This window comes from Pinus tabuliformis, chromosome 2_1, assembly GCF_031772625.1.
Source record: "Pinus tabuliformis cultivar Carrire ecotype Pingquan chromosome 2_1, CPIR1, whole genome shotgun sequence".
Lineage (NCBI taxonomy): Eukaryota > Viridiplantae > Streptophyta > Pinopsida > Pinales > Pinaceae > Pinus > Pinus tabuliformis.
Window position 1 is genome coordinate 627487310 of NC_142299.1, and position 72089 is coordinate 627559398.

Consider the following 72089-nt stretch of genomic DNA (forward strand, 5'->3'; position numbering starts at 1 on the left):
CCAACACTCTATCCTATCTTGTTCTTCCTTGGTAGCACAAACCATAATCACTAGTGCCACGCAAATACCTGAAAACCCACTTCACTACTATCCAATGCTCCTTTCCTAGTTTTGACATAAACCTACTCAATACTCCCACTGCATGTGCAATGTCTGGTCTAGTATAGACCATTGCATACATCAGGCTATCGATTGCACTTGCATATGGAACATGGGACATGTCCTCTTCATCTTCTTGTGTCTTGGGACACTTTTTAGCAGATAACTTTACACCTACATGAATAGGAACCTTCACCGGTTTACTATCCTGCATATTAAATCTCTGCAATATTGTCTCTACATACTTCCTCTAGTTTAACCAGAGCTTCCTCTTTGCCCAATCTCTTTTGATTTCCATGCCCAAAATATAGTTTGCAGCACCAAGATCTTTCATGTCGAATTTGGAGGACAATTGGGTCTTCAAATCCTAGATAATTTCTTTGTCATTTCCAACCAACAACATATCATCCACATACAAGACAAAATAAATAACACAGTCACCAATTAATTTAGAATATACACAGTGATATTCTTTTCTTCTGGTAAAGCCAAGTCCCCATATAAATGTATCAAATTTCTGATACCACATCCTTGGAGACTGTTTTAACCCATATAGAGACTTCTTTAACTTGCATACCAGTTCTTTCTTACCCTTCACTACAAAGCCTTCAGGTTGCTTCATGTAGATTTCCTCTTCCAGATCCCTGTGAAGAAATGTTGTCTTCACATCCATCTGTTCTACCTCAAAATCAAAAGAAGCAGCAACAGATAAAAGAAATCTAATAGAAGTTACCTTGGAAATAGGAGAAAAAATATCACCAAAATCAATTGCCACCACCTAGGAATAACCTTTTGTTACCAACCAAGATTTGTATTTCTCCACCTTTCCTTCTGCATTTGTCTTCTTCTTGAATACCCATTTGCTGCCAATGGGTTTCCTTCCAGCCAGCAACTACACCAGATCCCAAGCCTCATTTTTGTGCAAAGATGCCATTTCATCAACCATGTCCTTTTTCCAGAGTTTTCCATCCTCTAAATCTACTGCTTCCTTCACAGTTCTGGGATCATCATCAGTAATAGATGAAGCAAAATTTGAACAGAAAGTGGATGGACTATACCTTTCTGGTTGCCTTCTTTCTTGAACTGATCTTCTCACACCTGGAGTTTGTGGCTCTTCATCTTCTCATTCCTCCTCTGCTGTAGAGTCTGATTCTTCCTCCTTTAGCTCAAACTCTACCTTCTCATTTTCCTTTGGTTGGACTTCATGTTTAATAACATCTTTCACCTCTCTAAAAACCACATCTTGGTTGTACACAACCTTCCTTGTTACTAGGTTCCAAAGCTTATAACCCTTTAAACCATCCTTATACCCAATAAAGATGCACTTTTCAGATTTACTATCCAACTTGGTTCGTTTCTCCTTTGGAACATGTACATATGAATCATATCCAAATACCCTCAAATGTGAAAGAGAGGGTTTATTACCAGTCCATACCTCTAGTGGAGTTTTATCCTCCAATGTTGTTGAAGGAGATTTGTTGACCAGGTAACATGCTGTCTCCACCACCTCTGCCCAGAATTCCTGTCCTAACCCAACACCACTGAGCATGCTTCTTGCCCTTTCCATCAACGTCTTGTTCATTCTTTCTGCAACTCCATTTTGTTGAGGTGTATATGGAGTAGTCTTCTACCATGTTATACCACACTTCTTACAAAATTCTTCAAATTCCTTGCTACAAAACTCTCCATTGTTATCTGTCCTCAACACCTTTATCTTCTTCTCGGTCTGGTTTTCCACTGGAGCCTTTAAACCTGTCAAAGACTTTAGATTTCTTCTTAAGGAAATATATCCATGTATTCCTTGAGAAGTCATCTATAAATGATACATAGTACACATACTTACCCAGTGATGGAACCTTCACAGGTCCAAACACATCACTATGCATAAGCTCTAATATATGTTTCACCCTCTTACCACCAGAGGGGAAACTCACCCGATTCTGCTTCCCATATACATAACTTTCACAGAAATCAAAATCTAGAGAGCTATTACTCATACCTTCTACCATACTTTTACCATGAAGTATTTGAAGGCCACAACATGGTCTTCTCTCTAGAGACCATTACATTTTCCGCTCCACTTTCAGGAACCACAGAACTATTGCACCCATCAATAACAGTGCTACCTTGCAGCTTGTACAAAGTTCCAATCTGAACTCCCCGCATCAATACCAGTGCTCCCCAAACCATTTTGCAGGTATCCTTCTTGAACACTATTTTTATGCCTGCATCATCCAGCTTGCTTACAAAAATCATATTTCTGTCTAATAGAGGAATGTGCAGAACGCTCGGAAGTGTTCTAACCCTTCCACCTTGCAACTTCAACTTTACTATTATGTGACCAATGATTCTAGCCTTCGTCTCATCCCCCAAGAAGACATCACCACCTTCATCTTTCTCATACTCACAAAACCACTCTCTATGGGGAGTGAAGTGAAAGAATGCACCTAAGTTAATCAACCATGCCTCATGATCTACATGTGTACTTGAAGAAGCCAAGTACACATCCCCACCTTCATCTGAGGTGGTTTTCGCCTCTGCAGAAGGAGCATCATCAAATCCCTTTCCTTTATCAAGAGCTTTAGATTTACAATCCCTTTTGTGGTGCCCTTCCTTTCTGCATTTCCAGCACACCACCTTTACAAGTTTTCCTAGAGATTTAGATCTCCCACTCGATGACTTAATTTTGTTTCTGTTCTAGGACCGTCCTCGTACAGACAAGGCATCACCATTCTGGCTCTCCATATTTTTCCGTCTCATATCCTTCGTCAGCAAGAATGAGACTATTTCATCAAACTGCAGTGCAGTTGCATTGCTACCTATTGCAATAACCAGACTATCCCACAAATCTGGTAGAGAACACAACAAACTAATGCACTTATCTTCATCTGAAATTTTGATATCAATAGATGATAACTGACTTACCACAGTATTAAACACATTCAGATGCTCTGTCATCAAGTTTCCATCTTTCATCCTTAGGTTATACAGCTCTTTCCATAGGAATAGTTTATTCACCAGAGACTTAGATTGGTAGAAAGTCCCTAACTTGTCTCACAAAGCCTTTTCCGTAGCTTCCCCTGATACATTCAGCAATACTGAATCTGAGGCACACAATCGTATTGTGCTCTTTGCCTTTCGATCCAACTTCTTCCATTCTTCATGAGACACTCTCCTTGGTTTAGTACCCAGATCTAACATGATCCACTAATCTTTATCCACCAACAAATCCTCCATCTTGAGTTTCCACAACTCAAAACTCTGAGCATTAAATTTCTCAATCTCTATCCTTCCACTGCTCGCCATCTTCTTTCACCACTAGAATCGATCTCGCAGATCTCCCACTAAACAGGGTCTACCATAGGCTCGAGTGAAACCCCTCAACAACAAAGGCGTCCCCTTGAAGCCAAAACAGTTCCAATACCAAATGTAGGTTTTAACCCCATATAGAAATTACCTGCATACGAATTCTAAAACACAGAAAATAAACAATGCGAGAGCATAACACATAAAACACATATACACAGAGATTTTCCCACTGGATCCCAAAACCGGGACTACCAGCTTGAGTTTTCATTATGTTTCTTTCAATGTTATAATACATATTTATACATGCTAAAGCATCCAATACCATGGACCGAAAACCATCGCGTCCAAAAATATGTGTGAAAATCATGCAAAAAACCATATGTGGGTCCACCCAACCTAACATAGGTTCCAAAACCAAAATTTTCTGAGGCGTTGCCCTAGACCCCATAGATTGGGGTTACCTGCACCCCTCAAACCCCCTGTGACCCCCCTCCTACACAATCGACGCAACGAACGGGGGGCTCTACCCCCCTTATAACCCCTCGATTAACTATGTGGGCTAGTTGTGGAAACAATATAACACAACCCAACAATGAGATTCTTCTTCAGACTTGCAATATACATGACATATTTTAATGTGAGACGGGTGTTTGACTCCATCTAAAATGTAATTGTACTGATTCCGGTCACGTTATACCTTCCATCACTTTCCATCTTGATGTGCATATGGAGGTCGTTCTCCTCCAAGTCACTGAAGAATTCTCAGTTGCTCGTCATATGGAAGAGGATCCACTATCCATATACCATACACTAACCATCACTGTGCTCACCATACAGGCTATGAGGGTGAAATCAAGTTCAAATTATGAAGCCAAATCTTCACTTCCCGCTCCTCCTAAGGGATTCTTATTCGCCTTCTGGTGTGGACACTTCATGGCATAGTGTCCCAATTCATGACAATGAAAACATTTTATTTTTGACAAGTCTTTTTTCTTACCCCCTTGACCTGATTCTCCTTTTGATTAGGATTTATTCCATTTCCTTTTATGTGTTTTTCTGTCCAAGGCACAATTCTCCTCATCTAATGCTTTGGATGAGGCCCCATCTCTATTGTTCCAACTAAAATCCTCTTACACCAAATATGACCAAAGGAGCTCCCAATTGGATAGATTCTCCCTCCCATTTACCAAATCGTGGTAGTTGTGCCAACTCTTGGGAAGGCATAGAAGGGATAGACTCACGATATCATCTTCAGCAATTGTAATACCAATGCTCCCAAGTTCATCTTGACATTGGGTGAACGTCTTCAGGTACTGTGCTATTATTTTGTACTTTTCCATATTGATCTTCCGAGTCTTGTCCTTCATTGTTAACTTCATGTGGTCACTGTTGTTCTGAAACAAGTTTATCAAGGCTTGCCACATTGCATATGGAGTCTCTTTCCCATGGATATTCGAGACAATATGATCTCAAACTCCCTCTAATATGATCCTCCTTGCTTTTTCCACACACTTCTTCCACTCTACTACATCTTTAGCATCATATGTTGGAGGCTTCGGGATATCATGATCTATGAATTCCTTCATCTAGTTATCTTCCAACAATGCCTCCATCCTGTCTTGCCAAGAAATGTAATTCGAGCTTCCCTCAAGGGCATGTTTGAGTCCCAATCCATAGAATGACATTCTGCTAGTTCTGAATAATGATACTGCAAATTCGATTCACCTGAAAATAAAACTTCAAATTATTCTCTCTATTGTGATTTCGGCTCTGATACCATGTAGAAATTCCTTGTAGATTCAAACTGCTAATTTTAATTTACTAGAACAATAGACTTGAATCTACTCTACCAACTACAAAAAAAATTAAATGATTACAAAATCATGAAGCATACAAGAGAAATAATTCAATCCATACATTACAAAATGATTTCAAGGGGAAAGCCATAGCTCAAAAACCCCCTCCTATCTGTATATTGCATTAGTCAAAATATGAGAAGATTACAATGCTTTGCTCAAGCTTGAGCAATCTCTGCACTATCTCTATTTGTCTCACTGCTTCCTAGACAAGCCTTGGCCAATAATTAACCAATTTCCTAGCCTTCCCATATCCTACTTCCTTGCATTATTTAATGAAGAATTAGGCCCCTATTTAATAGGAATTTTCCTCCATTGGATTACACAGTTCATTTATGCTCTTCCTCTGACTCCATGCACCAATTGTACAATTCAGATAATTATACAACTAATAGTACATTTCCCTTTAACTCCAATCTCAATTGGGTAACTCGAGTTATCTACATGCATCAATTATTCTAGGCTAATTGATGAGTTAACTAGCTGATCACTAGTTGATGCACCCCACTATTTGTTCCTCCACTAGTTCTTAATCAGATAGAACTAGTTAAACTCACAATAACTCAAATTAATTTAAATATATTGCTATAAATTAACAATCAATATTAACTAAATAAAACTCAAGTGTCTCCTACTTGAGCTAACTGATTTAACTGAATGATAAGTCCCATATCACTTCAGTTAAATTCATCCAAGTATTTTTATGAAATTAGAATTTGAATTTCCCCTAATTAATTTGGGAAAAAATAAATTAGGAAATTCTTTCTGTGTTTTGAGCATTCCTCTTCCTGTGTTATGATGTGGGTACTCCTACACCCTCTCTAGCATCATGCATCAATAAATTAAATTAGGAAATTCTTTCTGTGTTTTGAGCATTCCTCTTCCTGCGTTATGATGTGGGTACTCCTACACTCTCTCTAGCATCATGCATCAATATTTCAACCTCTCTGGTGCACTTCCTTCCATTTGTTGGTGTCTCTTCATGAGTGGGTTCTTCCACTCTCTACTCCTATGCTTGTGGCTGCTCCATAACATCCTGAGGTTCTTCCTTTAGAGCTAAAATCTCCTCAACTCCATGCAAGTAAATCTCCTTCTCAAGGGAATGTTTGATGGCCTTCTCTTCATCGAGCTTCACATCTCTATGAACAACTGCCGTCCTGTGAGATGGGAGGTACACCCGATAGTTGTGAGGTGTATCAGTGTAACCCATAAATATGGCCAACTCTGATGTCGATTCTAACTTTTTCCTTGCATCCTTGGAAACATGACAGTAAAATGATGAACCAAATATTTTGGAGTGTACCACATCTGGTTTCTTACCTAAGAAAACTTCTTCTGGTGTACTCATCCTGACAATCTTATGAGGACTCTTGTTCTACACATATACAACGTTGTTGCATGCTTTTTCCCTCAAGTGCAATGGGATGCCTTGGTCATGCAACATGGACCATGCAACTCCCACAATACTTCTATTCTTCCTTTTGGAAACCCTATTTTTCTATGGGTTATGGGGTGCTATTAACTCCCATCAAATTCCATCTAATTCATAGAAGTTCTTGAACTCATTTGACACAAATTCTCCACCATTTTCGCTCGTGAGAGCCTTCACTTTCCTACCTGTATCTTTCTCAATAAGTTCTTTAAATTCTCAAAATTTGAGAATGTCCAACCTTTATTTTGCTTGAATAATATCTATCACTTACATGAGAAATAATCTACAAATATCACATAATACCTGTGCTTGGCTATGGAGGCTCTCGAGAATGGTCCACACACATATGAGTGAAATCTTTCAAGGATCTCATGCGCTCAACTATCATTATCATGAAAGGTGGCTTTGGTGTACTTCCCCAATGTACACCCTTTGCAATCTCGTTGCTCTAGTGCACCCTTGGGAAGTCCTGTAGAAATTTGTTCCATGATGTTCAAAGCTCCATGGTGTAGATGGCCTAATATTTTGTGCCATAACTCATCAATGTCTCAACTCTACACCTTCTCTGCTTTCTTGCTCAAGGAATCCAATTTGTAGAGATCCTTCACCCGAATCTCAATCTTCTTCACTTGTCCCGTGGCTATGTGAGGAAGGAAAATCTTTCCTTTTCTAAATATCACATCGTAGCCATGGTCTTCCAACATAGAAATGGAAACTAAATTCTTCTTTAGACCCAAAACATACATGACATCTTTTAATGTGAGAGGAGAACCAGACTCCCTCTGAAAAGTAATAGTACCGATGTAGGTCGTGCTATATCATTCATCTTCACCCATATCTATGTGCATCTAGAGGTCCTTCTCCTCCAATTCGTTGAAAAACCCTTTGTTTCGAGTCATATGAAATGAGTCTCCACTATCCAGATACCACACACAAACCATCACTGATGTCACAATGCATGTAATGAGGGTGAAATCCAACTCGAATTGTGAAGCAAGGGCTTTACCTACCGCTTCTCTTCAGGGCTTCTTGCCAACCTTCTTGTGCGAACACTTTGTGGCATAGTGTCCTAGCTCATGACAGTGAAAACATTTAATCTTCAACAAGTCATTCTTCTTGCTCACCTAAATAGAATCTGATTTGGAATGGGATATCTTCCCTTTCCCTCTCTTTTCCTTTCCATCCAAAGCACAATTCTCCTCCTCATCACACTTGGATGACGTTCCATCTCTAATGTTCTGCTTTATCTCTTCTTGCACCATGTCGAACCATAATCGCTCCCACTCTAGTAGCTTCTCCCTCCCATTCATTGAATCGTGGTAGCTATGCAACCTCTTGGGAAGGCATAGGAGTTCTAGGTTGACCAGATCATCTTCAACAACTGTAACACCAACACTTCCAAGCTCATCCCAACACTCAGTGAACTTGGTCAACTAATTTGCTATTGTGCACCCTTTTCCATCTTGATCTTGTGGAGTGTTTCCTTCAATGGAAACTTCTTGTGGTCATTTCTATTTTGAAACAAGTTTGTTAAGGATTTCCGCATTGCATATGGAGTCTCCTTCTAGTGGAGGTTTGAGACAATATGATCTCGAACTCCTTCTAGTATGATCCTCCTCACCTATGCCACACATTTATTCTAGTGTTCCAAATCTTGATCCTCAATTGTTGGAGTCTTATGGATATCATGATCTATGAATTCCTTCAGTTAATTATATTCCAACACTACCTCCATTATGTCCTTCCAAACTATGTAATAAGAGTCATCCTCAAGGGAATACTTAAGTCTCAATACATAGAATGACATCCTGTTGACCCTGAAGAATGATACTACACATTTGATTCATCTGCAAAGTCAAACTCATATTCATCTCTTTTATTGTGATTTCCACTCTGATACTATGTAGAAATTCCTTGTAGATTCAAATTGCTAATTGTAATTTGCTAAAACTATAGAATTGAGTCTACTCTACTAACTACAAAAACAATTAAACGATCACGAAATCATGAAGTATAAAAGAGAAAGAATTCAATCAACACATTACAAAATGATTTCTTGGGGAAATCCACATCTAAAAATCTTTCAATCCATATATTTCATTAGTCAGAGAATATGAGAATATTAAAATGCCTTGCTCATGCCAGAGTAACCTGTGCACTATCTCTATCTATCTCATTACTTCCCAGACAAGCCTAGGTCAATACTTAACCAAAATTTGGCTTTCCCAAGTTCCTATTTCCTTGCGTTGTTTCCTTGGGAATTATCCCCCTATTGATTAGGTAAATCCTCAATTGGAATTTCACAATCCATCATAGGCCTTCCTTTGATTTCATGCACCACCTGTACAATTTCGATGATTATAAAACTGATAGTACACTTCCCTTAAACTCCAATCTCAATTGGGTAACTCTCAGATCTTTCATGCATGAGTTATTTAAGGATGATTTATCAGTTAACTGGTTGAACAATGATGATGCACCCCCTTGCTAGACCTCCTTCTAGTTCCTCGAATAGTTAGAACTATTTTAACTCGCTTTAACTCAATTAAACTGAATTAATTAATTAGGACTCAAAATAAACTCAACCAGAGCTCCTATAAAGTAGGAGACACTCTACATGACTCAAGTTAGACCCTCAACTCGAATTAACTGAACCAACTAAGTCAAACTAACTTAGTTAACTTGTACAAGTTTTCATGAGATGTGGAATTACAATTTTCTCCTAATTTAATTCAAGGGAAAATTAAATCAGGAATTTTCTTGTTGCAATTTTCAACACACACCACATGAACAATAAAAAATAAATTTTTATGTGGAAACCCTTTTGGGACATAAACCATTGAACACTTTTAATATATATCTTGAAAATTACATCAACAAGAACCTGCAACCTCCAAGATTTTCCAACAATGACTGGAAGGAGGCTCCAACCCCATGGTTTTATTATCTCCAACTGAAATGATGCACTAATACGCTTATTTTACTAGCTTCAACTAGAAGGATGCTCCAACACACTAGTTGTATTAGCTCAAACTGAAAGGATGCTCCAACTCCCTACAAGCTCCAAATTTCCCTAGCACCAGCCTGCCACCATAAAGTATTTTCAGGCTCCAGCCTGAAGGAGACTTTGATCTACGTATTTCACCACCCAACCACACTAAAAATAAAAGATAAAAGAATAAAATGTGGGCTCCTATACTAGGGAAAATGACCCAAGAATCCCTTATTTAATGTTGCTTCCAATTTGATCATTGACTTTAATCTTTTCAAGGAATAGTACTGATAATGAAAGGATTCATACCTTAGATTAATTTTGGAGAATATTGTATCTCTTTATTTCCGCTACAATGGACTAGCCATGCCTTAACCTCCCTTTTCAAAAAAAGCTTCAACAAGATGGCTTGAACTCCTTTTAGTGTTGTTGATTACTTCAAATCTACCCTCAATTTTATCTTTGATAAGCCTCAATATGTTAATGCAAATTAGTCATGAAATTGCCCTTAAGGGAGGCTTGATTGTCCATTTGTTTGTATCCCAAGGGCCCTTCTTTATGCTCCCAAATCGGGCCCTAATTAATGGAAAAAACTCATATATAATCCCCTTTTAACCTTCAATGCAGGTCTGAAATAGATAACCATTCACAAGACTATTGTGGCCCTAATATCATAGTAAACATAGCCTTAAGGATGCCTCAAATTAGGCCTCGAAAAGACCTCAAAATCATCTTGGATTAGTCTTCAGAAAACAACCTTAGGGTTGACCGAGCTTGACTTCAAAAATAACCTTATATTTTGTCACATTAAGCTCTATTGTAAGCCTCAAATAATATTTTAGAATAGGCCAAAGTATGCCTCAAGAAGAGGTTGAATTTTTCTACAAAAATCTATGAAAACAGAGCCAAAAAATGATCTAAAAGGACTTGGAATGAACGTCAAATAACTCTAAATTTGACTCATAAAGTGGCCTCAGAACTAATGTGAATTATACCACTGAAAATAACATTTACCCAACCTCAAATAACTTTGGATTAGCCTCATAATTTGACCTTGAACAAAACTAATTTGTCCTCAAACTGTGCCTTAGTATGCCTCATAAATATCTATATACTAGTGCAAAACCACCACTAAAAGATGTACAAATTAAGCCCAAAATTCCTCTCAGAAACATGGCCTCCTTCCTCTAATCTACACAACAATCGTAGCCTCAAATATCTTAGATGAAATGAAAATATAGAGCTTGAAAATTTCTTGAGAATTGATGCATAGAAAGGAAATCTAATATCTCAAGGGGGGGTGACATGGCCTTAAGAAAATGAGCAGACTTGCTTAAAGGCATGAATTAAATTCAAAATTTTAAATCTATGAAGGAGATGACTTGATCTTCTATTTTGGAACATTTTTAAATAACTCCTTTTGAGAGCCAACATTCAACCTCCAAGACTTAATATATAACCATATATAATTTTATAAATTTGATACCAAGATTTAACAATTCATAGAGCTACCTTTTAACATCTGATTTAGGGCACCATAACCACACCCTCAGGAATCCCCTTTAAATAGAGCACATCTCCAAAATGTCTTGTTTGAAGAAGCTAAAATACCAAGATGTCTTGTTTGAAGAAGCGGAACCCTAGAATCCAAAGCTTTGATACCAAATGTTATGCAACCAGCTCATAAAACAGAAGAAAATATAGATCAATGACTTGAAAAATAGCCTCTTTGAGGGGGAAACCTCCTTTACATCACATAAATGAACAATTCTTAGATGATACAAATGACAAGGGCTCATTTGTATATATAGGAGTCTAAGGGGTCATAATATAATCAGAGCCTACATAAAAATAATAATGTGAGGACACAACAATGATAATAGTGGGCTTCTATGAGTCACAAAAATAATAATATGGGGCCTACATGGGCACAACAATAACAATAAGGAGGCTACACTAGTATTATAGGGACCTAACACTCAAGCACTCATATTCTTCTCCCTTCACAATGTTGTAGCATGTTGGATGTTAAATTCATTCGTTGTATGTATTGTATCAAGTCTTATTCATCTGTGATCTTGGAGAAATCATGGAAGCAAAAATACTATTAAGGTTAACCTTTGCTCAAATTTGAGGATTAGGTGCTAAAAAATGATGCAATTTTATTGCTAATATCAAATTAGATTAGTCTTAGAGCGCTCTCCATCTTAGTATGGTAGAGATGTTGTAATTTAATTTGCTGTAAACATTTTGACTTAGTAAAAATAAAATAAAAAATAAAAGTAGCCCTATGTTAAAATAAAAATAACTTGAAACTAAAAAAAAATCTACATTGCTATTATTATTATTATTATTATTATTATTATTATTTGTTGGGTAGTTAAGGTAAACTTGACTTGTTCAAGTTATCAGTGGTTTTTGAGCTAGAGGTTTATGAGAACCCATGGTATTCATGTGGAATATAACCTATTTAAAGGGGGGAATTAAACTAGCTTGGATCCATCTTAACTCTCGATCTATCAAGTGTATATAGGGATCAAATCAATTTTCACTCTAAGAGAGGTTTGCATCTCAAGATATTTGACCCCTAACGAGGCTTGGTAGATCCAAAGTTAAGATGGATCTAGGCTAGTATTAAATTTCCACCTTTATATTATGGAAGGATTGTGCTATCATATCACCACATCACTCAAGCACTAATATTATTCTTCATTCACAATGTTGTAGCATGTTGGATGTTAAATTCATTGGTTGTATGTATTGTACCAAGTCACCTTCATCCATGATCTTGGAGAAATCAAGGAACCGAAAATACTATTAAGGCTAACCTATGCTTAGGTTTTAGGATTAGGTGCTAAAAATGATGCAATTTTCTTGTTGAATATCGAATTAAATTAGTATTAGATTATAATACAAAGGTAGGTAAATAGGATTTTAAGTCCACTTGATAAGGTTAAAACTTAATTAGTATAGCAAATTTTTGAAGGATATCAATTATAATAATTTCTTGGATCAAATTGCTATGTTAAATTGAGCTCCATCTTCTTCTTTGCACATGGAGTGATGATAAACCTAGTGGTTACATGAAATCACATTCCATGTGCATGATATCACCACTCCATTTCCCATCCAACATGATGGTGTATAATGATGACGAGGCTTGGTTGTCTAAGTAGTCAGGTTGTGTAATATCATAAAGGAGAACAATAGGCAAATGAGGTGAAAGGGGAAAGGATTAGTTCTACTAAAATAATATGTTCATTGGATATAAAGGAAGGTATGTCTTTCTCCAACTATATTTAGGACAAGCTATCGTTGATGTAACCCAAAGGCTAATCATTTGTAATAATTGGGCATCAATTTTTTTTATTTGAGGAATTTTATTTTTGAGTGTTCTTTAGTTTAATCAAGAGTTGTTCAATATCATCTTAAGAATGAAATATTTGGTAATATTATTTTTTCTTTCAAAAATACCCAAATATTTTATTTACATTCTCTTTGAACTCATGGAGAAAAAAAAGAAGACATGTCCATGAGCATTATGTATTTTTGTTTCCTTTTCTCCATTGAATTTTAGCAAGTTCTAGTAAGCTAGGTGTAAACCAAGACATCTTATTTTTCTATTTGTGAAGTTTTCATGCACAAGGGTGGGACATTTTAGTGCATTTGAGTTGAGGAAATTAAAGTGAACATTAATGCTAAAGTGATGGAAATAGCAGAAAAACAAGGATGTAGAAAGACGAAGGCTTTAAAAACAAACAATGTGGCTAGGTGTGAAGTGCCTAGAAAATAAGTTCAAATGTGCATCTCATTAACTACAATTTGGTCTACATACTTCAAAGCATATTGGAGTCTATATGTTAAAAGGTATATTCTAGCTTGGTTGTAGAAAGTAAGTGAGAGCAACCATGGAGATTGGTCAACAAAGACAAAGACAACCAAGAGGTGTTAAAAAGAGGAAATGTTTTACAGACAATGGATATTCACAAGTACAAGGGGAAGCCCTCCAATGGCCACCACCACTTCTTTCTAAAACATTCAATAAATGCATTAATTTTATAGAAATCACTAACTTTTTAAATTTTTAATAATGAAATTAATAGGAAATATTCAACAATGTCATCTTACATCATTATGTACATTTACATTAAACTAGTTCACCCATATAAACTAAATGGATGATAAAGGTTGACAGGAATCAATCCATAATAAACATCAAAACAGTTCATTATATTTTTAGCATGTAGATTTTCACAATTAAGAACATGATGTTGAAAGATTATGGAGCATTAATGATGTTGAAAGCTTATGGAGCATTGTGTGAGTGTTTCAGAAGCTTTCAACTTCATTATATGTTTCACATTTCTTCAAAAAAAAAAATCATACAAACAAACTAAATCAAACTAGCATATCCATATAAATTAAATGGTTGGTAAATGTGGGTAGGCATCAATTCATGATAAGATTAAAAAACACTTATCAATACCACATAACCAATATGGCATGCGTTGATAGGACATTTTCTTTAATTAATTAATTTGAGATAAATTAAGTAATGGTAAATGTTGGTAGGCATCAATTCATGATAAGAATAAAAAACACTTATCAATACCACATAAGTAATATGGCATGCGTTGATAGGACATTTTATTTAATTAATTAATTTGAGATAAATTAAGTAAAAGAGCATAAGTAGCTTGGAGATAAATATTAACCCTTGATCTGTGTATACTATTATGAATGTTCATGCATATTCCATGGAGGCTAAATCTCCACCATCCACCTAATAATTACTTATAATTAAATTAAAATTTTGGAAGGTCTATTCTGAAATAGACATGCCTGTTGCGATACTTATAAATTTATTATTACCAAACTAGATCCATTTAACTTTAGATCTACCAAGTGCTAAGAGGTATAAAAGCTATCGATATCAAACCTCTTTTAGAGTGAAATAAGATTTGATCCCTCTCAACTCTTGGTAGATCCACAGTTAAGATGGATCTAGGTTGGTTTAATCCCCCCCTTTAAATAGGCTATATTCCACATGAATATCATGGTTTTTCATAAATTGGAGATGACAAACCAACAATAACTTGACCAAGTCAAGTTTGCCTTAACTACCCAACAAAAATTAGTAAAAAAAAAAATGTAGAATTTTTATTTTATTGTTTTATTTTGAAGTTATTTTTATTTTAACATAGGTTTATTTTATTTTGACCGAATCAAAATGTGTACAAGACATTACATTACAACATCTCTAACATATTTGGCTAGAGGGAGCCTCTCAAATAAATTACTTGCCTATATCCATCTTTATTATGGATCTACCAAGCGCCCAGAGGGATCAAATCTATTTTCACTCTAAAAGAAGTTTGCACGTCAATAGATTTTGTCCCTCTTGGTGCTTGGTAGATCCAGAATTAAGATGGAAACTCTCTAGCATAACAAATAAACAAACAAAAACACATACACACACACACATATATTCTTAGATAAGGATACCATGGGAAAAACCACAGGTTATCAAAACCTGGAGTTAAAAAAACACCTCAATTTTATTTTAACTTTTAACTTGATTCTTTATTTTCTTTTCTTTTCTTTTTAAAAAAGTTGACCAAGTCAAATTTTTTATATAACATAATAAGATAGGAAAAATATCTTCCATGGAGAGTGTCTCTCATCACAATTAACCAGCCTAGATCTGAGAGGGATCAAATCTCTTAAAAATTTAAATCTCTTTTAGAGTGAAAAGAGATTTGAACCCTCTCGAGGGCTTGATAGGTCCATAGTTAAGATGGATCTAAGCTATTTTAATTTCTTCTTTTAAATAGACTATATTCCACATGAATACCATGGGTCAATACAATGGGTTCTCATAAAACTCGAGCTCAAAAACCACCAGTATTTTGAGGCTCATTCTACAACTCAGTGTGAGGGTATGTGTAAGTTTGTCCATCTAAGGGGATGTGTAAGTAAGTTTGTCCATTTGTTCCTCTTTATATATATATATATCTATATATATATATATATATATATATATATATATATATATAGAGAGAGAGAGAGAGAGAGAGAGAGAGAGAGAGAGAGATAATGTGGGCTATTAAAAAATGAATATGTTATAAAGTAAATAGAAGTAAAAAAAAATGTGTCAGTAAAATGTTTAAGTTTAAAAAAAAATAACTTTTTATGGTTAAAATGTTTATTTGGTTCATATATATACTCTATTTAGCATTCACAAATACAATTTAAACAATGAAAAATAACACATTGTATTTTTCACACTAAAGAAGTTTTCACATGAAGAAATTTGATCTCTCTATGCTCATGTTAGATCCGTACTTAAACAGATCTATGCTGGTTTCAGTTTAATAAATATAACTATTACTTTTTATTTTATTTTTGTGTTATTTGATGAAGCCAAAATGTTTACATAACATAACAAGACATGACAACATCTCTACTTGCATCAATAGGCACTCTCGAACCCAATATGGTGGAGATGTTGTAATGTAATGTTATGTAGACATTTTGACCTTTGCCAAAATAAAATAAACTAAAAGAATTAATAATTATAATTATGAGTAAAAAATTTCACTCAGTCAAATTACATAAAAATAAAATAAAATATGAAATATAAATAACTATATTTATATGTATATTTATGATTAATTATAATTAATAATTAAACGAGCCTAGATCCATCTTAACTCTTCATCTACCAAGTGCCAAGAGGATGAAATCTCTTTTCACTCTAAATTAAGTTTACACCTCAAGGGAGTTGATCTAAACTAATAATAATTATTAATTATAATTTTTATTTTTATTTTTATATAATTTGATCCCTCAAAATGATTTAATTAATAATTATAATTAATAATGTATTATTTTATTTTTATTTTGATTTTTTTATGTAATTTGACCTAGTCAAAATGTTTACAAGACATGACAATACAATATTTCTTTAGTAGGCTCGAGAGTGCCTCTCAGTGCAACCATGGGGTAATATCATTGCTCATCAATACCACATGCCAAAAAAATCATAACTCACATCATATGACACTTGTTCATATGCCATTTCTTTTAATTAATCAATTTAATTAAAAGGGAAAAAATGACTACTTTCCAAATAAATTACCATCCATGTAATAGTTACTAATAATTAAATTAAAATTCTTAAAGCCTTATTCCAAAATAGATGACAAAAAAAAAATTAAATAACATTTAAAAAAAAATTAATAAAAAACATTAATCTAGAAAAAAAACATACAATATTTAAAATTTTAATAATAAAATTAATAGCAAATATTCAAGAATAACATCTTGCATTATTTTTTTAACACAGTGGGAAAACCTATTATAACTCAGTTGTCAAACCATCATTGGTTGCTATGGGTGAATGTACGCCTACTCGTCACCATTGTGTTATAGACATTTTTGTGCCTTACAACTCCAAGCATGAAATGTCCATAAACCAAGGGCTCCTAAGTCCCTAAAAGTGTTGTTCTAACCCCTAAAGGAACAAGGTCAACAGATTACAGCTTCTCCCAGAAGTTCTCCACAAGAAATTGCTTAGAATTGGTCAAAACAGGATCATTTCAGCTACTCCACTGGCTAAGTGCGTTGCATTGCACCTAAATACACTGGGAGGGTGCGTTGCATTTCAAAAATCCCTTATGTAGGGTGCGATGGGCGAGAAATGACAAATGGCAGTGTCATTCCGCGAGGTGGAAAGGCAATGGAAGCTTCCAGAATCTTCTCCTGTGACACTTGCCTCACTGAATTCGACCAAGGATGAGTAAGAGGCCCTCAGTCTCCAAGTGGAAGCAAGAACTGACAGAGAGAAGACACTAATCAAATCACAAGCTGACTCATCCTCCTTACAGATATCTATATATGGATCCCTCATCCCAGAGATCCAGAGGCTGGAATTTTGCATATCGTAAGGAATTGCTGTTGGTTTCTAGAGACAAACATCAGATTGTTGGGTGATTTATGCTTTGTTTGAGGTGAAGAGGGGCTTCTTTGCTGGGAGGTTGATGCTGGGTCGGAACCACTGGTTGTAACTCCTCCTGGATCTTTTCTTGTTTATCAATAAAAACTATTTGAGTTCTCCTCCATGCTTTTGTATCATTGATGCTTCTTACATTTGTATGGTTAACTTAAATCTGATCCTAAGTTGTTTATGAATATAGATCCATGTCTTTGTATAGTGCTCTTCTTCTGTGATCTTACAGGTACTTTGTGAAGCTGGGCATGCAAGGGAGCAGGTAGCTGGAGACTATCAAAGAAGAGAGGGATTGGATCAAAGGATTAGCGCAAGACACAGGTTGGTTCTTTCTATTCCTCTCTATCTATAATTCATAAAGGAAATACAAAAGTAGTTTTTCTCTGTTTGTTTCTAAGGCAGCTGTCACACCTTAGTGGGATAGAGCAGTTCTAAATAGACACTTTTCCCTGTAACAAAATGGCGACTCCACTGGGGAATGTCTAATTAGTTTGTTTGTGTATCATTCTTTGTTGTTTGTTTCATAAACTTATAAGTAGCTTTCGAACTGCATTTGCCATAACAAATGCAAAGTAGATAACTGCTGCTTCAATCCATTCACTGGATCTATTTATGATTTAAACAGCTGATTCACAAACTATCTGATTGCCCTTGTGATAGCTCTTAGATCCTCCTTAGATCTACCCCTGATTGTTGCATTACTAATTGCTTTTTACTCGGCCAAAAACCAAGGACTGAACTGCAAACTGTGACCCAGAACCCGGACAGAGTCTCGTTTCTAGCCCAGCGCAGGTACTGTTCAGAGATCCTGAATTTCAGCGCACTTCTCGAAGGGGAAACCTGCGTTGCATTTCAGATTCTCTGTGTTACAGGTGCGCTGATCAGACTAGCTCTGTGCAGCTGTGGTTCCTGTGCTTCATTCTTTCCAGTTCTATCCCTGAATTTTGCTGCCTGTGATCAGTATATGTCTGTTTGAAACCTCTTTTCCTTGCTGTTATTCCGCCTCCTTTGTACAAAAGAACTGTAGATGTTTTTGTGTGTTTGTTGAGTCGTTTATAGTTTTCCATTGCAAAAGTAGAATAGTCGTACTGTCGTCCTTTGATTTGAATCTGTCGCAAGTGTCGATTTCGATCATAGGAGAAAGTTTGATTGCTGTTGATGGTCGATTATACTGTTACTATTGCCTTTGGTCTGAATTTGTAATTTTCTAGTGTCAAGAACGAGTGTTCATTTCAAAATCGTAAGGTGTCGTAATCATCTCTGTTTTTGATTTCGAAAAAGAGCTTGTTTATATTTGTCGCTTGAAAAGAAATTCATATTTGTACATCAACTTTCTTTTTAGCATCAATACTAAGAAAGTCGAAAACAAATACATGCATGTGCATTTGCATATAGACAGTTTGTTTGGCTTGATTTAGGAAAGTGCATTTACAGTGTGCTCTTTGCTCTTTGTGAAAAGATTCTGTCTTTCTTTTCCCCTAGTAGCTAGGATTTTCATTGCACAAAAGAGATAAAAGTTTGTTTATCATCTTTAGATTGCATTTTAGGAATTACATCTACATCTCGTGGTGAACCCGAAAGGCAAACTTCATAAACAAGATCAACTTAAAATAAATTCAATGAATCTAACAACGCTTTGGAACTTAACGCACAACATTTAGAGGTCTAGGCTAGAGACGTATTCTGGCGTTGTAAAGCCTGGTAACTGTTGTACTCACTGATGGTTGGGTGATTCCTCCACTTTGAGACGATAAGTGCCAGTATGGACTTGTGCTCCCACGTACCGTCGAGTATATTTTGGGAGACCCCTATAGGCTTAAATCCTTTATCCTTAGGAAGCCGTGTCTGCCGCCCTATCGATCGCAATGCACTGAACACAGCATTCGGGAAGATTGATTGCCGTACCGTAAAAAGTATTCTGCAGTTTTGCGATTGGTTTGGTACTCCCTCTACCTAGATCTCCAGAGTAGTCCCTTTCATTCCTTTTCAGACTCCTTAACGGAAAAGGTCCATCTGAGCACTTGTCACTTCAGGCTCATTAAAAATCGAAGGCGACTAGAGTCATCTTTTGTTTTTTCTCAACTCTTAAAAACTGAAAAAACAAGTTGTGTCAAAGCGTCTAAAAATTTATTTTAAACGGAATATTCATTACCCCTTTCCTACGTTGATCTTGGGTTGAGAAAATGGAGTCCACCAACCAAGGAATTCCCCTTGGAGGAAATCCTAGTCCCTTCTCCTCTTGGGGAGATGTTGGTGCACCCCATATGGCCACATTGTCGCTTCCAGGACTGACAATTGGTTTGCCTGTATGGCTCTTCTCAACCTCTGTCATTCAGAACACCACTATTCCTGAACAATCGAATCAGCAATTAGATGAGTCCAGAGTTACCTACCAACCTTCTACTTCCTCTAATTCTTCCTCTCCTCCTTCCTCTTCACTTGATGGGGCTGGTAAAGCCAAAAGTCAAGTTCCTAAGGAGAAGAAGGAAAAGAAGAAGAAAGAGAAGAAGAAGAAGGAGCCGAAAGCGAATGGGGGCAAACGAGTGTCGTCTAACGAAAATCCACACACTGCACCGACCAGGCCTAAATCGCCATGTGTCATTTGCAAAGGAGACCACTTTCACAGAGATTGTCCTTGCATCCCTCGGATCTTAAGGGACTGGTCTCCTCGTTTGCACAACCCGGTGTCGTCAACCTCTGATGATCATGTTGAAAACACACCGTCAACTAGCGAAAGTGAAGCCCCAGGACAAAAAGGAAAATATAGATTTCCTTGTAAACTGTGCGAAGGCGATCATGCCGTCCACCGTTGTCCCTTCTTAGACGAAGCTAAAAGAGTTTTGGATGATCGTCCGGTTTCACCGTTACGACTTCCTCCTGGATATAAAAAACTCTTGCCGAGTCCGTCACTAGTTGAAAATCCGGCTGACCCGCTCAGGTGGTCGGCCGAAGCATCTGTCATTGAAGATGAACCATCTGAATCCATACCAGACGAAAGTCAAAAGGTCGAGGCGGCAGTTGACCCGGTCTTGCCTTCAGAGGTTCCATCTTCAGATGATACAATCACTGAAGAGAACAAGGATGACACCGTCCAAATTCTTTTCATAAGCATAGACTCCAACGAACATGGGGGAAATTTACCCGTTCCTTTACTGCAAGAAGGAAGTTCGTCAGAGTCGTACCCGGCCGTCTATTCGGTCCCACCTCCAAGCAACCTAGTTGTCTCCTTCGACTGGAATCAACTAGGCAGACCCCGTTTACCGGCCAGTATACCATTCCGGATTATTGTTCAAATATATAGAATGGTTATGGCTGGTACCATCATAGATGAGGGGGCTTCTGTGAGTATCCTTTCCTCAACTGCTTGGAAAGCGTTTGGTTCGCCATCGCTTTTGCCTGAGATGAGAAATCTAACAGGCTTTGATAAAGGAACCAGTCGACCGTTAGGGATCCTTCCCGATGTGCCCATAACATTGAGAGGGAAAACTGTTCACATGAATGTAATGGTAGTTCAAGGACCTCTAGATTACAATCTACTCCTTGGACGAGACTATATTTATTGCATGAGAGCCATTGTCTCATCACTCTTTAGAGTGATGTGTTTTCCGCACGAAGGAAGAGTGGTCAAGCTCATGGACCAGCTTTCATTTCCCGGATCACGCATAGCAAATAGTCATATACCATCCCTGAATGGTCTTTTCACGCAAGAAATGTCTCAATCTCCAGTCCGTCCACCCGATGAGCGCGAGTGATTCGGGGGGACATGACTGAAACCCAGGGGGCATGCATCCTGGTCTGCTTCGGCAGGAAAACTTTGGGTATAGGGTAGGTTTCCGCGAGAGAATATGACCTCCGTACTCCCGTCCGTGATTGGAAGGGGGAGTTGGACTGGAACAAGATTCTCTTGTCAAAGTTATGTGAGGTGGCGAGCACCACCGCTCACCTTTGTTTATCTCGGTAGACATCGCCAGAGAAGTGTTTTGTTTGCGCTATGAATAGAACAATCTTTGGGTAACCTGTAAGAGGTAGGCCTCTCTAGGTAAAACAAATGTTTTAACGGAATAAAGAAGGGGTAACCTTGAAACTCTGTTTTATACCTGGGGGCATGCAAACCTTTTGGAGTGCAAGCAAAGAGCCATCATTTATCTGTTTTTTGGATTGGTTGTTTCCTAACTTGCATAAACAAAGGATGTGGGGCAAAACTCTAAAAGTCACCATTTTTTATATGAGACATTCTTATCACAAGACTGGATTAATCGAGCAGTGTTACCGCAAGGTTCAAGCTCGTTAAAAAATAAACCCGCATTGAGCAATTTTAGCCCATAGTTCAAGCTCGTTAAAAAATAAACATAAGACATGAGCAAATGTTTCCACCCGCGTTTAAGCTCATTGAAAAATGAACTATTCCCCGGTAAATAACCATCGTGAATGTAGTACTTCAGCCATTAAAGCCTTGGTCGTGTTTGCACCGTCACCTCCACTTTTCATTGGCTGATCATTCACCTCCATTTGATTGTTTACCCATTTTGAGGAATAGCTGCGAAGAGTGATTTCACTAGCCATCCTTGTGACACTGCCATGATTGGAAAATTCCAAACCTTACCTGGAATCAGCTGCTACCCGTTTTATGACTCGTTCCTCAAAAGACGAGTCTCCTTTAAGCTCTTTTCAACTGACTCGTAAAATATGAAAAGATTGCCGAGCCATTGGCCTCTCCAGCTCGTTAAAGGGACAGGAAGTGCTATCCCTCCTCTAGATTTTAATCTTTTTGGACCTGAGGGATTATTACACAAAAAGATCGAGCGCCTGTTTTGTTCGGCTCGTTAAAACTATCGAAAATTCATCCCTTCTGTACTGTTTTATACTTTTTCGGACTTAAGGGATTAGATGACGAAAAAGGAATTTTGGAGTTACCTTTATGTTCCTTTTCAGACTCTCTAAAATTGAAAAGGACCGAGTTATCTTTGTCATTAAACTCGTTAAAAAGATTAATAGCGACAAACTTGTCTTTAGACGAGAACGAGTTTCACTATCGCTAGGCTCGTTAAAACATAGTGATGGGTTTGCCCGAAGGGAAAATTATAGAACAAGCATATGTTATCCTCCTCAAGCTTGACAAAAATAAAGAGGTACTGGTCAGCAATGACTGGGGAAAAATTGGGAAGAAAACTCAAAGAAACTTTTTTGGTAGCAAGTCGCTCTTGAACATGACACTTCCACTCCGTGTCCGAGTCGGGTTGGGTTGTTTCATTCACCGGTCACATCACCATGGTCACGCCATACCATCCACATTTGGGGTTAATGCTACCAATCCATCACATCAGTGTCGCCGATATGTTCAAGAGAAGTCATCCAGAGAAGTCACCTGTGTCTCACCCACTACCATACATTATACTCCATTCTTTCATGACCGCCACCCTGAACCTTATATCATCAGATTGTTTTCACCTCCATCAAAATCATTTGCTCCATTCCGTGTCATTGATGTGGGATTCATTAAGGCCCTCCTGTGACGGATCACTTCTTGTCGACATCAGCTCATTATCCAGGAAGTTGATCTAGGAACACCCTATTCAGTACTTTGAAGCTTGCATGCCTCAATGGCAAGTTTCTCACTTCCAGCGACAGGTTTACATCAATGGCCTTCGACCGAAAGATTTTGCGTGGTGTTCGACACCAAGTCCTTTATTCACACCACGTGAATTGTATTGCAGTACCTTGAGGATCATTATCATTATCGGTGATTCCTCTCGCGCTTGTTAACAGTTTACATCATTGACTAGTAATCAAGCGATGTCTTTCCATGTTCGACTTCAAAACATTTCTCACATGGATCGACTTGTACTTCGAGTGAAGATCGGACGAGATTTAAGACCCCGGATCTAGTTTCATCCATCCGGGCTGCGATATATATTCAGGGAAATAAAGACATTAAATGGACAGCATTGCAGCACAGATAATCATCCTACCAAAAGGATGATGGCTCTATCAGAATCATCAGTCTACACTCAGACGATTGTCTGTCCTATGTACATGAAAATGAATTTATAAAGCTGAGCATGGGAATGCCCGCCTCAGCTAGATCATGAAAACAGTATGAAGATAATGTATTGTATTGTATCTTATTACAGGCCTCCTCCCAGCATTGAAAGAACTTTGGATCCTCATAAAAAAGCATTTCACCCGACACCAAAAGGTTAACGGCCTCATACTTTAGGGGGCAACTGTTATAGACATTTTTGTGCCTTACAACTCCAAGCATGAAATGTCCATAAACCAAGGGCTCCTAAGTCCCTAAAAGTGTTGTTCTAACCCCTAAAGGAACAAGGTCAACAGATTACAGCTTCTCCCAGAAGTTCTCCACAAGAAACTGCTCAGAATTGGTCAAAACAGGATCATTTTAGCTGCTCCACTGGCTAAGTGCGTTGCATTGCACCTAAATACACTGGGAGGGTGCGTTGCATTTCAAAACTCCCTTCTGTAGGGTGTGATGGGCGAGAAATGACAAATGGCAGTGTCATTCCGCGAGGTGGAGAGGCAATGGAAGCTTCCAGAATCTTCTCCAGTGACACTTGCCTCACTGAATTCGACCAAGGATGAGTAAGAGGCCCTCAGTCTCCAAGTGGAAGCAAGAACTGACAGAGAGAAGACACTAATCAAATCACAAGCTGACTCATCCTCCTTACAGATATCTATATATGGATCCCTCATCCCAGAGATCCAGAGGCTGGAATTTTGCATATCGTAAGGAATTGCTGTTGGTTTCTAGAGACAAACATCATATTGTTGGGTGATTTATGCTTTGTTTGAGGTGAAGAGGGGCTTCTTTGCTGGGAGGTTGATGCTGGGTCGGAACCACTGGTTGTAACTCCTCCTGGATCTTTTCTTGTTTATCAATAAAAACTATTTGAGTTCTCCTCCATGCTTTTGTATCATTGATGCTTCTTACATTTGTATGGTTAACTTAAATCTGATCCTAAGTTGTTTATGAATATAGATCCATGTCTTTGTATACTGCTCTTCTTCTGTCATCTTACAGGTACTTTGTGAAGCTGGGCATGCAAGGGAGCAGGTAGCTGGAGACTATCAAAGAAGAGAGGGATTGGATCAAAGGATTAGCGCAAGACACAGGTTGGTTCTTTCTATTCCTCTCTATCTATAATTCATAAAGGAAATACAAAAGTAGTTTTTCTCTATTTGTTTCTAAGGCAGTTGTCACACCTTAGTGGGATAGAGCAGTTCTAAATAGACACTTTTCCCTGTAACACATTGTTCAAGGAATACCATGCCACCTAGAATTACCATTTGGTGTTCCTTAAGAGGGTTGAATTTCACTCCTTGATGCCTCTGAATCTTGGTCATTAACCTGTTTCATTGAGTCAGAGGAAGAGAAACTCTTAACTATTAGAAAAAGCAATGTTAAATATCATCTTACATTATTATGTACATTTACATTAAAAAATAAAATTCATTTTATAAATAAACAAATAAAATATCCATCTTAAACATGGATCTAAGATGAGTTGAGACAAATCAAATTTATTTACTTGCAAACTTCTTTTAAAGTGCAAAATTAAAAAAAAAAATGCATATATATAGTGAGTGTGTGTGTGTGATTTTTCATTGTTTAAATTGTATTTTTGGATGATATACAAAATGCATAACTTAAACCAGTAAGTTAAAAAAATGTCTTCTAGATTTTGAAAGTCCAAAAAAAAAATATACCTAAAAAATGACCAAACTATGTCCCAAAGGTAGCTCAATTGGTAATCGAAGTAATGTGAAATATGTGAAAAGTGAGAGATCCAAGGTTAAAATCCTCTGTTTGTGACCCTGTTTATGAAGAGTACACCAAATTGTAAAATACTAAGTATATTTCAAACATTTCAACCATAAAATTTTTCACATAGCATGTTAATCACGACTATAGTTTTGGTCCACTCAACTTGAAATATCCACTGTCTGGCACTCTTCTGATTTTGGGGAGCACTTGAAAACATCTTTTGTGGAAGATTATTTTGCCGGGCTTGTGGACTGACGAAGTCCTTCCTAATCACAAGCTAGCATCATTCCACTCACATTAGGGTGGGTTTATTTGCAGAAAATGGAGATAATTCAGGGTGGGTTTATTTGCAGGTCCGGGTGGTAAAGTGGGTTTAGGTGGTAAAGTGGGTCTGGTTTGAAATTTGTAGGTTTCTTGAGGTGTGAAGGGCTTCAATTTTGGGTTTGGCAGTCATCGAAGGTCTTAGAATTGTTTTCATATGCACAGGCAGCAGAGGCAGAGAACAGAGCCTATTTCACTCGATAAATTTGTTGACAGCCACAGTATATCCACCAACGAAGACATCCGCTAGAAATATGAGAAAAACATTGGCGCATGCGAGGCCATTTTCCATCATGTGTGGTTGGAATAATTTTTTCTCTTGGGAAAATCATGCTCAGAATGAACTGGTGAACATTTCATTCCAAGCTTAAAAGAATCTGAAAAGTTGAAAGCGACGAGGAATCTTTTGCATTGTGGGCAAGTAAGAATCTATCCAAAACTTGGGTTGCTGACTGTAGGTTTTAACCCCGTACAGAAATTACCTGGATACAAATTCTAAAACACAGAAAATAAATAATGTGAGAGCATAACACATAAAACACATATACACAGAGATTTCCCCTAGATCCCAAAATCGGGACTACCAGCTTGATTTTTCATTATGTTCCTTTCAATTTTACAATACATATTTATACATGCCGAAGCATCCAATACCATGGACCAAAAACCATCGCGTCCAAAACCATGGACCGAAAGCCATTGCATCTAAAACCATGTGCGAAAAATCATGCACAAAACCATAGGTAGGTCTACCCAACATAATATAGGGTTGACAAAGCCAGGAATATCCAACACTTTGTCCAATCCTGGTCTTCCTTGGTAGCAAAAACCATAATCACTAGTGCCATGCAATTACCTGAAAACCCGCTTCACTGCTATCCAGTCCTCCTTCCTTGGTTTTGACATAAACGTGCTTAATACTCCCATTACATGTGCAATATCTGGTCTAGTTCAGACCATCGCATACTTCAGGCTACCGACTGCACTTGCATATGGAACATGGGACATGTCCTCTTCCTCTTCTTGTGTCTTGGGACACTATTCAGAAGATAACCTCACACCTACAAGAATAGGAACCTTCACTAATTTACTATCCTGCATATTAAACCTATACAGTATGTCTCGACATACTTCCTCTAGTTTAACCAGAGCTTCCTCTTTTCTCGGTCTCTTTTAATTTCCATGCCCAAAATATAGTTTGCAGCACCAAGATCTTTCATGTCGAATTTGGAGGACAATTGGTTCTTCAAATCCTGGATAATTTCTTTGTCATTTCCAACGAGCAACATATCATCCACATACAAGACCAGATAAATAACATGGTCACAAATTAATTTAAAATACACATAGTGATCTGCTTTGCTTTTGGTGAAGCCAAGCCCCGTATAAATGTATCAAATTTTTGATACCACATACTTGGTGACTGTTTTAACCCATATAGAGACTTCTTTAACTTGCATACCAGTTCTTTCTTACCCTTCACCGCAAAACTTTCAGGTTGCTTCATGTAGATCTCCTCTTTGAGATCCCCATGAAGAAATGTTGTCTTCACATCCATCTGTTCTACCTCAAAATCAAAAGCAGCAACAACATATAGAAATAATCTAATAGAAGCTACTTTGGCAACAGGAGAAAAAATATCACCAAAATCAATTCCCGGCACCTGGGAATAACGTTTTGCTACCAACCGAGCTTTGTATTTCTCCACCTTTCCTTCTGCATTTGTCTTCTTCTTGAACACCCATTTGCTGCCAATGGATTTCCTTCTAGCCAGCAACTCCACCAGATCCCAAGCCTTATTTTTTTGCAAAGATGCCATTTCATCAACCATGGCCTCTTTCCAGAGTTTTCCATCCTCTGAATCTACTGCTTCCTTCATATTTCTGGGATCCTCATCAGTAATAGATAAAGAAAAATTTGAACATAAAGCAGATGGACTATACCTTTCTGGTTGCCTTCTTTCTCGAACTGATCTTCTCACACCCAGAATTTGTGCTCTTCATCTTCTGATTCCTCCTTTGCTGTAGAGTCTGAATCTTCCACCTTAAGCTCAAACTCTATCTTCTTGGGTTCCTTTGGTTGGAATTCATGTTTAATAACATATTTCACCTCTCTGAACACCACATCTCGGCTGTACACAACCTTCCTTGTTATTGGGTTCCAAAGCTTATAACCCTTTAAAGCATCCTTATACCCAATAAAGGTGCACTTTTCAGATTTACTATCCAACTTTGTTCTTTTCTCCTTTGGAACATGTACATATGCATCACATCCAAATACCCTCAGATGTGAAAGAAAGGGTTTCTTACCAGTCCATACATCTTATGGAGTCTTATCCTCCAACGCTGATGAAGGTGATCTGTTGACTAGGTAAGATGTAGTCTCCACCACCTCTACCCATAATTCTTGTTCTAACCCGACACCACTTAGCATGATTCTTGCCCTTTCCATCAACGTCTTGTTCATTCTTTCTGCAACTCCATTTTGCTGAGGTGTATATGGAGTAGTCTTCTTCCATGCTATACCACACTTCTTACAGAATTCTTCAAATTCCTTACTACAAAACTCTCCACCTTTATCTGTCCTCAACAACTTTATCTTCTTCTTCTCTGTCTTGTTTTCCACCAGAGCCTTAAATTCTTTAAACCTGTCAAAGACTTTAGATTTCTTCTTAAGGAAATATATCCATGTATTCCTTGAGAAGTAATCTATAAATGATACATAGTACACAGACTTAACCAGTGATGGAATCTTCATAGGTCCAAACACATCACTATGCACAAGTTCTAATATCTATTTCGCCCTCTTACCACCATAGGGGAAACTTACCCGATTCTACTTCCCATATACACAATTTTCGCAAAAATGGAAATCTAGAGAGCTATTACTCATACCTTCTACCATACCTTTACCATGAAGTATTCGAAGGCCCTTCTCTCTAATATGTCCAAGCCTTTGATGCCACAACATGGTTTTCTCTCTAGAGACCACTAGATTTTATGCTCTGCTTTCAAGAACCATAGAGTTGTTGCACCCATCAACAACAAGGATACCTTGCATCTTGTACAGAGTTCCAATCCGAACTCCCCGCATTAATACTAGTGCTCCCCAAACCATCTTGCAGGTATCCTTCTCGAAAATTGTTTTTACACTTGCATCATCCATCTTGGTTACAAAAATTAGATTTCTAGCCAATTCAGGAATATGCAGAACACCCGGAAGTGTTCTAACTCTTCCACCTTGCAACTTCAACTTTACTTTTCCACGACCAACGATTCTAGCCTTCCTATCAACCACTAAGAAGACATCACCACCATTTTATTTCTCATACTCGTAGAACCACTCTCTATGGGGAGTGAAGTGAAAGGATGCACCTGAGTCAATCAACCATGCATCATGATCTACATGTGTACTTGAGGAAGCCAAGTACACATCCCCACCTTCATCTGAGGTGGTTTTTGCCTCTGCAAAAGGAGCATCATCAGATCCCTTTCCTTTAATAGGAGCTTTAGATTTACAGTCCCTTTTGTAGTGCCCTTCCTTTCTGCATTTCTAGCACACCACCTTTACAGGTTTTCCTGGAGATTTAGATCTCCCTCTAGATTTAGATCTCCCACTCGATGTCTTATTTTTTTTCTGTTTTGGGACCGTCCTCGTACAGACAAGGCATAACCATTCTGGCTCTCCATATTTTTCCGTCTCATCTCCTCCGTCAACAAGTATGAGACTATTTCATCAAACTGCAAGGCAGTTGCATTGCTACCTATTGCAATAACCAGATTATCCCATGAATCTGGTAGAGAACACAACAAACTGATGCACTTATTTTCATCTGAAATTTTAATATCAACAGACAATAACTAACTTACCACAGTATTAAATACATTTAGATGCTCTGTCACTGAGTCTCCATCTTTCATCCTTAGGTTATACAACTTTTTCAATAGGAACAATTTATTCGCCAGAGGCTTAGATTGGTACAAAGTCCCTAACTTGTCCCGCAAAGCCTTCACCATAGCTTCCCCTGATACATTCAAGAATACTGAATCTGAGACACACAATCATATTGTGCTCTTTGCCTTCCGATCCAACTTCTTCCATTCTTCATCAGACACTCTCGTTGGTTTAGTACCCGGATCTACTGCGATCCACTGATCTTTATCCACCAACAGATCCTCCATCTTGAGTTTCTACAACTTAGAACTCTAACCATTAAATTTCTCGATCTCTATCTTTCCACTACTTGCCATTTTCTTTCACTACCAGAATTGATCCCGCAGATCTCCCACTAAACGGGGTCTACCACAGGCCCGAGCGAAACCCCTCAGCAACAAAGGCGTCCCCTTGAAGCCAAAACAACTCTAATACCAAATGTAGGTTTAACCCCATACAAGAATTACCTGCATATGAATTCTAAAACACAGAAAATAAACAATGCGAGAGCATAACACATAAAACACATATACATAGAGATTTTCCCCTAGATCCCAAAACTAATACTACCAGCTTAATTTTTCATTATGTTCCTTTCAATGTTACAATACATATTTATACATGTCGAAGCATCCAATACCATGGACTGAAAACCATCGTGTCCAAAACCATGGGCCAAAAAGCATTGCGTCCAAAACCATGTGCGAAAAATCATGCAAAAAACCATAGGTAGGTCCACCCAACCTAATATAGGGTCCAAAAACAAAATTTTCCGGGGCACTGCCCCGAACCCCATAGAGTGGGGTTACCTGCACCCCTTAAACCCCTTGTGATCCCCTCCGCTACACAATCGACGGAACGAAGGGGGGGCTCCACCCCCCCTCCTAATCCCCGGGTTAACTATGTTGGCTAGTCGTGGAAAGAATATAACACAACCCAACACTGACAGAGACTTGGGGCATTTGGGGCAATGGCACGCTGAAGATTTGATGCATCCGAGAATTTAACTTTTAATTATGGAAATGAGAGAAATGCAAGTAAAAAGTGAAAAGAGTTGCACATTTTTACCTCGAGTGCAGTATATGAAAGTGACAGAAAGGATCTGAGGTCTGAGAATATTGGGATAGGAAATGCATTCAAACATGACAATGGGACAATAAATTTCAGAGCTTGTGGAGATAAATGATTTAGGACAAGTGAAAATTGCCTCATTCACCAAAGCTGGGAAGTGGGTTTGGGTCAATGCCAAACAATATCTGGGAATTTTAAAACGAAGACTAGCCCATATAACATGGGAGAAAACAAGGAAAAAAATGGTCTCAAAGGGAAAGTACTTAGGTTGTTCGCAATAATCACTCAAACAAATCCCCTCTACAAGCATGTGGCAACAAGAAGTGTAGAGGAAAAGTCATTGATGATTCTACCTTCCATAGTCCCACATCCATACCTATCACCTGGTCATCTGATCTTTATGTGAAAGAATTGTTAAATGCAAAACAAAGGTTGGAGGTTTTAGAATCTAAAGAGGAGTAAAGAGATCATAAAATTCATATAATAATAGCTGAGAACAAGGCTTTAGTAGAAAGCAATAAAGTTTTGAATGAACATGTGGAATTTCTACAGGAAGCTCTCCTGATAGAGAAGACAAAATGCCAACGCATGAAGGCGCATGTGCAAAACATAAAGAAATATGTAGTGGAAAATACAGAGGTGGTGAATGTGAAATCATCACAAGATAAAGCGAAAACGATTTCCTAAATAGACAACCATGGAGAGAAAGCAAGAGAAGAAAGGAAAGGAGATTCCACCAAAGTTTCCAAAACTTGAGCTGAAGTTATTAGCAATTCTACTAATAAGGAAGGAGAAACAAATATTCGGGTTGATGACATGCAAGATAGAGAAGGAAAGGAAAGACAGAATAGAGAAACAAACATAATTATTAAAGGGGTGAAAGATTATGGGAAAAATTAATGTACTATTGACCTTGCAAGGGACTTCTTGAAAGACAAGTTGCTATGGCAAGGAAAAATATGCCAAGCATGGAGGGTGGGTAAGTTTAACGGTGAGAGAGCTAAGCCCATAAAAATCATCATGGCTAGCTTGCATGATAAATAATCATTCGAAGTAAGAAGCATCTCTTGAGGGGTTCTCACTTTTTTCTAGAATAAGATTTAACTGTAAGACAACAAGAGGAAAGGAGGGAGGAAATGTTAAAGGTTAGGTAGCAAGAGATGAAGGCAAGAGAGCATGGATTTATAAAGGTAAAGTTTTGATAGCATGATTTGTACCTCCTTCCAAAACAAAGCAGCAAGATGGTAATAAAGAAGAGGCACCAAACTCTTCAACAGGAAATCAGGAAGCAAGGTCAGTATAGGAAAGCAAGGACACATACTCAAATGTGAGTCTTTCATGTCAAAATAAATAGCAATAAAGTCATACCCAGGTTTCCTTAAGATTAGTTTTTTGGAACTACAGAGATTACCCATTGAGACGAGGACCTGGGTTAGGGCCTATCACGGTAGATAGAGACATAATTTTCCTCATAGAAACACATGAGCATGACAGGTGCAAGACACCTGTCTTTGAAGGATACTGGAAGATGGAAGTGTGGAACAAGGAAATGGGGAATGGAAAAGGGCACGAGGGTATCATGGTTTTATTGAGGGAGAAAGAAGCTCGTCTCATTCAATTAGAAAAAGAAGACTCAAATAGACAATTCATTTGGTTTAAAATATTAGAAAATGGAAACCACATCAGAATTGTAGTATGCTATTTTGCGCCGCAAGTTTCAAAAGGTAGAGGGTTTGACCACAAAGATCCCTTTGTAGCCTAAATAGTAGATATTGCAACATATTCTCAGCTAGGTGAAGTCCTTATAGTGGGTGATTTCAATGCTAGGACTGCAAGTGAGCAAGCTAGCAATATTTGTTGTAAAGAAGACCACAACCGTATTTGGCTTACAGAAGAGAGTAATCATCAGTGGGAAAGAATTTCAAAGGACAAGGGTTGCAATTTCTTTGGTGAACAATTTCTTACTCTGTGTCGAGCCTTTGATTTAGTCATTTGTAAGGGCTTGACTAGATGGGCAAAGTCTAGTAATTTCACTTGCAATACTTACAACGGAGCAAGTGTAGTATATTATGTAATTTGATCACATGGTTTGTGTGAGGAAATGGAGGAAGTTTTGATTGGAGATCAACTTTGGGGCTTAAAATAAGATCACGAGACAATTTATTTAAGTTTCTCTTGGACTAGAAAGAAATAATTAGAGTCGCAAATTTAGCATGTCCAACAAAATCTCCCAAAGGGCAGAATTCTTTTGACTCCATAAAATTGTAATACCTTCAAAATGACGCTAGAGAGGCTCTCCGAGAAGGATAAAATCACAATTCACGACCTTCATAGTCATGAATTAACACATTTAATTCAATGCACACTTGCAGAGTGCAAAAGAGAAAAAATTAAGAAGTCTGAAACGAATTGCTTTCTGGTTAATGCTTGGTTTGACGAGGAATGCAAAAAGGCAAGGAGAATGTGAAAAGAGTCAAACAAGGATAACATAAAGCTCAAAGATTACAAGAAGTTATTAAGCAAGAAAAATGTTGATTTCATGGTTTCAAAGAGGGAAGAACTAATCTTCCTTGGGAAAAATAATCCCAAATTATTTTGGAAGGAGCTCCAACCGAGAAAGATACAAACTGGAAATAGTATTACATCTTCTAAATGGTTTGACTATACAATACAACTATATGAGCAGGATCCCAAGGTTGACCCCCCCTTGGTCAACACTGATACTGAACTCTTCATGGTGCAAGAGGTAGAGATGGGTATCAAGAATTTGGGTGTTAGAAAAGAAAAGGACTTAGTTGAACTCCAAGCAGAATATATAAAGTGGGGCTCAAAGATTGTTGCACCTCACATTACAAAAAAAATCAACAACATCATACAACATGCGATCCCCACAGATTAGACAACTAGTCTGGAAATACCTCTTTTCAAGAGCGGTGATGTCAATAATCCCTCCAATTATAGGGCCATAATGATAAACCCTTTGTTTCCAAAGTTATTTGGAAGCATGATAGAAAATAAAATCATCAAGTGGGCAGAAGAGATAGATAAGCGTGCTAAAGGGCAAGCAGGTTTTAGACCTAAAAATTCAAAAATTGATCATTGTAAAACTTTAAGGCACATCATTGACAAAATTTGGGAGAAAAAGGAAGAAGTCATTTTTTGCTTCGTTGATTTTAGAAAAGCATTTGACATGGTTCCTAGGGATACGCCTTGACACGGAATGGAGGAACTTGGGGTTCCCAAACATTTGAGAGCAGTTGTGCATAGGCTGTATGAAGAGGTGAAGGTCAAAATTAGAACTTCAACAAGAATTTCTGAAAGTTACAGAAACAATACGGGGTAAAGCAAGGTTTCCCACTGTCTCCAACCCTTTTTGGTTTATATATCGACACGCTTGAGGAGTGTTTAAATTCACAAGGAGGTGATGGTATTTATTTGAGAAAGTTTGTTATAAGGCTTCTTTTTTATGAAAATGTCCTTATTCTGATTGCTAATCGGCTCTTAGTTTGCAAGAGAATTTACTATCCCTTGAGCATTTTTGTAGAAGTGTGGGGACGCAAATCAATATCAGCAAAACGAAAGTAGTGGTTTTATCTAAAAACGAAACCATAAGTATCATAAGTTCTACTTTGAAGGCAACATTCTAGAAAAAGTTGTGGATTACAAATGCCTCGAAATTGACTTCAGCAAAAATCTAAGTTGGGATGGTTGTAGAAAGAAAAGAACTTTGGGGGGTTGGAAAGCATTTTATGCTTTTCAAAATAGGTGTAGAGAGGCAGAGCTATGGGATTGGAAAACCACTCAAACTCTTTTTGGGCTTCTATTGATTCTAGTGATTCTCTATGGTTGTGAACTATGGGCCAGCAGTACATCTGATCCAGGTGGATCTCCAGACACCAGTGGCATGGAAAAGGCTCAAAATTCAAAGTGATGGAAAGATTATTAACTTTACATCAGATCGAAGTGCTCATATCCTTGATTCCAACGATGCGAACGAAACTCCAATCTGAGTCTGGATGAAGGAGATAGAGGCAGTAAAAGTTTGGTTGACTTTTGCTGACTGGGCAGGATTAATGGAGACACAGTTTGGAATTTTTATGGTGGATGGAATCCAGCCAACTCCGACCAAATTCTGGGCAAAATTGTTGCCTCGTTAAAATGACTCCTTCGACCTAAAATCTAGATTTTCAAAAATTCCCATATTGTTTGTCTAACAAAAAAAATTATTAAAAAAAGGGTGGCAGGCCACCAACCCCGCCACCCCAACCCTTATCAAATCTACATAATATTGGAGTGGTGGGCCACTACCCTCGACCCCTCCCACCATACTTAGCACAGCGTTTGGGAACCCGCAGTTTATGAAACAACAGAACCGTTGTGCGCAGGGCAGGTGGCGGGCCGGCCCTTGGGGCACAGACCCAACCACAACCACATGAAACCAATCTCGCCTTTAATAAGATATGGACCCCGTCAGAGCTGGAGGTAGGTAAGGTGGGCGGGTCACCCAAGGTTGGCCCAGCCCGAACCATTTTTTTTAAAATAACATTTTGTCATGTAAAAAAAGGAGGAGGCGGGGTTTGACTGCTCGATCTCCTCCATAATAAATGGATCTCCAACCAACCCGCCTAACGAAGTCTTTGTGAACTCCGTCCATTTTTTTAATTTAAAAACTCAGTTCATCAGTGCGTCCAAGCAGAGGAGGAGAGCGCACGTAGCTCGAGGCAGGTTTTTGCAGGTGGGCCAAATTTGACAAATTTTATATGGTTTCAGCATTTCTCAACGCCATTAACGTAATGGCGTTGTCAGTTTCTCCATCAGAGTTCTTCATTTTCAGCCATTTTTTTAGCATGGAGGTATAAAACTCCTTTTTGTAACTAATTCTTGTACTCTTCTTTCTCATGCCACTTAATGAATGAAGGCCTCCCCATTGATCGAGCAGGTCCCGGAGATGTAGTCCAAGTCAGACGAACTCTGTTATCAAGTTTCTTGTCTTGTTTCATGCTTTATGTGCTTCTCCTCTTCTCTCATGTGCACATTAAACTTCTATGTTTAAGCTACAATTTATGCATGTAATTTGTTAATACATCTATAAGCAAAAGATCTTAGATCAAGTGGTATCGGAGTAGGTCTTTATAGATGTGAATTGCACGTTTGTATGCTAACAAGAAATAGGCTCCGAAGAGGCGAAGGGAAACTAAAGTCTTTTGATCCCGAAGCAGGGCGTGCACATTGAAGGAGAAACATGGTAGATGAAGAGGCTTGTCATGAAGAGGAGTGAAATTTCCACAAAACCTTATATACAATGGCAGAAAATGTCGGTCAGTTGCTTTCAAGGCTGGAGAAAGCAGAAGAGAGAAATCTAGAAGAATAAGGTTCAGTGCATGGAAATGGTGGAGAAGAACCCCCTCCTTCTCCTTCCATGAGTGAAAGTTCTTCTTCCTCTCATCACCATCATCATAGAAATTCAAGGGATGCATCTAAGAAACCTTTCTTTAAATTAGATGTCAAATTTGATCTTCCCATGTTTAACAGTGAAAGTAATGAAGAAAAGCTTAAGAACTGAATTAGACATATTGAAATCTACTGCAGGATTCAGCAGATCAAAGAGGACGAGGCAAAGATTCAGCTGGCCTCTCTTTGGCTAAGTAGCACCACTCTCGTCTGGTGGGAGAGAAAATTGCGAAGCAGTAAGAGTGTGGGTAATCTTCTTTCCTCATGGCCTAGTTTCATTTATGCATTAAAGGAACAATTTTATCCCTTGGGTTATAAGAAAAAAGCCTTAATGGATTGGCAATACTTAAGGAAAGGAAGAGGTCAGGATGTTCAAAGCTTTACAGAGGAATTTAGAAAACAAGCACTTAATTTGGGCATTGCACTTGACTCACCTAAAGTAGTAACTAAGTATATTGGATCATTACATAGTTACCTTAGACATTCATTATTATTGTTTGAACCAACTACTATTGACTGGGCCAGTGTAAAGGTCATTCACCTTGAAAACAAGGGAAAAAAAGAAAGAGATGATCATTTCAAGAAACCACCTTTCAAATCTCAAAATGGAAAACCCAAGGTGAAAGGAAAAGGAAAGGAGAAGAGGATGGCATCAACCAAGAAAGATGAAGGAGAAAGACCTTATTGCATTCACTACAAAAAGGAAGGTCATGACGACGATCATTGTTGGAAATTGTACCCGGAAAAGAGACCAAATAAGTATGGAGGAAAAGGCAAGCAAAAGACAGTGGCAATGGTGCAGCAAGACCTTGGATCCGATTTCGGAGATGAAGCATTGGTCACAACAGCAGGAACAAAAGGTACTCTTACACCTCATGTTAATTCTAAATCACATGAAGGCACTAGTTCAATAGATGAGTCTCTTCCTAATGAATGAAAGATAATTAAGCTATTTCATATTAGAGTTATCATAAATCATACAAAATTGGAAACTCTATTTGATACCAGATCCCAAGCAAACTTAATTTCAGAGTCCTTGGTAAAGAAACTAGACTTGGAAACAAAACCACATCCAAAACCTTACCCACTTTGATGGATACATGATAAAGCAAAACTAAATGTAACTAAGCAGCGCAAGGTTAAATTTGTGATCACTTCTAAGTTAGTGGATGAGGTAAAACTTGATGTGATACCATTGGATATCTATGGCATGGTGTTAGGGAGTCCATATCTATATGATAGAAAGGAAATATTCTTCTGTCATGAAAACAAATACCAAATCACAAAAGATGGGGTAGAATATATTGTAAGGGCTCATCAAACTAAAATCAATGCCAACCTTGTAAGTGCAGGATAAATGAAGAGGTTGGTGAATTCCATTAAGGGTTGTATGCATATGGTTGGAAGGGGGAAAGATGCAGAATTATCCGATGCTTTCCAGGGTTTTGATCATGTGCATAAAAAGGAATTATGTGAATTAATTTCTAATTATGTTGAGATGTTTAAGGAACCAAGGGGATTACCTCCAAAGAGGGAAATCCAACATGAGATCCATTTGCAGCATGCCACTCCTTTACCAAATATTGGCATGTACAGGATGTCGACCATTGAGATGGAGGAGATCAAAAATCATGTGCAGGAACTATTGAACCAAGGGGTCATCAGATCGAGCACTTCTCCATGCAGCTCACCGATTGTCTTAGTGCCAAAGAAAGATGGCACATGGAGGATGTGCGTGGATTACCGAGCACTAAAAAAAATCATGGTGAAAAATCGTTACCCTCTTCCCCGCATTGATGACTTAGTAGATTAGTTAAAGAATGCTATCTATTTCACCAAATTGGATTTGCGTAGTGGTTATCACCAGGTCCAAATTGCAGAGCAGGATGTGTGGAAAACTGCCTTCAAGACCAAACAGGGGTTGTTCGAATGGATGGTGATGCCATTTGGACTTTGCAACACTCCAGCCACTTTCATGAGGGTCATGAATGATCTATTTAGGCCTTTCATTGATGAATTTGTTCTTGTATATCTAGATGATATTCTTATCTTTAGTAAAAGTTGGAATGAACATGTATGCCATGTGAAGAAAGTGCTTGATGTATTGAAAAGAGAAAAACTCTATGTAAAATTGTCAAAGTGTGAGTTTGGGAAAACCTCTTTGGTTTACCTAGGTCATATTGTTGGTCATGGTCAACTAAAAATTGATCCTTCTAAAGTTGAAGCAATTGTAAATTGGCCTAAGCCTACTAGTGTAACCGAGGTTCGCAGCTTTTTGGGTGCAATACAATATTGGAGGATATTTATTGCCAATTTCTCTATTATTGCAGCACCTTTACACGCATTGAAAAGTATAAAGAAAGTCTTTCAATGGGGAGGAAAGCAGCAAAAGTCCTTCGAAACATTGAAAGAAAAGATCAGCACCATACCGGTCTTGGCTGTACCAAATCTCCAACAGCCATTCGAGATCGAGATAGATGCCATCGGATATGCAATGGGAGTTGTATTGATGTAGCAAAAGAAGCTGATATGGTACCATTCAGAGAAGTTCTCTTAGGCTGTGATAAACTATCCCACTTATGACAAGGAGTTATATGCCTTGGTCCAGAGTGTGAAAAAGTGGAAACACTACCTGATCGGCAAGGAGACCATCATCCATACGGATCATCAGCCCTTGTAGTATCTTCAGTCACAAACCAAGTTGCAGCAATCTCATCATTTCACACGGATGGGTTTTCTTCAGCAGTTTCATCTGGTAATAAAGTATAAGAAGGGCACTAGCAACAAAGTGGTCGATATGCTATCTCTCCCTCCTATTTCTGCCTCTGTTATTTTTCATAATGATTTGTTATCTTTTGAAATTTATGTTGAATAATATGCTAACAATGATGACTTTAAGGAGATTTATGCAAAACTAACCCATGGTTCATAGGTGGACAACTATCACTTGCAGGGGAAACTATTGTATCACCTTGGTAAATTATGTATACCCACAAGGGAAAGGGTACATGTAATCCAGGAGGCCCACACCTCCCTTGTGTCTGGTCATTTTGGTGTTGAAAAAACTTTGTGTCATGTACAAATATTTTGTTTTTGGCCTCATATGAAGAACATTGTGATTCACTATGTAAAGGGATGTGTGATGTGTTCTATTTCAAAGCCCTCTAATAGAAAACTCGGGCTCTACACACCATTCCCTATTCCAAGTTGTCCATGGAAAAGTGTGTTGATGGATTTTGTAGGAGGTTTTCCTTTGTCTAGAAAAAGTCACGACTATTTGTATGTCATCGTTGACCATTTTAGAAAGATGTGCATTTTAATGCCTTGTAAAAATAATATCACTGCAGAGAAGACTACTTATCTTTTCTTTCAGCATGTTTGGCTCCATTTTGGGTTTCCCACATCGATTGTGTTAGATCGGGACTCTCGCTTTCTCAAAGATTTTTGGACCAACTTGTGGAAGATGATGGACACCAAGTTGAAAAGAGGCATGATATTTCATCCACAGACCGATGGACAAATAGAGGTTGTCAACCGCACTGTGGTACACCTGTTGCGAGGCTATTGTGGGAAACATCCTAAGTTGTGGGATGAGCATCTTCCATATGTGCAACATTCCTACAATCGAGCAGTGCACTCATCTATGCATCATTCACCATTTGAGACATGTTTTGGCTACCTGCCAAAAGATCCTTTTGATATGGTCTTTGGAAGGGAAGATGACTCCAGTGGACATGATGACAAGGACAAAGCACAATGGTTCATTCAACGGATCCAATTGATTCACCAAGCAGCACAGGAGCAGTTGGAGAAAATTCAAGGCTGGTACAAGGCTCGAGGTGACAAACACTGAGTCGACCATCAATTTCAAGTGTGCCACAAAGTGTGGTTCCATATCAGTAAGGACAGGATGAAGGGAGAAGGGAAGAAGTTGCGACCAATCTGGTATGGTCCATTCACCATCTTGGAGAAGATTGGAAACAATCCCTTCTGTCTCGATTTGCTGACATATATGTAAATGTACTCCATAGTGAATGTGGAAAACTTAAAGCTGTATGAGCCACCATTGATTATGGACACTGAAGAGGTTGGCACAGTTCCTACAGTTAATGACTTTGCACCAAAGTATCTTGATGAGTTCCCTGAAGACATCATCCTTGACAGAAGAACCAGGACTTCACGACGGGGAGATGTGGAATACCTTCGAGTTGGTTTCAAGGGGATGCACCCTAGAAGGCAAAATGGCTAGAAAAAGAAAGGGTGAGGAAACAATTCCCTCAATTGCCAATTGACTGATAAAGCTTTTAGCAGTCCAAAAGCTCCTCAATGGGAAGGATTGATCCACATGGATCTCCAGATGCCAGTGGCATGGAAAAGGCTCAAAATTCAAAGTGGCAGAAATATTGTTAACTTGACATCAGATCGAAGTGCTCGTTTCCCTGATTCCAACGGTGTGAATGACACTCCAATCCGAGTCTGAATGAAGGATATAGAGGGAGTCAAATTTTGGTTGACTTTTGTTGACTGGGCAAGATTAATGGAGACACAATTTGGACTTTTTCCGGTGGACAGAATCCGGCCAACCCTGACCAGATTCCGAGCGAAATTGTTGCCTCGTTAAAATGACTCCTTCGCCTAAAATCCGGATTTCCAAAAATGCCCATATTGTTTGTATAACAAAAAAAATTATTTAAAAAAAGGATGGTAGGCCACCAACCCCGCCACCCCAACCCTTATCAAATCTACATAATATTGGAGGGGCGAGCCACTACCCCCATCCCCTCCCACCATACTTAACACATCGTTGGGGGACCCACAGTTTATGAAATGGTAGAACTGTTATGCGCAGGATGGGTGGTGGGTTGACCCTTGGGGCACGAACCCAACCACAACCACATGAAACCAATCCCGCCTTTAATAAGATATGGACCCTGTCGGAGTCGGAGGTAGGTAAGGTGGGCGGGTCACCCAAGGTGGGCCTAGCCTGAACCATTTTTTCTAAATAACATTTTGTTATGTAAAAAAAAGGAGGAGGCGGGGTTTGACCACCCGACCTCCTCCATAATAAATGGATCTCCAACCAACCCGCCTAATGGAGTCTTTGTGAACTCCGTCCATTTTTTTTTTATTTAAAAACTCAGTTCATCAGTGCACCCAGGCAAAGGAGGAGAGTGCACGTAGTTCGAGACAGGTTTTTGTAGGTGGCCCAGATTTTCTCTTTGTTAGATTTTGACAAATTTTATATGGTTTCAGCATTTCTCGATGCCACGAATGCAATGGCGCTATCTGTTTCTCCATCAAAGTTCTACATTTTTTGGCCATTTTTTAGTATGGAGGTATAAAACTCCTTTTTGTAACTGATGCTTGTACTCTTCTTTCTCATGCCATTTAATGAATGAAGGCCTCCCCATTGATCGAGCAGGGCCCGGTGACGTAGTCCAAGTCGAACGAACTCCATTATCAAGTTTCTTGTCTTCTTTCATGCTTTATGTGTTTCTCCTCTTCTCTCATGTTCACATTAAATTTATATGTTTAAGCTACAATTTATGCATGTAATTATTTAATACATCTATAAGCAAAAGATCTTGGATCAACATCCGACATGCAGTGGAAACAAATTGAGAAAATTCAGAAGCATTTGATTACAAACAATCCAGGATTAAAAGTGCAGCCCCTTATGCTATCTTGTTAAGTGAAACAGGGGTTACTCCTATTGAAGCATTTGCTATGGTGCGAGTCATAAGGTATTTAAAAAAAATTGAGCAAATGGAAGAGGGTATATGGCCTAAGGTTGTTTTAATGAGATATTGTGTAGCAGAAAAAAAGATTTTGAAGCAGCAAAATAAAAAATGGTTTAGTAAATGGGGTATTTGCTTGAACATGTCTCCCATAAACAACAAAGCGATAAAATCTTTTGTTATAGATAAGTTCCACAAGTGTACTTGGTATAAGGAGCTAGGAAGAAAGAAAAAGTACTATATTGAAGTGTTTAATCTCACTCATATTCATCAACCAAAAGCATGCATGGAGGCCAATATCTCGTGGAGAGCCAAAATTCTTATTGCTCAGTTAAGGACTAATTCTCATCAACTTCGTTGTGAAACATGGCGTTGGAAAAGGCCAAAAGAAGTGTGGGAGGAAAGAGTATGCATTTTTTGTTCTTGCGGAAAAGTGGAAACATATTTCATTTTAGAATGTGAGGCCTTCAAAGACAACAGGGAAATTTATGCAGATATGCTGGCAACTATCTCTTGGGAAAATCTATTTAGCGAGGGGTTTGTTGAGAAGCTTGGAGCATTTATTGTGAGGCTTCACAGAAAAAGGGCTAAATACATTAAGCAGATGAAGAAGCAATCTATCCCATAGGCTATCTTTAGCCTCGTGGACGTTAAAATAATTTTCTTTCTTTCTTTCTTTCTTTTGTTCATCTAGACATTTTATTTGCACACATTAAAATGGTTCATTTTTATTTTTTATTATAGCTAACATTGTTTTTCTACTAGAGAATATTTTATTTTTATTTTAAGAGGGACATGCGTCATTTCCCTTTGTGCTATAGAATGAGCCTCTTTTGACTCAATGAACCTCTTGGCTCAATCATACTCGGCTCTAGAGTGAGCCTCTAGAAACAAAAATATTAATTTTAAAAACATGCCAACTTTTCATTAAAATTTACTTACTGATTGAAAAGGGAACAAGGACTAATAGGAGCTAATGTATGAATCTTACGAATCGAATCATCAATATACATGTAGGCATGTTAGATCTATAGCGTGATACCATTATAATTGTTTTATGGATTGTGTTTTGTGGGATTATAAATAAGTTTAATTTTTTATTTTAGACTTTTGTGACTCATTCTAATTTTAGTAAAGTCTTTCGAATTAATCAAATCATAAGTTGTTGGTCTACAAGTTGTTGGTCGACGTTTTGAACCATCTTCATCTTCACCTTTGTCTTGAGAATAAAACACATTAAATTAATCCAAAAAACTTTATAAAAAAAATTTATTTTAATTTTTTAAATATTTTATTTTTATTGGATTAAATTATTAAAAATTTAATTAAAAATTATTCAAGTAATTTTAGATTAGATTATTATTTGAATTTTATAAAAATATAAAAATATCTTAATTTATTATATTTAATATTATAATTTAAATAAAAATTACAATCTTATAAAAAAAAATTATCGCCATATTTTAGAATTTAAATTCCAAGTTATAAATATCATAGAACATGTATATAACCACTCATGAATCCAACCTTACATAAACAGCACTTAGAAATACAGACGGTCTTATATTTACGCCGTAAGGCGTTTCCCTCTGAAATCCATCCCCATTTTTGCCTACGTGTCCTCCTTTGACGCCGTACGATTAGATGTTAGACGATTACAAACACTGGAACCGTCGATCAAAACAGTCACTGAGGCGGTCCAGGTAATGAAGAGCGCGGGGTGCCAATCGCCATTCCAGAGGTAGGGTTTCTCCAGTGGTGTTCTCCAGGCGGGCGTCAGGACTTGCCTCCCCTGGATCCCTCAGGACTTGCCTCCCCTGGATCCCTCCACGCCGCTCTGGATCCCTCTGAATCATCCATGCAATATCCCTCTGAATCATCCATGCGTTGTATTGCAGAGGTTGGCAACAAACCCTTGCGTAGTGCCTTTGTTTGGAAAACCAGTAGGTCTAGATGCAGCCGCTGAACATACGACAATTGAATTAACACAGAGAAGCTAAAACGGTGGTGTCAATGGGATTCACTCACACAGAAAGGCGGCTTTATCAATTGATGTTTGCTGACCGTGACTATGATAAACTCGATGGAACTGGAGACAGGGCATCTCTTTCTCTCAAGGACAACGACAACGCCAAGCCTCTTGTGACTGTTGACAACTGTTTGGAGAGGGGGTATTCTGTGGTGACTGTTCAGTGTAAAGACAGACCTAAGCTTCTCTTTGATATTGTTTGCAGCTTGACAGATATGGAGTATGTTGTCTTTCATGCCACTATAGACTCTCAAGGCCCACAAACTTTTCAGGTGTAGCTCCAGCAACTACAAGGGACTTGATTTTTCATAGGATCTTTGTTTTTTTTCAAATGTTTATTTCCTAATTTGATTTTGTTAAACCAGGTATAGGTGGTTTCAGATCACATCCCTAATGGGATTAATATTGAATCTAAATTAGGTTAAAGAAGAGTTGGGGTATTTATTTCCATTCTTCTCTTTTGTGATACAGGAGTACTACATTAGGCATACTGATGGTTGCCCCGTGTATTCAGAAGCAGAGAAGCAGCGTCTGATTCAGTGTTTGGAGGCTGCCATTAGACGAAGAACATCAGAGGTATGAGTCCAAGGATCGAATCCATGGTGGAAATTTATTCAAAACCCTAAGACTTGGGATTCCCAGTGCATTCAAATTTGATCCTTTTTAAATTTTAGTCAGCTTAGTGTGAGTTTTGTTGATGATATTTTATGAATTCAGGGTATGCGACTGGAACTCTGCACCAACGACCGTGTTGGGCTTCTGTCGGAGGTGACTCGCATATTTAGAGAAAATGGGATGTCAGTTACAAAAGCAGAGGTGTCAACGCGGGGTGATAAGGTAGCTGATGTGTTCTATGTGACTGATACAGCTGGAAACCCCGTTGATGCCAAGACAGTAGAAGTTGTTCGCCAAGAAATTGGACTAACAATCTTGCAAGTAAAAGACGACTGTATGCATACAAAATCTCCTCCAAGGGAACCTGCCATCCGATTCTCCCTTGGTGATCTCTTCAAATCAAAGTCAGAGCATTTTCTCTACAGTCTTGGATTGATAAAATCCTATTCTTAGATGTTGTATTTTGGGCCTCTTGCAATGGAATTAAGTAATTGCCTTTGAAGGTTGTATGTATGGACGATGGTTCTCTAAAAACCATCCTCGTTCATCTGTTTTACACTGTGACAATTACCTTGCTAAAGACAGAAATTGGGTACAGCAATGCCAGGATCTAGAAAGCACAATACCACTGGGATTTGCCAAATATGATTTGTTGATCATCGAACAGAAGACCAGCAATGGAGAACTATTCACCACACTGGCCGAACATGGCCCTGTCATTTGATGACCCAGGAATTGCGAAATTGACCTCATCATAGAGAAGTGTGCAAAATTGGTAGATCTGAAAGAAGACAGCACTAATTACAGTGGTGGTAGGAGAAAGGAACTAAATCCACCTAATCTAGAATTGCTTATACAAGTTGTACAAATTACAAGCTGATAAATAGTCTTTGTTCTACAAAATGACAACTCTTCAAACTACACAGGTAAAGACCATTGATGAATCATAGTGTTAACATAGATTCTAGTGCTTGACATAGATTCTTAGCACTTCTTGGCCTTGTAGGAAGTAAAATACTCCTTTTAGCCACTGGAGGTTTCCTTTGAAAAGTAGAAGTCACGATCCCAAGTCTATCTGCAAGAATTGGGCAGACTGAAGGAGAAGGCGTTGGATTCTGGACTTCTTGCTGAACATCTGAATTTGAAAGGTGTGTGATTTGGTAGGAGATTGGTACAGCACGAGGTGACAATTTGGGGCAATTGCTGGTATTTTTTGCTTTCCTTCATCGAATAGGAACTGCACCCCACCTTTCTGTTTAGAGATTCCTGGTCAGTGGTATGTTTTCGCTGGATCAGCTAATACAGTGCTTCCCCCTTCTTTCTTAAATCATTTGAATCCACTGGCACTTCTGATCACTTGCACTTCTTATACCGTTGTATTGATGATGTAAAATATGTAAATAATTGTATAGCAAATTCAATGGAGTTGGCCTCTGGATGATCATAGTTCATTGTTTGTGATCGACTTGACTGGGGGTTGGCCTCTGTATAGCTCTGTATCCTCTGTTTCTTTATCAGCCCATAATAATAAAAGTTTATTACAAATGTGTGTGGTGCTTGTTTGTGCTATTGTTCTTTGTATTATGTTTGGCACTTTTTATGAAGTAACCGCGATGATGATACTTTAGGTATTTCGTGGCAATGTTGATTTGCTCTGTCTGATTTATAAGATTTATGTTGTTATTTCACGAGAGGTTGCTATGCGCTGTATCATCTCCAAGTGCAGCCGAGGATAGTTAACAACAAATCGTGAAGTCCTATGGAAAATGAGCTTTCAAAGGATCTAAAGAAAGTGAATTCTCAAGGAATTTATGTCTTATTTTTAAAACTAAGGTTTTAAGTATATCACAATGTCCTTTAAATGTCCTCAAGTCAATGGTAATGGTTGTTAGAGAGTCGTGGACTTACAGGAACGAAGAATAATGAATTTCAAGAAAATGTTGTGCTCAAAGATATCTTTACAGTGTTGAAGTACAAGTAAGCATTTCCTGACATAAAATGGATAACTATATAATTTTAATGATAAGACAATCGGTATGATTTATACATGGCTTAAAATTAAAAGTAACTCATCTAAAATAGGAAAACAATCAACGTTAATCATCTTAAATGCATTTGGATCTTCATATCAAATACTTTGATTTGCAAAGCTTGGGGACCTATCTTAGATACTTCGACAACGACAACGCCAAGCCTCTTGTGACTGTTGACAACTGTTTGGAGAGGGGGTATTCTGTGGTGACTGTTCAGTGTAAAGACAGACCTAAGCTTCTCTTTGATATTGTTTGCAGCTTGAAATATATGGAGCATGTTGTCTTTCATGCCACTATAGACTCTCAAGGCCCACAAACTTTTCAGGTATAGCTCCAGCAACTACAAGGGACTTGATTTTTCATAGGATCTTTGTTTTTTTTCAAATGTTTATTTCCTAATTTGATTTTGTTAAACCAGGTATAGGTGGTTTCAGATCACATCCCTAATGGGATTAATATTGAATCTAAATTAGGTTAAAGAAGAGTTGGGGTATTTATTTCCATTCTTCTCTTTTGTGATACAGGAGTACTACATCAGGCATACTGATGGTTGCCCCGTGTATTCAGAAGCAGAGAAGCAGCGTGTGATTCAGTGTTTGGAGGCTGCCATTAGACGAAGAACATCAGAGGTATGAGTCCAAGGATCGAATCCATGGTGGAAATTTATTCAAAACCCTAGGACTTGGGATTCCCGGTGCATTCAAATTTGATCCTTTTTAAATTTTAGTCAGCTTAGTGTGAGTTTTGTTGATGATATTTTATGAATTCAGGGTATGTGACTGGAACTCTGCACCAACGACCGTGTTGGGCTTCTGTCGGAGGTGACTCGCATATTTAGAGAAAATGGGATGTCAGTTACAAAAGCAGAGGTGTCAACGCGGGGTGATAAGGTAGCTGATGTGTTCTATGTGACTGATACAGCTGGAAACCCCGTTGATGCCAAGACAGTAGAAGCTGTTCGCCAAGCAATTGGACTAACAATCTTGCAAGTAAAAGACGACTGTATGCATACAAAATCTCCTCCAAGGGAACCTGCCATCCGATTCTCCCTTCGTGATCTCTTCAAATCAAAGTCAGAGCGTTTTCTCTACAGTCTTGGATTGATAAAATCCTATTCTTAGATGTTGTATTTTGGGCCTCTTGCAATGGAATTAAGTAATTTCCTTTGAAGGTTGTATGTATGGACGATGGTTCTCTAAAAACCATCGTCGTTCATCTGTTTTCCACTGTGACAATTACCTTGCTAAAGACAAAAATTGGGTACAGCAATGCCAGGATCTGGAAAGCACAATACCACTGGGATTTGACAAATATGATTTGTTGATCATCGAACAGAAGACCAGCAATGGAGAACTATTCACCACACTGGCCGAACATGGCCCTGTCATTTGATGACCCAGGAATTGCGAAATCGACCTCATCATAGAGAAGTGTGTAAAATTGGTAGATCTGAAAGAAGATAGCACTAATTACAGTGGTGGTAGGAGAAAGGAACTAAATCCACCTAATCTAGAATTGCTTATACAAGTTGTACAAATTACAAGCTGATAAATAGTCTTTGTTCTACAAAATGACATCTCTTCAAACTACATAGGTAAAGACCATTGATGAATCACAGTGTTAACATAGATTCTAGTGCTTGACATAGATTCTTAGCACTTCTTGGCCTTGTAGGAAGTAAAATACTCATTTTAGCCACTGGAGGTTTCCTTTGAAAAGTAGAAGGCACGATCCCAAGTCTATTTGCAAGAATTGGGCAGACTGATGGAGAAGGCATTGGATTCTGGACTTCTTGCTGAACATCTGAATTTGAAAGGAGTGTGATTTGGTAGGAGATTGGTACAACACAAGGTGACAATTTGGGGAAATTGCTGGTATTTTTTGTTTTCCTTCATCGAATAGGAACTGCACCCCACCTTTCTGTTTAGAGATTCCTGGTCAGTGGTATGTTTTCGCTGGATCAGCTAATACAGTGCTTCCCCCTTCTTTCTTAAATCATTTGAATCCACTGGCACTTCTGATCACTTGCACTTCTTATACCGTTGTATTGATGATGTAAAATATGTAAATAATTGTACAACAAATTCAATGGAGTTGGCCTCTGGATGATCATAGTTCATTGTTTGTGATCGACTTGACTGGGGGTTGGCCTCTGTATAGCTCTGTATCCTCTGTTTCTTTATCAGCCCATAATAATAAAAGTTTATTACAAATGTGTGTGGTGCTTGTTTGTGCTATTGTTCTTTGTATTATGTTTGGCACTTTTTATGAAGTAACCGCGATGATGATACTTCAGGTATTTTGTGGCAATGTTGATTTGCTCTGTCTGATTTATAAGATTTTTGTTGTTATTTCACGGGAGGTTGCTATGCGCTGTATCATCTCCAAGTGCAGCCGAGGATAGTTAACAACAAATCGTGAACTCCTATGGTAAATGAGCTTTCAAAGGATCTAAAGAAAGTGAATTCTCAAGGAATTTATGTCTTATTTTTAAAACTAGGGTTTTAAGTATATCACAATGTTCTTTAAATGTACTCAAGTCAATGGTAATGGTTGTTAGAGAGCCGTGGACTTACAGGAACGAAGAATAATGAATTTCAAGAAAATGTTGTGTTCAAAGATATCTTTACAGTGTTGAAGTACAAGTAAGCATTGCCTGACATAAAATGGATAACTAAATAATTTTAATGATAAGACAATCAGTATGATTTATATATGGCTTAAAATTAAAAGTAACTCATCTAAAATAGGAAAAACAATCAACGTTAATCATCTTAAATGCATTTGGATCTTCATCTCAGATACTTTGATTTGCAAAGCTTGGGGACCTATCTTAGATACTTTGACTTGCAAAGCTTGGGGACCTATCTTAGATACTTCGACTTGCATAACTTGGGGACCTTGGACGAATCTAACCAATTAGTAATTTGACCTTCCATTGCGAATCAACAATATCCATAAAAGGTCAAATTGTATGATGAAATTGATGTTTCAAAGCTCATTTGTCAACACAACTATCTGAAACTTTTTAGAGGTGAAATTGTCTTATGTACACTCTACCATGATTGCAATTTTTTAAATCCAAAACATAGTTCAAAGTTTCGTAAACTTGTCTTTTGTTAATGACTCTGCAAAAATATTAATGATGTGATCACTTATCTTGCAATAAATAAGATTCACAATATCTTTATTTTGTCAAATAATGGGCATGAAGCTTCCACATACACTATTTTACTATGAACAAGAAGATTCACAATATCTTTATTTTGTCAAATATTGGGCATGAAGACTCCACATACACTATTTTACTATGAACAAGAAGATTTTGTATTGCATAATACATTGGAATCTATTGCTCAAATGAGAAGCCAACCTCATCCATTATGTGGATTCACATTGATTTTTTCAACATTAAATGCACCCTTATATTCAATTTTAGTGGTCAATAGTTCTGCCTGCTTCTTACAAGACCAAAGTAACTGACTAGTTTCATATTCTTAATGCAGTACTTCATACTGTGCTAATATGTATCTTTCATAAACAATCCTTTTTGTGGCCTCTAAGCAGCTCTCTTTCATATCCTACATGGATTTGTAGACCACACTAACATCAAATAATATATCAAATCTGCTATGAATCAAGTAAATGAGGCTCCAGTAGTCTTCTTGTAGAGAGTACCATTAATTTTCAAAGGCACACTCAGTCAATTTCTCTCTTGATTGATATGGTGCCAAAAATGGTTTATATTGTTCCATCCTAAACATGTATAATGAATGGCGATTTATATTTAGGTAAATAAATATATTGTTATCCATTTGCAAAACTTGGCTTCCATAAGGAAAAATACAACACACTCAGGTTTGTAATTCTAAATATCTCTATTTATTGTTTTTTCAAACCCAAAATTAGGTTGACACTACTTCAATTTATGATTAAGTCACCAACATGTAAGTATTATCGCTTGCACATTTATGATTAAGTCACCAACATGTAAGTATCATCATTTGCAAAATATAAACACTACAATCAAATTCATGATGCTTGAAACCAAAACTAATAATCAATCAATCTTCTTATACCACACTATGGAGGCTTGCTTCAAAGTGTAAAAGGATTTCTTTAGTAGGATGTATGTTATAACTCTTATACAGAATGAATAATGTGTGAAAGAATAAGTAGATAAGAGTTCATATTTGCAATAGGTGCAAAGATTTCAATGTAGTCAATATGAATATGATCTTGTTGAGAGAAGATTTTTGTCACAAGTAAATTTATGTTTCTCAATAACACTTGTAGATGGTAAATTTAGTCTTGTAGACCATTAGACATTTCATCACATTCTTTCTTTATGCAGATGGTAAATTTAGTCTTGTAGACCATTAGACATTTCATCACATTCTTTCTTTATGCCTGGGGAACTAAGTCAACTTTTATTTTTCATCAAAGGAATTGCACTCTTTAGTCATATCATTCTCCCATTTAGATTAAACTTGTGCATCTGAATGTCTATTGAGATCAATTCCTTTAGGATACATGCCATGAAAGCAACACTAACACACTATTTCTATCAAGTCTTTCTTGAGTCATTTATCGTACCTACATTAACATCGACAACTTCAATTGTCTTAGTCAACCATTGGAGAAGACAAATGTCCCTTATAGATGGAATTTTTGTATTAGATTCACCATGAGAATTCATAGTCAAATGATTAGATAAGCCATTGCTTGTAGTCAATTATATTGGAAAAGATCCACTCGAAGTGAAATCCGTTACACTAGTTGATTGCCTAGTGGAAAAGCTAGTCAATGCATTAGTTAAGGTTGTATAATAATATGCTGATATAGAATTTGTCCTAATCTCAAATGCATCATTGCTTAATAATCCATATGGGGACTTTATTTTGGCAATCCTTGGAAGTCTACTTGTTAAAAGACAACATCCCACCTGCAAATAACTTTTCATTTTATTAGAATGAACAATTTGTAGGCATTTGCCAATTTGTAGCAATTTGTAACCTTCATGGCCAACCTTCAAGCAACAAAATTTGTTACAATTAGATGATTTATCAAATAAAGAACAGAGCTTCATACATGTATCATTTTTATTTTTGCAATCATGACTCCCATCATGACCTGCCAAGTTTCGACATTCCTCCAATTCATTTCCTTGGTGTGATTCAATAGAGAAATATGTGCACTTTTCATCGCAACAATGGTTACCCATACAAGAGTGATCAGAGGAATGACCCTTCTCTAGAACACACCACCAAAAACATACAGAACATTTACAAACACATACAGAGAGTCCTTGTTTCAGTTCTGCAAGTGATAAAATTGCCTCTAGTTGCAACTTTTGTACATCAGCATTCCCAGAAAATTTTGCAGTGTTGCAGTGAAGCCACTTTTCAACACGATCGCGCCGTCTATCAGACAATGCCACTAAGAAATCGAGAAATTTAGAGTGCCAAAAATCACCATTTTTGCCTCTCCTTTCCAAGACACATTCTAGTTTCGATCTGAGATGATACAAAATTTTGCCATTTGACATAGATTCATCCAGAGCTGCAAGCTCCAAGCCAGTGTCATGCAAATCTAGAAGGAGATCCCCAATTACCATTGGAGCATCACTTACCTCTTCCTCTGAGTCAAATTGGCAGCCTTCAAACACTGAATCATGATTAGATAAGCCATTGCTTGTAGTCAATCATGCATGGATTCATTTGACTATGAATTGGCTTTGGATAATACAAATGTATTGCCTGCATTCCAAATTGTGGTCAAGGAGATTTACACTAATGTGAGCAAGAAAATGCTGAATTCAGATTCCTATAAGTCTCAATTGTCTCTCAACAGAGTTAATATTATGGATGTATATGGAGATGGGGATGGAGTGGAACCACCCAAGACAAAGAATTCTTGCTGCTGAGGATTCAGAGAAAAAGCTCCTTTGTTTCTGGGCCTTCTTCAAACAATTGTTTGTGTCCTTAATTGGAAGAACAAATATGCAGCATAAGCTATCAGCATGATGATGCTGCTGACTCTAGACAGTTGTAATGTTGATATAGCTACTTCACTATATGCCATAGATTGTTGAAGGGCCAAGGGTGCATGAGACACAGTGAAGCCATCATGAGAAGACTGGAGTCGATTCCAGAAATAACCTACGTCATATAGCAATACAACACCCATGGTTAGGCCCTAATGAATGAATATCATGAGCAGGTCGGACTTGTTTTGGTGGCCTAGGTTGTTAAAGAAAAACTAAAAATATATCACATGCCTTGTCAAACTGTTGTTCTTTTTTCATGTTGGCAATTCCTCCACAAAAGAGAGATGTGCCAAGCACAAAAAGTAAGTTGGAAAGCACAAAGCCTAGTAGAGAATACTTGACCACATTGGTCTTGCCATGGTAAAGTGCGAACACTGCAATGAGCATCTCTGTTGCATTTCCACATATGGCGTTGAGCAGCCCGCCAACTATAGGAGAATTAATTAACAATATATTTGCATCAGTTACTTTGAAATGTCAAACACTTTCTCATATATATCAATTAGCTCATATCTTGTATCCACAAATATGAGTACATAGTCCATATACATATAAGAATCTCACTTGTTGGTCCAGTGTAGAATGCAATTTGTCTGCAACAATTTACAACAAAACATCAGATTGTAGAACCAACAAACATAATATTTTATGAAGTCACTACACTGCAGTGACCATTCCAAGTGTATAAACAATTGCAGTACAAGGTATAGATTACACATAACCTATGTATATATACCATGCAATTTTTCACTTACTCGGTGACAAAGCCTATACGTTCAGCAAGAGGTGCAAGGCCAAGCAAACTTATGATGAACACCCAAACCTGCAAACAAAAGAATGTGGAAAATGATGCCAGAAAAACTTACAGAAAATGTCAGAAATGATAAACTTTCAAGTAGCATGAACCCTCCGTCCTTTCTATTGATAAACTTACAGAAATGATGCTACTTTCAATAAAGAGCTTGAAAGACAACTTGTTATTGTTAGATTGCTTACAATAGATGGGCTGGAGCTTCCATTTCTGGTTGCTCTGTTTCTTCCACTCAAAGAGGATGAGTTCATTTCCATCACGTATTCCTCCAACATGGCTATCTGCAGCTTTCGCATCCATATTCAAATTAATGTTGTTCACAGGCCTCAGACATTGATACCTATTTCCAACATCTGCACTTAAGGTCCACAGAACAGACTGCTCTGCCTTGTCATGATTATAATCTGCCAAGTATATCTGTTCAACAACATTCAACAAAAACTATGGATTAGGGGACCACCGTTGTAAACAACTCTGTTGCAGCCCATAATGCCCAAGACCCTGGCATTCCGAAACCCTGAGTTAAGGTGGTTTATAGCATTGCAGTGAATAAGACTTCTCTACATATCGAGAGGAGAGGCTATACTAAACAATGAAACTAAAAGGAAAAGGGAAATAGAAAGTTTTACCTGGTCCCATTGTTTATCCCCGTGTTTCAGAGCATGTCTGGCATTTCGAAACCCTGAGTTAAGGTGGTTTATAGCATTTCAGTGAATAAGACTTCTCTACATATCCAGAGGAGAGGCTATATTAAACAATGAAACTAAAAGGAAAAGGGAAATAGAAAGTTTTACCTGGTCCCATTCTTTATCCCCGTGTTTCAAAGCATGTCTGGTGGCCTTGTATATCGATATGGATACCTAGTTGTTGTTCATGTGAATTCATTTGTTTAAGTTCACCTTCAACTAGGCAATCTTTAAGGTATCTAAACAAGTTCAATGGATATTTATGACTACTTTTATTTTATTTCATAGCCACTTTAACCCCCGAATAGGGTTTTCGGCATGGCTTCCTCAATTCAAACTCATTATCATCGACCCTTGCTTTCAAAAAAGCCCATTCACATTTCAATATTCTTCCACACACTATGCCTTACGGCGTTTCCTTTGCAACATTAGGTGCAAATGCTAGTTTTAGTCCCTGTCTATGTCACGACCATTGCAATCACCTCGTCGTCAATGATCACATGATTTTAAAAGATATTTGCATTAAATATTGAAATCTTAATTATAAAATAAAATGTATATAGAAGTAATGTCTATAGAAAATTGGTATTAGTTTATCAAATCATTTTAAAATAATTTTCACAATTATTTTAATAAATAGGGTTGATATAAGTTTATTGGATATATTAATCAAATGTACAACCACATTTTAAAATGTGGTTGACATTAATTTATTGATATTATAGATATGAATGATATAAGTTTATTGGATATATTAATCAAATGCAAAACCACATTTTAAAATGTGGTTGACATTAATTTATTGATATTATAGATATGAATTTAATATTAATATTAATATCGATATTATTAATAAGGGAATAGTGTAACCTATAAAGTAAATAGTTTTTTTCACCAAAATTTTCTAAAATTTTAATATTTTATGTTATTTAAAATACATAAATATATTCAACACCCTCAAAAACCCTAAGACACTAGAACTATGTAGATTAAACAATTTAAACTTTAATTTAAATTAACCAAGAAAATAATAGTGAAAATACTATTTTTTCTATAAATTAAACTAAACCTTAATAATAATAATAATAATAAAATCCAAATAAAAAACATTAATACTAAAAATTAAAACCTAAAAATGTGAATAAGAACCCTCCAATAAAATAAAATAAAATATATTTTTATGTATACCAACTAATACTTTTGAAAAAAAATTATAAAATAAAATATATTTGTATACTAGCAATGCCTACAGAAGCGATGGCCATAAAAAAAATAACATTAACTTTCGAAACCGTTTACAGGTAAATATTTCAATTCAAAACAACATGAACGGTTTCTCACCGAGTGACACACATTCTTATTTTTACAATATGTTAATTAAAAAACTTATTTATAAAATATAATATGTTTACTTGGCTTATAGAATATTCATTCGCATTAACTTGAGAATATGTTTACAGATCAAAAATTTCATTTAAGAACAATACACAGCATGGAACTCTTATGCCTGGAACACTCGACAAAACGAGTGGCCATCAAATTGACCCCATGTAAAATCAAAATATCTATCGGTTACAGAGCAAGCGGGAATACAATATGATCGAGTCTGATGAATCTATGGAAAGGAATTATACGCCCATCCTATCCATATCATAAAAATGTAATATCTATTTATGTTATAGGTATTTATGGAATTTGTTTTTAACATCGTAGAAGATTAGGTAAAGTTTTTTTTTTTTTAATTATATAAAAGAAATTTTTGGTTGATGTATTTTGAATCAACAAGTGTGCTTCATAATCTAGTTCTAATTGAAAGTCTGAAAGAAATTGTGGAAGATCTAATGAAGGGACCAAAAATTTCTATTATGTGATTTGTACGGAAAGACTTTGCTTAATTTATTACAGATCACAGAAGCCTGAATACTAAAATTGTGGAGGACTCGGCACTCAAAATAGAGTCAGGTTCATTGCTAACCACAACAATCATGGCCAAACCCCTTATTATGTGCAGGTCCAAGTGGCAATGCATTACTAAAAGTTGTTAAGTTTCTATAAAACATGGTAACAAATATGTGGCTTACCAATGGAAAGCCCTATTTCCAACCCTATAACAAAGTAAATGAGCTCTGACATGCAAGCCAAATAGCGCTCGCCCCTCTCCTGCTATCTCGATCACGTGCTGTCACTCAGAAAGGAGCGCTATTTGGCTTGCATGTCAGAGTGCATTTACTTTGTTATAGAGTTGGATAATTGATCTACCAATCCTGCTCATTTAATGCCCAACTGAATAATTAATCTGCCAAAATCCGAAGCCTACTCATTTAATGCTCATTAATAAACTACTTATTTTCAACAATTAAACATAAATAGTTGGTTCCATAATGGTAACTGTATCAATGTCGGTTCCCCACCACGCACACAGTACAACCAACCAGCAAACCTGTTAGTCATGATTGTTTGCATTGAAACAAATGTTAAAATTTTGACAATTAGCCAGGCTACATTGGGATTCCTCCACCGCATTTTGCTTTGCGTTGAAACATATACATCATTCAGTCGACTTTGTTCGTCCGTTTGATATTTGACGAAGGAACCACATTAATTTTAAGTGTAAATGAATCACTTGCTTTTGACTTTCGATTACGGTATGGAAATGGAAAGATTCGGTATGGCTTTAATCATTCACACTTCATGCCACTGCTTCTGATTGGAAACGCGTATCCTATCCTGCAAGATATCGACAAGATATTACACCTGCCGTAATTCATTAATATTAGTACAGTTGCTGGAACTCATTATTCTTACCATTAATTTCAAGCAATTTGATTACAACGGCTGAAAGCCATTATTGTTCCAGATGATTTCAAAAAATACTCTTAAAACCGCTGAAACCCATTATTGCAGTTGTTCAAACAATTGTAAACCAGTTCCATATTGCTACGGCAGCAGCTAACCAGCCTGCCCGGGGAGATGCAGGCTTGATAACTCGATATACGCGAGTGGGGAGACTAAGCACTAAATAAGAAATGGGAATCTGTGTGTTATCCAGCTATCCAGCCTGTATCTCCCCGGGCATTTAATGACAGCAATTAATTCTCATATTGTGGTATCTAGAAATGAAAAACTCAAAAGATAGTTTTGGAAGTTTGTATCGGTTAAATCACGTTTAAATATCTCTCGTATGTAAAAAATTTTATATATATATATATAAACTTGTTGATGGAGTGTTATTTTCTGCATTGCAATGTTATTGATAATTGTGATGTTTTGAATACCCCATGCTTAGATGCGTTTCAACATTATTTTGTTGACGGGAGCTCTGCAACTTGAGGAAGAAAATCAACAGAAAATAAGTAAAGAAAAGGAGAAGGAAGGTAGCAGCAGAAAAATGCCTCAGACGAAAATTATGTGAGTCTGCAACCCCAAATCGAGCATCATCCCCCGGGTCATATTAAGTGATCCAAGTTCATGGAGTTATGGCCAACGGAGAGGGCTTTATACATCTAGATCAGGAGCCAGTGGAAGCCAAAGGGAGGAATACATTTGCATCTAGGTTCTAAGGGCTTCTTCACGGTGGTGTTTGCGAGCCTAGAGGACAAAGATAGAGTGTTTGAAGGGGGACCTTACTTCTACGCTGTGGCAGGACTCTACATGCGGCCATGGATGATGAATTTTGTTTCGGAATGTGAAACATTCACATCCGTACCGGTTTGGATCAGACTATACTCACTACCTCTGGACTACTGGCAACCAGAGTCCTTGAAAACCATAGGCAACAAGTTGGGGCATTTTCTGAAAATTTCAGAGGCAACTCTCAAAGGTAAATATACTTCCTTCGCCCGAATATGTGTGGAAATGGATCTATCTGGAGCCCTTCTGGAAGCCATAATCTTAGAGGTATATGATGAAGAATGGGTGCAAACGGTGGACTATGAGCACATACCATTTAGATGTCGCAAATGTCATGAACATGGCCATCTATTCAGAGACTGCCCCACAAACAACTTGGAAAGCAATGGGAAAACCTCTATGGACAAAGATCATGAGGATTTTACCAAGGTTGGGGGCAAAGGGAAAGGGGGTAAACGATCACACAAGAAAACAAGCGAAGACAAACAAACAAGATACAACAGTTTCAAGATCCTAGAGGAAGTGGAGGAGAGTGCGGAGACAGTCCAGGTCAAGGAGAACGTCCTTAAGGAGCAGGATATGGAAGCTGAAATGGAGGATATCCCAGCGAACAACCAGTAGACAGAGGAGCTACAAAGCTGCATGGAGATCAGCAAGGACCATGAGATGACTCCAAGTGAGGCAGGTACAAAGGACCATGAACTGCAGGAGATTCTAGCAGGAAAATCTAGATCTAGAGCAATTTCTGGAACAAGGAAAGAACAAAGGAGTGGACTCATTGCCAAAAGAAGATTATGATCGAGTCCAACAACTCTATCTATGGAGGGCACAATCGAAGGGAACTGGTGTCAAAAGAAACCACGAAAGCCAAGAGCAGAGTGGAGTCAAAATGATGGAGAACCCACAGACACTATCTCCAAAAAACCCAGGGAGGAAAAGAGGAAGGAAAAGACAGAATGAACTGCTAAATGAATGTGGGAAACTACTGATTAACTCAGGTAAGATGAAAGATCTTACCAACTATTCTTTTACCAACCTTTCTTAATGAAGCTTACAACCTGGAATATTAGAGGTTTAGGCAGTAGAAGGAAATAGAGAAATCTCAGTAATAGAATAAAAGAAGAAAAACCAGACATGGTCTTTATTCAGGAGACAAAATGTTCAATGGAGAAAATAAGAGAAATTCATAACAAATGGTTAATCAAGTATGATTATTTAGAAGTTAAAGCTAATAACTCTGCAGGTGGGATTTTCATGCTATGGGATCCACAAAATCTGGGAATCGTGGATGCTGAAGCATCCAAGAACTATCTTTCTGTGGTGTGTAGTCCCGTAGGTGACAAGGAGACTTACATGATAACTAATGTATATGGCCCTCAACAGCAAGCAGATAAACTCAAGCTTCTTACCTCCTTGGAAGGTCTCAGAGCACGTTATCCCAATATACCCTGGATACTTGCAGGTGATTTCAATATGATAAGATCTCTCTCGAAAAAAAAAAGGAGGCACTAGACTGTGAAGCCTTCCAAGATTTCCTCTTGAACATGGGACTAGTGGACACCGAGACTATAAATGGAACCTTCACTTGGAACAACAAAAGAGGAGGGGTTTCCCAAGTGGCGTCAAAACTGGATAGGTTTATCGTTTCTGAGGATCTCCTCCTTACGTGTTCAAGCATCACAGCATCCATTTTGACCTTTGGAGGCTCGGATCATTTGCCAGTTCAGCTAGAAGCTTCCTTTATGGGCACTCCGAGAAATAAGCCGTTCAGATTCAAAAATGCCTGACTCTCTCACCCCAAATTCACCAATAACATTTCCAAATGGTGGAAGGAGGATTTGAATATTCAGGGCACTAAGATGTACATGCTCCAGCAGAGACTGAAACACATTAAATCCAAACTTACGGATTGGAACAAAAAGGAATTTGGTGATATCATCAAGGCCAGAATGAGTACTGAGCAGAAACTCTAGGAAATCAATCAGATCAACATAACAGAGGGTTTCAATGAGGAAAGGAAAAGACTAACCGACTCTTTGCAGGAAGAATGGGAGGAGCGTTGCTTACAAGAGGAAACATTTTGGAGACAAAAATCCAGAATTCAGTGGATAAAAGAGGGAGAAAGGAACACTAAGTTCTTCCATAAATCCACTATGGCCCATAGGGTACATAAAAAAATCACAAAGCTAAAGGATACTTAAGGTATTGAGCTTGTCGATCACAAGGACATGGAATCAACCCTAGTACAACACTTCTCTAACATTGAAAAGCAGCCATTGGAAGACAGATCTAGGTTCATTGATAAGTTCACCTAGCACATTCCCAAGTTAGTCACCAGCGAGGACAACCACAATCTCAACAGGCCAGTCTCGGAAGAGGAGGTCAATGAGGTGATCAAGGAAATGCAAAGTGGAAAAGCACCAAGCCCAGATGGTTTCAATGTTGATTTCTTCAAAGCCTGCTGGGATACAGTCAAACAAGACATCCTCGAGGTTGTGGAAGACTCAAGACAACACAAAAAGGTTTTGAAAGCACTAAATGCGACCTTTATAGCTTTAATCCCCAAAAAGGAAAATGCTATGACTCCAGATGGGTTTAGGCCCATCACCTTATGTAATGTGGTGTATAAAATCATCTCCAAAGTGATAGCCAACAGACTCAAGCCACTGCTACCTTCTCTCATCTCAGAAGAGCAAACAGGCTATGTGGAAGGAAGACAGATTCTGAACAACATCATCCAAGCACATGAGGTGGTACACTCTCTCAAAAGCAACAAGCAAGCAGGTATGATCATTCAATTGGACCTTGCGAAAGCCTATGACAAACTCAACTGGTCTTACATTAGAGCCATTCTAAAAGCCTATGGCTTTGACCAAAATTGGATAAGATGGGTTATGGCACTAGTCACCTCGACCAGTTTCTCCATTCTACTTAATGGAGCTCCCTCTAATACTTTTACACCTTCTAGAGGGCTCAGACAAGGTGATCCACTCTCCCCCTTCCTCTTTGTCCTCATGATGGAAGGGCTTGGTAGGGCAATCAAATTGGCAAATGTTGAAGGTAGAATTCAGGGGATCAAGCTCACCCCGGATGGAGAGGCTAACACTCATCAACAATTTGTGGATGATACTATGCTACAGGGTATACCCACAGTTAGGGAAGCAAAGGCAATCAAAGACATCTTAAACGATTTCACTATGGCAGCAGGCACAGAGGTAAGCCAAAACAAGTCCAAAGTTTTTTTCTTTAACACTAATATTGCTATACAGAGAAATATCACCAGGATTCTTGGTTTTCAAAGGGACCAGTTGCCTTCCAAATATCTTGGCATTCCTCTTACAGACAAACCTTTGTGTAAGCAAATATGGGAACCTATTTTAAACAAACTTCAGGACAAAATCAACAATTGGACTTGCAGAGCTTTAAACTTTGCAAGGCGACTTGTGCTCACTCAAGCGGTATTGTAGGCCATTCCCATTTTCATGTTTGCAGCTATCCCTGCTCCTCAAGGTATTAAGCAGCAAATAAGAAGCATTCAAAGAAACTTTTTGTGGGGCAGAGGGGAAGAGAAAAATAAGTGGGCTCTAGTTGCTTGGGACAAGCTCTGCAAGCCCAAAAGCCATGGTGGTTTGGGGTTGCATGATCCGGAAACTCTGAGTCAAGCTTCGGGAGCAAAGCTCTGGTGGCAATGGATCAAGGAGCCGAGAGCCCCTTGGGCCAAGCTTTGGACACAAAAGTACACCAAGCACTGGCAGGAACAGGATCACATTAGAATGACAGGACAAATCAGGGGCTCACACATATGGAACCTTGCGTGGGAGAACAAATGTATTGTTCAGCAACACTGTTTTTGGGAAATTCGAGCAGGGGACCGGGCTCGTTTCTAGGAGGACAGCTGGCAACAGGAACCCATCCTGAATAGGAATGAACTGGCAACCCTCAAGAGAGACATAGACAACAAAGGTATTTTATTAGTAAAATATTTCTGGGATCAGGGGAGGGATAAGGAAAAATGGAGGAAATGGAAGGACCTAAGTTACAATGAAGAGAGCCCTCTGAAGGCCATGGCAGAGGTTCTTGCCATGAACTTAGAGCAAAGAAGGATTTTGGTTTCCTCCTCACCTGACCAATTAATATGGGGAAAGAATAATGAAGGCAACTATAACCTCAAAGAGGCAAAACAGGCAATCATAGGATTTAACTTTGTAAATGCTGAGAAAGTCTGGCAGGAGTTGTGGCAAACTCCTCATTGGATGAAAATAAAATTATTTATTTGGCTAGTTCATCAAAGGAAAATCCTAACTTGGGAAAACCTTCTTAAGAAAGGTTTCATTGGCCCCTCTAAATGTCACCTTTGTGGCTCTCATGAGGAAACGATTGAACACCTTCTAAATCTTTGTTCCTTTTCTACTAAAATTTTGGATTAGGTGGCCCCAAGCTTCAGACAGAATGACAAGGACAGGCTTAGCATATCCAACACTTTAACAAAATGGAGGAAGAACTTCTCAGAGAATGAGATCATCAACAAAGCCTGGATGCTTGTACCAGGCTTTGTCATTTGGAATATTTGGAAAGAATGCAATATGCGGATCTTCAAAAATAAAGCCAGGGAGCCCCTGCTTATAATCAATCAGATTTCAAAACAGCTCAAGGAAACAGTTAGGAGCATTCTGAGAACAACTCCCTCGAATCCTCCTCTGCCTCATGAGGAACACATTATTATTAATTTGGGTCTTCAATCCATCAACCCTCAAGGAATAAAGAAGGAAGTGAGAGCAATAAACTCTAGGGATAGGGGTTGGCAGCCCCCTCCATAGGGCTTCTTCAAAGTAAATATTGATGGAGCTTCTAAGGGCAATCCCGGGGAAGCTGGCTTTGGGGGTGCCATCAGGGATCCTGAGGGGCACACAAAATACATTTTCCATGGCCACCTGGAAAAGGGTACCAATAACATGGCTAAAATTTTGGTTTTAGATCAATGTTTGGAGATCCTGGTGGAGGAAAATTTACAGAATGTTATCATTGAAGCAGATTCAAAATTGGTCATCAAAGCAACCAAGAAGATTCAAAATGGAACCTCGCTAGATAAAGTGTCAAAGCACTGGAAGCTGTTGCAGGTTTTTCACTGTATCCACACACACTTACAAATCCTCAAAACAATAAGATTTATTCATGTTAAAAAGAAAGCAAATATGCTTGCAGATAGGTTGGCCAACGAAGGAGTGGCCAATAAGGACAGGGACTCTTGGCATCCATGGGAGTTGCTTCCTGCTGGGAAGCTTCGAGAGGATTGTTTCATGCTGGCAAATGCAGATTGGGATTCATGGATGGACAGTGCTGATCCAGAGGACAGGGGTGAGGATGACATCGCCTAATCCATCTTCGTTTTCTGATCATGGTTACTCTTCACAACTTTCATGGCTTTCGGATGATGGATGAAGGTTTCGAGTTGGGCAATGACACAGATTGGACTGCCGGTGTACAGTTGGCTCAGCGGGTTTCTGTTGGCGACTCCAGGTGGATGGCTTGGAAAGGCTGGGCTCAGAAAGGCCGGCGGGATCGGACGGATGGTCTTCATTTGGCGATACCACAAACGCAAAACCACAAGTGGTATATCACGCAGGCTTCGGATGGTATCTGGTTTAGTGGAAGGAGCACGCGATTCCACTCAGGGGGTTACACGTGGCGTCGTGATGAGAGAGGAAACCACTCTCATCACGCGGTTAACCTCCGTGCATCTCGGACGCGTGATATCTTTGTGGGGCGTTGGATCGGGCCACTCCTTTCTACGGTTGGGATTAGTCGGGTGGGTTACTCAAGGTTCCAGACCTGATGGTCCATGGTGGGACCCTCTGTGGGCCCGGCTCTCTGCAAAACTAGATCCCATTTCCTTGAATGGTTATCGCGCGACACTATGTTGGTTTCTGGTTTTTGGTTAATGCTAGCGATCCCAGTCAGGGGGTGACGCATGGAAATGAGGGTAGAGAGGAAATCACTCTCATCACGTGGCTAGTCCTTGAGCATCTTGGCCATGCGATATCCGCACTAGCCGTTGGATCGGGACCTTGTCCTCAACGGCGGGGATTGATCGAGCTAGTTGCTTGCTGACTGCTGGTTCAGGGTGTCGGTCTGTTGCGCATGGGTCTCGTACCCGTTTTCTCAATGGACTCTGCTTTTTTTTGTTTTTGAGTCAATCTGGGGGTTGGTGTTAGTGATTCTTTGACCTGGTTGTTTCGGTCCTATAAGCTTCCTTGCCGCTCCTGCTGTCTAAGGCACTCTGTATATTATGTAATTTACTTTGATTAATAGAAGGTTCCTCTCTTACTTATCAAAAAAATATAATTGTGATGTTTCAATATTATTGACTAATATAGATTTATTTTAATTATGGATTTAGTTCTATTTTAATCATAAATTTAGTAAGAGTAAAGAGAAATCAAATTATTGGAAGTGAAAACCTTTTTTATAATGTAAAACTTTAAAAGATTGCACCTTCAAATATTACAATTTTTTTAGGAATTTGATATCATGCCTCTAATATAGTGACATCATGCCTCTCTTATGACCCCACATGTATTCTACAATGCACCTTTCTTTTTTTGATATACATTGTAGAAGATGAAGGATTCAAAGGTTCAAGGAGAAGACAAAGAAGATGTACAAGTTAAATTGACAAAAGAGCCCTTAGCTCGGCCTCGTTTCCAAATGCAATTAGGAATCCCAGTATGCATTGTTTCTTATTTTTCTACTGATCTTACAACATTTCCAATTGAAGTCACTCCTTCCCCAATAAATACATATCAAAAGGATTGTTGACAGATTGAATAGAGAAATTACAAGGTCAGAAGTAAGATGGCAACTCAGTGAACGACACAAACAACCCCAACATATCAAATGAGGTTTCTTTCTGCGATGGACTTAGAAACCAATAAGTTGAAGTTGTCTCTTATGTATCACGCTATTCAATCCATTCCTTCTGGACTTGATTTCAAAATGTAGTGTATAAACAATACCTTATAATACACATATTGTTATATAACATATAAAAACTATTTACCCCTTATTATATGCTCAATATATTATTTCATTTTTTCATCATTTCTTATACCCCAATATGAACGGAAGTGGTATGATATTTCTTTGTCAATGAAGCCTTCATGGTTAACATGAGCATTTGGATATTTTATTTATGAATTACATTGTCCATATTAAAACATTGTTTTCTATTAATATATTTTTAAATACATTTCAATATTACTTTCAATTACTTATTTTCTTTTGCATTTTGAAATATATATATATATATATATATATATATATATATATATATATATATATATATATATATATATATATATATGTATATGTTTGTTTATTTTTTCCTAAATTTGACATTAAAGTAAATTAGTTAACACAGATATTAAAATGGTTTTTTTAGGTATCCAATTGAAATATGAAAATATAAATAATATCAACTTTATCTATGTTTTGTTTTAGTTACTTAAAAAAAAAATTAAATGTTTATATAAAATTATATTATTTCATATAGACATGAAAATATTTTATTTGTAACTAAGAGTGGGAGTGAAATATTTTTACCATCTCTCCTTTGTATTGGGTTGTAATATCAACAACCAATAAAGCAAGCATAGTTAAAGTGAGACTACTTTCTATAATGCTTTTAAGGAAAACTAATAAAATATGTATATTTGTTTTTTTATTTTGATTATAGCCAACATTATTTTTTATTTTAAAAGGGACACTATCAACTCCACGTTGAGCATAGAAAAAATTACACATTACGCTCATACTAACCTTTAGAATGAGCCTCTTGGCTCAATAAACATATGGAAGGTGGAAAATGATATCGATCTTTGTATTTCAAACAATTTATTAAAGTGGTTGCGCTAGTTGAGAGCATACATGTTTGGGGAGCATTAGTATACCATGGTTGACTATGGATAAATATGTTCAAGTTATGGTTACAAAAGATTTATTATGGTCAACATATAGGTTATCATGGATGACCATGGTTGTCAACATAACTATAGTTGATTACGATAGATCATCGTTTACTGTGGTTAATCATGATTGTTCATGTTTGATCATGGTTGAACATGGATACCCATGGTTGACAATGGTCAACCAAGGTTAACCATAGTCAATCATCATGACCATAGTTGACTATGGTGGACCTAGTGAACCTACATTAACCTAATTCAACCTAGGTCAACCTAATAAAAACTAGGTCAACCAAATAAGACTAATAAGTCATAGGTATATATATATATATCTATATCTATCTATCTATCTCTATATATATATATATATATATATATATATATAGATATGATGATGATGATGATTAATTTAGGAAGAAGGGCATGATCAATAAATCATGACCCTTCATGAAAAGGCACTTGGGGCTATTTAATCAAGGGGGGCCTCATTGTAAAAATCATCATAATTTTATTCATTATGATACATAGTCTCACACACACACACACACACATATATATATATTTCAATTTTTTTCTTCATTTGGTATTAGAGTCACACTCGACAATGTGCACATTCCTTTGTCCCTGCCACCCTAGTTAATCAACTATATCTTACTTGTTTCCCCCCACCGTTGTTGTGTATGCTTTCCTTTTTGCGTAAACCTTTCCTCACTAACCATTGTCACTTATCCATTATTTTCCATTCCTTGTCATCTATGTACTATTCTAGCGTTCTTTAGTTTTCCTGTTAACCGCCTCATTCTCTCGGACAACCTTGACACTGTCCCCACCCCCTAATTTACACCGACTGATATGGTATTTCAATAATCAACTATTGCACCCTGTCCATTCATAAATTAGTTTAATTTAGTTATTTAATATATAATTATTAATTGATAAGTAATTAAATAATAATTAATTCTTTAATTGGCTATTACTTATAATTATATAGCAATTAATAAATTTTTAATTATATTTAATTATTATATAATTAAAAATATAATATAATATAATTAATTAATGAATTATTAGTTATAATATATTTATTAATTAATTATTAACTATATATATATATCTATATATATATATATATATATATATATATATATATATATATATATATATATATATATATATATATATATATAATAACTAAATAATTAAGAAAAAAGGGGTTAGTCAAAATGGAATGAAGCTCACTACCTTTTACTCGAATAATGACAATGATCAAATTTAGTAAAAAAATGGTTGATTATGAAAAGGGGTTCAACCATAATCACATGAAAATTACGAATATCGAGGAGAACAAAAACAGTTTAGAGAATCAGCCCCAACAAAATTATATTGTCATTCAAAAGGACCATCCAAACCTGTGAAACCAAGTTGGTCGTAATCACAATCAAGTGAGTATGTTAAACATTATATTTCAATCAAAGAATCTCAAAATTGAACATCAAGATGCAACCACTCAATGACAAGACTCTTTCAATACATCAAACCCATCAAGCCTACATCATATTCCCAAATACCACATTTGTCTAACATACCAAATCTACAAAATAATACACTGAATTTTCAAAATATGTGGATTTTAAACCAAATTCCTTAATTCAAGCAAGCGATTGTCACATACCAACAAAGATCAAAACTTGAGTTATCGAAATTTGATAGTAATGAGAAACACAGTGTAGTGTGGTTTAATAAGGCAAATGAATATTTTGATATTTATAATATTGATAACAACAATGAAAAAACCAAGCATTTGTCCATGCAACTTAAAAGTGATGCATATAACTGGTACATGTGGTGGGAATAAATAATCATATGCAAATATTTGGAGTAAATCCATAGATTCTTTCTCTAAATGGTTCCAGGGTGTCAAGGAAGAAGTATTCTTCATAAAACTCACCAAACTACAACAAAAGGGAGATTTGGACGAGTATACTAGAGAATGGGACACACTGGCTACGTGAGTCCTTGGATTATAAGAAAAACGCCTTATTTAACTATACATCATTGGACTTAAACCCTATCTCCATAATGAAATTAAGTTTCATGATGTTACATTTATAGATGATACAATACAGAAAGAAAAAGTTGTAGAAAATAAATTTTAGAGAACACCATTACCAAAAGTTGAAAAAGTATACTCAAGATGAAGGTTTTGTAGACTTCTGGCATGGAGAATACAAAGTACGCTCCCACACATCTATGAGAAGGATGAAAATATAATATGGAGGTGCAAAGAATAAAGTAGGGTAAATGAAAATGTTGTGGTGAAAAATGGGACTGTAGACACAAATGTTTTAAGGGAAACGATGCCAAGAAATTATATAAATGTGAAGCAACCAATAACTCGAATATTGAAGGATCATACATAGAAGAAGTTGATTATTCTCAACAATTTTCCCCAAAATTAGATGGTGAAATTTTTTTCCCTGAAAGATCTAAAGGCATGCACAACATAAATTATGGGGGACATGAGTCGGGAGGTTGTGGCCATGAAAAGTGGCACAGTGGTGGACCAATGGTGTTTGGATAATGGAGGTCCCTATAGCCACATCACCTTAGAAGGTATTCCACAAAATATTCGAAGGGAGACTCGAGTTTTTTATCCAAGGAAACAGAAATATTCCTGTTAGTTGTCATGCAAGTTCATGTTCGGTAATTTTAATTTATTAAATAATTCATTGAAAATCATAGGCCCAATACCCCTCACCTTCGTACCCTTGACACTATAGAACAACCGAAAAAGAAGACATGGCGAGAGGTTATTTTTTCATAGAGGTGATGTGGAGCCACGATGGAGACATGATGGAATAATGACATCAACATGACATTAACATGACATGGAACCAATGAGGGGGTGACATGTGGCCTGTAGATTTTGAATTTTCAGGGACCCAAGTGGGCTAAAAATAAATGACATGTGGCACCACTTAGCGTGTGACACATGGCATCCTTGTAGAGATGACAGACAGGCTAGTAGGATATGTAACAATAGAGGGACGTGTTATCACTCCGATAATTATTTTGAAGTAAAAAGAAAGAAAAACCAAAGGTAACCACAAACTACTTTTGGAGATCAGGACCTAGCCTTCCTGATGCTCAAAGAGGGCTCTCTCTTTAAAATTTAATGTTGTTTTAGTTAAGATGTTTTTAGGCTAGTTATGATTGTTCAAGGGGTTTTTTATTTGTGTTTGAGATTGGGTGGTGGGATCAGCTTAGACAGATGGATAAAATGATGTCTTTTAGACCATTGGGCTATGGAGTCAAACAATAAGGAAGCAAAACTGGATTAACTCACTAAAGGGAATGTTCCAAGGGCAATATAGAAGAGTGTTTTTCAAATCATTGAGACAGAGGGGTGAAAGGATTTCACTCAGGGTGAGAGAGCAGTTAAGGGTTCTCAGACTCGGATTATGCTTAGGAATGAAAGGGTAATCAAGATCAAAGGGAAATTAAGAATCCCTTAACCTGGATATTCAAGAAATCAATCTAAACCAAAGAGAAATTAAGAATTCTTTAATTTAGATATCAGCAGAAAACATTTAAAGGTATAACTGTTAAGACAGAGTGTAATTAAAGAAGTTCTGAAGTATTATTCTAGTTATAGCATTTAGACTTGGAAAAACATTAAAGATTATGAATAACTTGAGAGAAATAGCAATAACACATGAGAATACTTGTCTAAAATTCGCTTAACACATGAATCCTTGGAAATATTTGATCTTTATTTATCAATCCAGCTTGCTGGCTCAACAAATGATACAATAACCCTCTGGGTCTTCTAATAAAAAAGTCTATAGAAATTTCTAATAGTATCCACCCTACATATTATTTACAAAATATCCCAAACTGACTTGGGATTTATTTTATGGAAAAAACATCTAATTCTAAAAATGTAATGCCATATTTGTAACCGATTGCTTTCTGGCACTATTATATCTGATTTCCTTTTATTTTTATCTTATTGATCTTTTTGTTGTCATCTGATGTTCTTCGATTTATCTTCTCTTACTGATACTCTTTGACTGGGACAACTGCCTTTTTACTTTCTGCATTCTGTCTTTACCAAACTGTGTTAATTGCTGAATTTTCTTTGAATTAAAGTAAGTCAGTTAGCTGCTTCCATCTTTCTTCAGTTGGTAACTAAATGTTCTTCAACTTCCAAAAGACCTCATCAACCTCTGTGTACTTAGCAAATGTAGGCTTATTTACAAACAATTATTTTAGCTCATGCTGGAGGTAAAACAAGTTTTCCAAAGCTTGGTAAAGAACTTTACAAGAGGGCATCCCTTGTTTTGTTGTATTATGGATGGCTACATTGTTGACTTGAGTTATGGCCACTTCCCTGAGCTTTTTGTTGTAGTCCTCTTGTGTCATCAATTTATCATTAATTACCAAAGGACTTGGTAAGCCTTTCGGCATCAAAGTGTCAAATTTGAATTTAAAACTATCAATATAAAGCTACATAGTCTGACACTTGTCTTTCAAGTTGTGCATCAAATTCCTTTTAGTAAGAACTCTTCTTACTTCAAGGATTGTCCCTGTCTTGTCACTAATATGCAATTCTTCTAGTTCATATTTGTTCTTGGAATTCAAAAAGTTGATGATCTTGGTTGCCTCTTCTGGCATCCCTTCCATCTATGTTTTAACCTTTTGAATTGCCTTTGTGGCCTCTTTAACCAGATCAATCTGCTCAAAAATTACCTGAATTGATGGCCAAATATCATTGACAGAGTCAATGATATTGGCCCACATTTTTTCTTTTTCCTATCCCAATGGCTCACCTAGAGTCATTTCTTTCTCTAGATTCTTTATCCTCTCAATTAATCTTGATACCTTGTGTTGTTCTTCCTTATTCATAATTTGAGCAAGTTTACAGTCTGTCTCCAGACTATTCACTTTCTCTTCCAGTTTCCTTATTTCAGTGGCTTTGAGGGACATCTCTTCCATGGCTTTAGCAAACTTATTGGCTTCTTCACCTGTAGAATCTATTGCGATCGACCCTGTTGCTAAAGTAGATGGTGTTGTTGCAGGTAATGCAGTGGCCAATGGAACTGTAGGAGTCAATTTCTCAGCCAATGTTGATGGTACTACTACAGTGACAGTTGGGATGATTGTGGCAACATTTTCCTAGAGGTTGGCATGCTTGGTCAACTTGTCCATTTCTTTTTGCATTTCTTTCAGCTGGATGTTCAACTATAACACTAAATCAAGCATTTCCTCCTGGGCAGTTTGAATCTCTAGGACTTGTTTTGTTTGAGGGTGCTGTCACTGAGGCACTTTGAGATATTTTTTCAAGGCTGCAATGTCTTCATTCTTCTTTTTTATTAATTTATCAGTAGCCTATGTCCTTTGGGTCATGGCCCAACTCAATGATCAAGTCTTCCAAGGATTTAATCCTTGTGTCTTTAGCACTGGAGGAGGCCCTCTCGAGTTTAAACTGTGCAATGGTATTATTCAAGGACTCCTATAATATGTATGCATCCATGGCCTTACCAGTCAAGGTGGAGTATATCATCTCTCCAGCTTGTTTGTGAAACTCTATTTGGTCCACTAGATGGATGTCCTTTGCCAATATTTCAAATGTGGCCTTCTTATAACCTGTTGTAGACTTGGGTTGTGGAACTTTTGGATGCATATATGACATTTGCATCTTTCCCTCCTCAATATCAAATGCAGACATAAGTCTGCTCTGGTTAGGAGCTGAATGTTTGAAATACTGAGCATATGTCTCAGCTTTCAATTTTTCATTTCTCATTTTAATCTCCTTATATCTATCCTTAATGGTTTTTCTTTGTCAGCTGGTCTGACAAAGGAAGAAACCTCTGCTGACTTTTGCCTTTCTATCAATTATGTGTTAGAGGTGGTGGGTTCATTTGTTTCCTCTACCTCTTTCCCTTTCTGACCTGTTGTGTTAGGCCAAGATTCTGATTGTGGTTTTTATTATGGTTCTGACTCTGTTCCTTCCACCTCACTCTATTCATCCTGTTCAGATACAAGATTCAATTTTCTCCTTTTCATTTGGTTTGCTTGCCCATCCACTGTTTACATCTGGGAACTAGAAGTGTATTCTCTACTCTTTTGGTTTTTCTCCTTATTCAGGGGTGTTTGCAATGAAGAGGGAGCATCCATTTTTTGGCCTTGATCTGGGACCTGCAGGAACTCACTTAGGTCAATCTGTCGCTCAATATCATACATAGCATTTTCAACATCAACTATTGTGTTATCTTT

The 72089-nt window shown here is 37.5% G+C and overlaps 1 protein-coding gene and 2 long non-coding RNA genes across 5 annotated transcripts; 2 read left to right on the forward strand and 1 right to left on the reverse strand.

Annotated features, from left to right (window-relative positions):
- Positions 1–43713: 43713 nt before the first annotated feature.
- Positions 43714–46065, forward strand: LOC149202103 (ACT domain-containing protein ACR4-like). Of its 2 annotated transcripts, XR_016253492.1 has the most exons (4): positions 43714–44297; positions 44497–44601; positions 44743–45566; positions 45647–46065. XR_016253492.1 is itself a non-coding variant. In XM_089399895.1 (3 exons), the coding sequence occupies exons 1-3, from the start codon at positions 44010–44012 to the stop codon at positions 45091–45093; spliced, it is 744 nt and encodes a 247-aa protein (XP_089256021.1). In that variant the 5' UTR covers positions 43714–44009; the 3' UTR covers positions 45094–46065. The 2 variants fall into 2 exon arrangements, 1 of the variants encoding a protein (XP_089256021.1); XM_089399895.1 differs by having other exon boundaries at positions 44743–46065.
- Positions 46066–46950: 885 nt separating this feature from the next.
- LOC149202104 (uncharacterized) lies at positions 46951–47566 on the forward strand. 2 transcript variants are annotated; one of them, XR_016253494.1, is made up of 3 exons: positions 46951–46998; positions 47198–47302; positions 47444–47566. It is a non-coding gene; the product is annotated as an uncharacterized LOC149202104 (long non-coding RNA). The 2 variants fall into 2 exon arrangements; XR_016253493.1 differs by lacking the exon at positions 46951–46998 and having other exon boundaries at positions 47033–47302.
- A 6015-nt stretch (positions 47567–53581) lies between these two features.
- Positions 53582–54371, reverse strand: LOC149202105 (uncharacterized). The gene is made up of 2 exons (XR_016253495.1): positions 54328–54371; positions 53582–53950 (listed from the first exon to the last, which is right to left on the reverse strand). It is a non-coding gene; the product is annotated as an uncharacterized LOC149202105 (long non-coding RNA).
- Positions 54372–72089: the final 17718 nt, after the last annotated feature.

Coding starts and splice junctions, on each gene's coding strand:
- LOC149202103 (XM_089399895.1), top strand. CDS start 44,010: ATGGGATTCACTCACACAGAAAGGCGGCTTTATCAATTGATGTTTGCT. Junction 44,298..44,496: donor AAGGCCCACAAACTTTTCAG/GTGTAGCTCCAG, acceptor TTTGTGATACAG/GAGTACTACATTAGGCATAC. Junction 44,602..44,742: donor TTAGACGAAGAACATCAGAG/GTATGAGTCCAA, acceptor TTATGAATTCAG/GGTATGCGACTGGAACTCTG.